General features: G+C 44.5%; 3 protein-coding genes and 1 pseudogene across 4 annotated transcripts; 2 read left to right on the top strand and 2 right to left on the bottom strand.

The window, feature by feature from the left end:
* Positions 1-36,296: 36,296 nt before the first annotated feature.
* Positions 36,297-37,294, bottom strand: LOC127330451 (E3 ubiquitin-protein ligase EL5-like). Its single transcript, XM_051356654.2, has one exon. It carries the CDS (start codon positions 37,213-37,215, stop codon positions 36,382-36,384), a length of 834 nt encoding a protein of 277 aa, XP_051212614.1. The 5' UTR covers positions 37,216-37,294; the 3' UTR covers positions 36,297-36,381.
* A 756-nt stretch (positions 37,295-38,050) lies between these two features.
* LOC139835736 (aluminum-activated malate transporter 12-like) lies at positions 38,051-39,983 on the bottom strand (annotated as a pseudogene).
* Positions 39,984-41,100: 1,117 nt separating this feature from the next.
* On the top strand, positions 41,101-45,560 carry LOC127334981 (ruBisCO large subunit-binding protein subunit beta, chloroplastic). 2 transcript variants are annotated; one of them, XM_051361550.2, is made up of 14 exons: positions 41,101-41,373; positions 41,475-41,600; positions 41,742-41,879; positions 42,035-42,130; positions 42,220-42,462; positions 42,639-42,873; positions 42,942-43,111; positions 43,289-43,366; positions 43,473-43,544; positions 43,631-43,735; positions 44,466-44,591; positions 44,679-44,771; positions 44,893-45,043; positions 45,128-45,560. In XM_051361550.2, exons 1-14 carry the CDS (start codon positions 41,104-41,106, stop codon positions 45,145-45,147), a joined length of 1,923 nt encoding a protein of 640 aa, XP_051217510.2. In that variant the 5' UTR covers positions 41,101-41,103; the 3' UTR covers positions 45,148-45,560. The 2 variants fall into 2 exon arrangements, with proteins under 2 accessions (XP_051217510.2, XP_051217514.2); XM_051361554.2 differs by having other exon boundaries at positions 41,103-41,373; positions 44,466-44,558.
* A 22,926-nt stretch (positions 45,561-68,486) lies between these two features.
* Positions 68,487-70,620, top strand: LOC139835278 (uncharacterized). Its single transcript, XM_071825172.1, has 6 exons — positions 68,487-69,461; positions 69,563-69,736; positions 69,816-69,926; positions 70,027-70,096; positions 70,203-70,310; positions 70,402-70,620. Exons 1-6 carry the CDS (start codon positions 69,142-69,144, stop codon positions 70,561-70,563), a joined length of 945 nt encoding a protein of 314 aa, XP_071681273.1. The 5' UTR covers positions 68,487-69,141; the 3' UTR covers positions 70,564-70,620.
* The last annotated feature ends 1,469 nt before the right edge of the window (positions 70,621-72,089 follow it).

Genomic DNA, 72,089 nt, shown 5'->3' with positions numbered 1-72,089 from the left:
CAACGCCGATGGTCCAACTATGATGATGAAGAAGATCGTCTGGCTAGAGAAGCCAGAAGACATCATCGGCAGGATCGCTATGAGGAGGAGCACGAGCGCCGTGCCACAGACAAATCAAGGGAGCAAGATGACAACGCCAGACACTGGGACTGCCCTTTCTTCAGACACTGCTGGGATTCAGGAATGAGCCGATTGCCCACAATCGGCAATTGCCCAGAATGCAACAAGAAGAAGAAGGAGGCAGCCAACGTGTCTGTGTTTGAGCGTTTAGGGCCTCTCCCACCACCAAGCAAATGTGCTGAGTCACTTCGTTGGGCAGATCTTGAGGATTCCGAAGACGAAGGAATAGACGAAGAAGAAGACAGGTACCACCGTCCAAGGTGGTGCCCTGACGGACTCAGCCGTTCACAAAAACGCAGGGTTCAGCGGTTGCGCAGCCTGGAGGAAGCCGAAAGGTTATACCTGCATACGCTAAGGAAGGCACGGCCTGATCTGGCCGCAAAGGTTCAGCGAGCCCTGGATGAAGAGGGTCGTCCACGAAGAATGGAGTGGCGTCCCAAGCAAAAGAAAGCCGATGATGAAACATCGGCTGGCACAAACATGGTGCTTGTCTTGCCGACGGAGCTTAGTGTTCCACGATTATACGATGCACTCAAGGTGGACGAAAGCAGGCGCATCAAATCAGAGGTTGGGTTGGTTTTATCCAGCCTAACTGAGTAGCAAGATTAAACCCATGAGCAACCCGTGCGAGGCTGATCCTTGTGATCGGCCCCAAAAAATTTATGGAGGAACATTACAAAACCTTCATCGAACAAGCAATGCGGAGGCCGATTCCAGCAATCGGCTAAAATTATCTTCTACACATATCCTGTTTGTGGTCAGCAACGATCTACTGGGCAGCGGCCACGTCGGCAGATGAAAGCCAGCTTGAATCTTTGCGAAGACGACGTGCAAGTACAGTGCCCTGACTAACCAAGAAAGCCGATATCTGCAGTCATTCAGCAGATTCGGCTCGGGGGGCATATAGTCAGATGAACATATGCAGATAAACATGTGCAGACATGCGTGCAGTGGAACATTGGGGGCCGCTTAACGAAAAATCCGCCAAATAAAAAAAATTTCAGAAGCAAAGCCGATGCGCAGCCATCGACTTTAGTACTGATTGCACGGACCAAGACCTACTGGCTATGTGCTCAAGGGTTTACATCAACGTCGATGTTCAGTAGAAAGAAAGCTGATCAACGACTTATGCATCCTCGCCGGTATTCTTGCCTTGATGAAAGCTCGGGGGGCAGCTCGCCCTGGAAGTTCTTCAGAGAGCCGATTTTGATGGAATCGGCTGATTCTGCGTTACGATTCGGAGGCTGATGGTGACACATGTGGTTGGCTCACGACTGTCCTCGCCTTGATGAAGACTCGGGGGGCAACGGACTACATGAAGATTTGGTTCTTTAGAAACCAATTGGAGTTGCATCGGTTGATCCTGCGTCGTGATCCTCTCTGGAAAGCGATTACGGTCGCGAAAGAAGATTGCTGAAGCTATGGAGAGGAATCGGGAAGGGAGGCCGTCGGCTTTACAGATTTTGGACTGTCTGTCGCTGCAAAGGGATTGGATTCTCAAAATAGCCGATGAGTGGTCATCGGCTAAGGGATTGCGAAGAAAATATGGTCAGATACCAAATCGCAGCCTGAAATTGAGAAGTTCTCGGCCTACGAGCTAATCGACATGAGAATCCAGCTTCATGGGCGTCCAAAAGAAGAAAAAATCGATACATTGCTATCGGTCTTGATATGACAGGCGGAAGGAATGAAATTGGGACAATTGAAGGATGAATCAAAAGAACAATTTCATTAATTCAGAGGAGCGGCTTTACAAGAAAGAGCCGATGGCTCTCAAAAGAGGGATCTAGTGCCTAACGCACTGCTACTACTAGTCCTATTCTACTAGTCGTCGCTGTCCTCGTCGTCACCGCCGTCGATGTCGTCGGCGCTGCTCCCGGGGAGCTCCTCGTCGCTGCTACCCCAGCCCATGGCCGGAGCCTCTTCCTCCTCGTTATCATCATCGTCCTCGCTGTCCGCCCAGGAGCGGAAGCGCTTGGTTGGCGGGTACCCGGCGGAAGAGGAAGATTCATCTTCCTCCTCCTCTTCTTCTTCTTCGTCGTCATCTTCATCCTCGCTGTCCGCCCACATGCGGGAGCGCTTCTTCAGCGGGAGCTTGGCGGAGGGGAAGGTCTTGGCCTTCGCTACTTCTCCTTCTTTCTTCTCATCATCGGAGGGGAGGGGGTTCACTTCGGAAGAAGGTTTGTCCTCGTTCTTCTTCGGCGAGAATGGGGGGAAGAGGTTTGAGAAGGAGGAGGAAGAGGAAGACATTGCTGAGGGAGAAGAGGGTTTTTTGGGTGCCGATGGCTGGAACAGAGGAAGGGGATGAAGAAAGCTAATCGATCGGCACAGTTAAATAATGAGGAGCCTGGTGGAAATTTACTTGTCATTACGGTTTCCAAGGAGATGACGCGAGCTATCGAATTTTGCGAGAGAAGCTGAGAAGACGGGGCATAATGATAACGGATCTTGCAACAGCTCTGCTCTGCCACGACATGACCCGACGGAGGAACGCTTAATGATTTTGGAAAAATTATTTCCAAAACCAGGGGGGCATGTGTTATCACCAGATTTTGGACAAATCCAGAGGTGGGCCGTAAGAGAGATGGGCTTAGAGGACTACACGTGGAAGATCTCTGAAGCGGCCTTGCACGGAGAATTTGGGCTAGTTTGCCCGTGTATCTTTAATTATAGTAGGTTATATCTTAGATCAAGATTTAGAGTTTGTATCGCACACGGTGGGATATTCCCACGTTAGAAAGTCCGCTGGACTATAAATATGTATCTAGGGTTTATGGAATAAACAACAACACAACGTTCACCCCAAAAACAAACCAATCTCGGCGCATCGCCAACTCCTTCGTCTCGAGGGTTTCAATCAGGTAAGCGACATGCTGCCTAGATCGCATCTTGCGATCTAGGCAGCACAAGCTCCACGTTGTTCATGCGTTGCCCGTACTGAAGCGTCTTTGATGGCGGGCAACGTAGTTATCATAGATGTGTTAGGGTTAGCATGGCTCTTCGTGTAAACATGCTTACGTAGTGCAACCCTTGCATGTCTAGCCGTCCTCACGCCTACCTCAGGTGTGGGGGCGGCACCCTGCTTGTTCATCGTTTAGTAGATCTGATCTGTTACGATTGCTCCTTGTTATGCAAGGATTAGTTTAATATCTGCAATAGTTAGGCCTTACAAAGGGGGGGAGGATCCAGTGGCACGTAGGGTGGCGTTCGCAGGTCCTAAACAGGATGTTCCGAGGATCAACATCATGTTGGTGTTTTGGCCTTGTTTAGGATCGGCTTATGAGCACCGTGCGTGGCCGCGAGGCCCAACCTGGAGTAGGATGATCCGATTATGCGGTGAAAACCCTAAATCGTCGTAGATCTCATTAGCTTTATCTTGATCAAGCAGGATCACCAAGTATTCGTGCACCCCGTACGGATCATGGGTGGATCGGCTCTTTGAGCCGATTCACAGGATAACCTGAGAGCCGATCGAGGCTCGTATTTAATGTTTACGTGTATGCCATGCAGGAACTAAGCGAGGCATCCCCATCACCTTCCTGACCAGGTATAGGTCAGGTGGCACGCCCTTGCACTTCGCATCACCGCGTGTGACCAGAAGAGCATTGCGGGCCGTCGCTCGGAGGGGTCTCAGCCAGCCGCAGCTCTAGGCTCTTCCCGGCTCTACCTGTGTTGACTCGTCGTTGCCCGCCGGTGGGTTTTGGCGATCAACAGACGGCTAGGCCTTTCAAGCTTCGAGGGGCGAGGCAGACCGCAATGCAAGCCAGCGGCACTCGCGCACCGACGGAACACGAAAACGTCGACCCAAGCAGCAGTCAGGCATTGCCGGAGGTGGCTCCCAAGCATTCCAAAAAATGACTCCTCCAAGGAGGTCACGACGTCCAAAGACGTCGCTGTCATTCAATCCAGCGCAGCAAGATTTGGGTTTTCACCCCGGAATGATAGGCGGAGGTGTGTGAGGACTCCACGGCAACGCCTCAAAGGAGGAAAACGGCACCCTCGAGCGTCGTCGTTGCCGGCACCGACCGAGTCGGGCAAGACTTTCGTCCGGAGACCTACATCACCGGCACTGTCAAAGACAGCCCAAACCCCGGACGAGCATAAACCACCGCAATAGGGGCGCCGCCCACGCCACGGAGACATACCCTGCCGCCCACACAGCCAGGGCATATCATCAACACGCCTTGTTCCCGGAGCCACCGCTCCGGCCTCCACGCACGGTAGGCCAGCTCCTCATGCCAACCTGCTGTCGTCCCCGGGACTTTGCGAAACAAACGCCCGGTCCACCAAACGCCGCACCGCCGTGCCTACATCCATGCGCCATGGCTCAACTCTGCCATGGGCTTGCAGGTGACACCCCGAGATCCGCCGTCCTCCGTGCAACCTCCGTGCGAGTGATACGCATACAGCACACGTCCGTTGGGAACCCCAAGAGGAAGGTGTGATGCGTACAACAGCAAGTTTTCCCTCAGTAAGAAACCAAGGTTTATCGAACCAGTAGGAGCCAAGAAGCACGTTGAAGGTTGATGGTGGCGGAGTATAGTGCGGCGCAACACCAGGGATTCCGGCGCCAACGTGGAACCTGCACAACACAACCAAAATACTTTGCCCCAACGTGACAGTGAGGTTGTCAATCTCACCGGCTTGATGTAACAAAGGATTAGATGTATAGTGTGGATGATGATATTTGCAGAGAACAGTAAGAACAAGTATTGCAGTAGATTGTATTCGATGTAAAGAATGGACCGGGGTCCACAGTTCACTAATTGTGTGTCTCCATAAGATAAATAGCATGTTGGGTGAACAAATTACAGTTGGGCAATTGACAAATAAAGGTGGCATGACAATGCACATACATGTTATGATGAGTAGTGTGAAATTCAATTGGGCATTACGACAAAGTACATAGACCGCTATCCAGCATGCATCTATGCCTAAAAAGTCCACCTTCGGGTTAGCGTCCGCACCCCTTCCAGTATTAAGTTGCAAACAACAGACAATTGCATTAAGTATGGTGCGTAATGTAATCAACACAAATATCCTTAGACAAAGCATTGATGTTTTATCCCTAGTGGCAACAGCACATCCACAACCTTAGAACTTTCTGTCACTGTCCCAGATTTAACGGAGGCATGAACCCACTATCGAGCATAAATACTCCCTCTTGGAGTTACAAGTAACGACTTGGCCAGAGCCTCTACTAATAACGAAGAGCATGCAAGATCATAAACAACACATAGATGATAGATTGATAATCAACATAACATAGCATTCCATATTCATCGGATCCCAACAAACGCAACATGTAGCATTAGAAATAGATGATCTTGATCATGATAGGCAGCTCACAAGATCCGACAATGATAGCACAATGAGGAGAAGACAACCATCTAGCTACTGCTATGGACCCGTAGTCCAGGGGTGAACTACTCACACATCACTCCGGAGGCGATCATGGAGATGAAGAGTCCTCCGGGAGATGATTCCCCTCTCCGGCATGGTGCCGGAGGCGATCTCCTGAATCCCCCGAGATGGGATTGGCGGCGGCGTCTCTGGAAGGTTTTCCGTATCGTGGCTCTCGGTACTGGGGTATTCGCGACGAAGGCTATATGTAGGCGGAAGGGTAGGTTTAGGGGCATCACGAAGGGCCCACACGCCAGGGCAGCGCGGCCAAAGCCCTGGCCGCGCGACCCTGCTGTGTCGCCGCCTCGTCGCCCCACTTCATTTCCCTTTCGGACTTCTGGAAGCTTCGTGGAAAAATAAGACCCTGAGCGTTGATTTCGTCCAATTCCGAGAATATTTCCTTACTAGGATTTCTGAAACCAAAAACAGCAGAAAACAACAACTGGCTCTTCGGCATCTTGTTAATAGGTTAGTGCCGGAAAATGCATAAATATGACATAAAGTATGTATAAAACATGTGTGTATCATCAATAAAGTAGCATGGAACATAAGAAATTATCGATACGTTGGAGACGTATCAGCATCCCCAAGCTTAGTTCCTACTCGTCCTCGAGTAGGTAAACGATAACAAAGATAATTTCTGAAGTGACATGCTATCATAATCTTGATCAATACTATTGTAAAGCACATGTAATGAATGCAGCGATTCGAAACAATGGTAAAGACAATGGTTAAACAACTGAATCATATAGCAAAGACTTTTCATGAATAATACTTTCAAGACAAGCATCAATAAGTCTTGCATAAGAGTTAACTCATAAAGCAATAGATTCAAAGTAAAGGCATTGAAGCAACACAAAGGAAGATATAAGTTTCAGCGGTTGCTTTCAACTTGTAACATGTATATCTCATGGATAGTTGTCAATACAAAGTAATATGATGAATGCAAATATGCAAGCATGTAAGAATCAATGCACAGTTAACACAAGTGTTTGCTTCTAAGATAGAAGAAAGTGGGTAAACTGACTCAACATGAAAGTAGAAGAATGGCCCTTCGCAGAGGGAAGCATGGATTGCTATATTTGTGCTAGAGCTTTTATTTTAAAACAAGAAACAATTTTGTCAACGGTAGTAATAAAGCATATGTGTTATGTATAAGATATCCTACAAGTTGCAAGCCTCATGCATGGATTACCAATAGTGCCCGCACCTTGTCCTAATTAGCTTGGATTTACATGGATTATCATCGCATAACATATGTTTTAACCAAGTATCACAAAGGGGTACCTCTATGCCGCCTGTACAAAGGTCTAAGGAGAAAGCTCGCATTGGATTTCTCGCTTTTGATTATTCTCAACTTAGACATCCATACCGGGACAACATAGACAACATATAATGGACTCCTCTTTAATGCATAAGCATTCAACAACAAATAATATTTTCATAAGAGATTGAGGATTGTTGTCCAAAACTGAAACTTCCACCATGGATCATGGCTTTAGTTAGCGGCCCAATGTTCTTCTCTAACAATATGCATGCTCAAACCATTCAACTCATGATAAATCACCCTTACTTCAGACAAGACGAACAGGCATAGCAACTCACATGATATTCAACAAAGTGTTGATGGCGTCCCCAGGAACATGGTTATCGCTCAACAAGCAACTTATTAGGAAATAAGATACATAAGTACATATTCAATACCACAATAGTTTTTAAGCTATTTTTCCCATGAGCTATATATTGCAAAGATAGAGGAATGGAATTTTAAAGGTAGCACTCAAGCAATTTACTTGGAATGGCAGAGAAATACGATGTAGTAGGTAGGTATGGTGGACACAAATGGCATAGTTTTTGGCTCAAGAATTTTGGATGCATGAGAAGTAATCCCTCTCAATACAAGGCTTAGGCTAGCAAGGTTGTTTGAAGCAAACACAAGTATGAAACGATACAGAAAAACTTACATAAGAACATATTGCAAGCATTATAAGACTCTACACTGTCTTTCTTGTTGTTCAAACCCTTACTAGAAAATATCTAGACTTTAGAGAGACCAATCATGCAAACCAAATTTTAGCAAGCTCTATGTATTTCTTCACTAATAGGTGCAAAGTATATGATGCAAGAGCTTAAACATGATCTATATGAGCACAACAATTACCAAGTATCAAATTATTCAAGACATTATACCAATTACCACATGTAGCATTTTCTGTTTCCAACCATATAACAATTAATGAAGCAGTTTCAACCTTCGCCATGAACATTAAGAATAAAGCTAAGAACATATGTGTTCATATGCAACAGCGGAGCATGTCTCTCTCCCACACAATGAATGCTGGGATCAAATTTTATTCAAACAAAACAAAACAAAAACATACAGACGCTCCAAGTAAAGCACATAAGATGTGATGGAATAAAAATATAGTTTCACTAGAGGAACCTGATAATGTTGTCGATGAAGAAGGGGATGCCTTGGGCATCCCCAAGCTTAGATGCTTGAGTCTTCTTGAAATATGCAGGGATGAACCACGGGGGCATCCCCAAGCTTAGAGCTTTCACTCTCCTTGATCATATTGTATCATCCTCCTCTCTTGATCCTTGAAAACTTCCTCCACACCAAACTCAAAACAAACTCATTAGAGGGTTAGTGCATAATCAAAAATTCACATTTTCAGAGATGACATAATCATTCTTAACACTTCTGGACATTGCACAAAGCTACTGAAAGTTAATGGAATAAAAAAATCCATCAAACATAGCAAAACAGGCAATGCGAAATAAAAGGCAGATTCTGTCAAAACAGAACAGTCCGTAAAGACGAATTTTTCAGGGGCACCAGACTTGCTAAAATGAAAATGCTCAAATTGAATGAAAGTTGCGTACATATCTGAGAATTACTCACGTAAATTGGCAGATTTTTCTGAGTTACCTACAGAGAATACTACTCAAATTCGTGACAGCAAGAAATCTGTTTCTGTGCAGTAATCCAAATCTAGTATGAACCTTACTATCAAAGACTTTACTTGCCACAACAATGCAATAAAATAAAGATAAGGAGAGGTTGCTACAGTAGTAACAACTTACAAGACTCAAATATAAAACAAAAAGTGCAGAAGTAAAATCATGGGTTGTCTCCCATAAGCGCTTTTCTTTAACGCCTTTCAGCTAGGCGCAGAAAGTGTGAATCAAGTATCATCAAGAGATGAAGCATCAACATTATAATTTTCACAACTTGTCACAATAGGTATCTTAGATGCTCCATTATCTATAGTGGTGTTAAGGGCTTTGTCAATTTTAGGCCTATAATAGTTTTTTGGTTTAGGCACCTTAGAGACATACATGAACTTTTGCTCCTTACCCACATAAGCTTTCTCCTTAAACTTAAGAGAAGAAAAAGTTGAACCCAAGGTTCCCATAGCTTCTTCAAGTTCACTAATCTTTTGGGTTTGATTATCATGAATAGCACAAGCTTCTAAGATGGCAATTCTCTCATTAATTCCACCTAGAGATTTGTCAAGTTTATCAGTGCTATTAAGTAATTCTCCCAATTTAGTCTCAACACTTGGAAGATTTTGCTCTATGGTCTCCAACTTTTTCATGACATCTTCAAGAGAGATTTCAATTTTAACTTCATTAATAGGTGGTATTCCAAATAGACTCTCAATAATGCAACTAGCTTCTAAAGCAGGAGTGCCTAGGAAATTACACCCCGCGAGACAATCAAGAACATACATATTCCAGCTAGAGATACCAACATAAAAATTCCTGAGTAGGATAGTGGTGGAGTGTTTCTTAGTGCACCTATTATGAGCATCACTAATTCTATACCAAGCATCTTTTAAACATTCTCCCCCTTGTTGCTTAAACGAACGAACTTCAACTTCAGGATTACTCATTTTAGCAATAGTAAATAAAGCAAACTAGATAAAGTAAATGCAAGTAACTAATTTTTTTTGTGTTTTTAATATGGAGAACGCAAACACGATAGTAAATAAAGTAAAGCAAATAACTAATTTTTTTGTATTTTTTATATAATGCAGCAAACAAAGCAGTAAATAAAGTAAAGCAAGACAAAAACAAAGTAAAGAGATTGGAAGTGGAGACTCCCCTTGCAGCCTGTCTTGATCTCCCCGGCAACGGCGCCAGAAAAAGATTGCTGGCGTGCAGTTGACGTGGGAGTTAGAAATCTATGTGGTGTAATTTTCCTTCACGTTCCCCGGCAACGGCGCCAGAAAAAGAGCTTGATACGCGTACAGTACGCGTCCGTTGGGAACCCCAAGAGAAAGGTGTGATGCGTACAGCAGCAAGTTTTCCCTCAGTAAGAAACCAAGGTTTATCGAACCAGTAGGAGCCAAGAAGCACGTTGAAGGTTGATGGTGGCAGAGTGTAGTGCGGCGCAACACCAGGGATTCCGGTGCCAACGTGGAACCTGCACAACACAACCAAAATACTTTGCCCCAACGTGACAGTGAGGTTGTCAATCTCACCGGCTTGCTGTAACAAAGGATTAGATGTATAGTATGGATGATGATATTTGCAGAGAACACTAAGAACAAGTATTGCAGTAGATTGTATTCGATGTAAAGAATGGACCGGGGTCCACAGTTCACTAGTGGTGTCTCTCCATAAGATAAATAGCATGTTGGGTGAACAAATTACAGTTGGGCAATTGACAAATAAAGATGGCATGACAATGCACATACATGTTATGATGAGTAGTGTGAAATTCAATTGGGCATTACGATAAAGTACATAGACCGCTATCCAGCATGCATCTATGCCTAAAAAGTCCACCTTCGGGTTAGCGTCCGCACCCCTTCCAGTATTAAGTTGCAAACAACAGACAATTGCATTAAGTATGGTGCGTAATGTAATCAACACAAATATCCTTAGACAAAGCATTGATGTTTTATCCCTAGTGGCAACAGCACATCCACAACCTTAGAACTTTCTGTCACTGTCCCAGATTTAATGGAGGCATGAACCCACTATCGAGCATAAATACTCCCTCTTGGAGTTACAAGTAACGACTTGGCCAGAGCCTCTACTAATAACGGAGAGCATGCAAGATCATAAACAACACATAGATGATAGATTGATAATCAACATAACATAGCATTCCATATTCATTGGATCCCAACAAACGCAACATGTAGCATTACAAATAGATGATCTTGATCATGATAGGCAGCTCACAAGATCCGACAATGATAGCACAATGAGGAGAAGACAACCATCTAGCTACTGCTATGGACCCATAGTCCAGGGGTGAACTACTCACACATCACTCCGGAGGCGATCATGGCGATGAAGAGTCCTCCGGGAGATGATTCCCCTCTCCGGCAGGGTGCCGGAGGCGATCTCCTGAATCCCCCGAGATGGGATTGGCGGCGGCGGCGTCTCTGGAAGGTTTTCCGTATCGTGGCTCTCGGTACTGGGGTATTCGCAATGAAGGCTATATGTAGGCGGAAGGGTAGGTTTAGGGGCGTCACGAAGGGCCCACACGCCAGGGCGGCGCGGCCCAAGCCCTGGCGGCGCGGCCCTGCTGTGTCGCCGCCTCGTCGCCCCACTTCGTTTCCCTTTCGGACTTCTGGAAGCTTCGTGGAAAAATAAGACCCTGGGCGTTGATTTCGTCCAATTCCGAGAATATTTCCTTACTAGGATTTCTGAAACCAAAAACAACAGAAAACAGCAACTGGCTCTTCGGCATCTTATTAATAGGTTAGTGCCGGAAAATGCATAAATATGACATAAAGTATGTATAAAACATGTAGGTATTGTCATAAAACAAGCATGGAACATAAGAAATTATCGATACGTTGGAGACGTATCACCGAGGCGAAGCCGGCCGCCCCAAACCCACCACCACCGCGTCACCGGGGCTGCCACCCCGGCTTGCCAGCGCCGGCGAGCACCAGCCCCGAGCAGGCCCAGATCGGGCCCTCCCAGGCCCAAATCCAGCCCCAGCCGCGCCATCGAGCAGCAGCCACGCCGAGGGGCTGGCGCCAGTGCCAGCCGCGCATCCCAGCGCGTGCTCGCCGAAGCAGAGGCCCCCAACCGCCACCGTCGCTAACCGCCGTCGTCCGGCCGCCGCTGGAGGCAGAGCGAACGGAAGCAGGTCGCCGGTCGGTCATGCGTTCACCGCAGGACTCCTGAAAGAACATCTCTCACAATATGTTTTGTGTGTTTGATGTCAATGTATGTGATACACTAATGTTTGATGAAGTGGTGCAGGGATTATATAGATACATGTATATGAGTGACTTGTGTGGAAAACGAGTCAAAAGGAAGCTGAAAAAGTATCACCAGGCCGAATAATCTGGGCCGGATATTTGCAAAATATTCGCCCCCAAAATTTGGCTAAGGACCAGAGGCGACGCGGCTCAGTACTTCCGTGGCATGGGGCCGGACTTTTGGCCGGACATTTTGTCAGTTTTTCTCCAGGGCCGGATTTTTTGGGGTGGTCGGATTATCCGGCCCCAACTTAGGCCGGATTATCCGGCCCTCGAAAGTCACCAACGGCTGGATTTTGAGAGGGGGTATTTATACCCCCTTCTTCTACCTTCCTCCTTGCTCAATCATTGCACAAAATTCTGCCAAGCCTCACCACCATTAGAGCCACCTCAAGAACACAAGATTTGCAAGATCTCCTCCCTCACCCAACCAAAGCTCTTGATCTTCGGAGATTCGAAGGAGAAGACACCGATCTACATCCTCACCGAAGCGATTTAAATTTCCCCCTCATATGCTTGAGGGCTCTCTTGCTAGTGTTCCTTTTTGGATCCCTAGTTGTTTGTTGTTGATGTATTGTTGTTGATTGTGGTGTTGTTACAGATTTGGGAGCCTCCAATTTGGTTGTGGATGTGTGCCCCAAGAACCTTGTAAAGGCCCGGTTTCCACCTCGAGGAAATCCCTTGGTGGAAGTGGGCTAGGCCTTTGTGGCATTGCTCACAGGAGACCTGAGTGAAGCCTTCGCGGCTGTTGGTCTGGCTTTCGTAGTGACCACACTCCTCCGAACGTAGACGTACCTTCTTGCAAAGGAAGGGAACTACGGGAATCAACTCCGTGTGTCCGTGTGCTCCACTCTCGGTTACCTCTATCCTTTATCTCCCCTATATATTGCGTAGCCATATCCTGCTTAGTCGTTGACCTTGTCATATAGGTAAATTCACATAGTTGCATATCTAGAGAATTTACCTTTGTGTCAAGCCTAAATTGAAAAAGAACTAAAAATTGGTTAGCACCTAATCACCCCCCTCTAGGTGCGGCATACGATCCTTTCAATTGGTATCAGAGCCTCGGCTCTTATTTCGGGCTTGACCGCCTAAGAGTGTGCCGGATGACGGACCTTCGGAAGGGGCCGCAAAGCCGGTCTCCATGGATGATCTCAAGTCGGTGGAAGCATCCTTGAGATCCGCCATGGAAAACCAAATGGAAACCTTGATGAAAATGTTTTCTGACCGGTTTCTGATGTCTACGGGAGCTTCTATTCTTGTAGACAGTGTTGGGCCTCCAAGAGCAGAGGTTTGTAGAACAGCAGCAAGTTTCCCTTAAGTGGATCACCCAAGGTTTATCGATCTCAGGGAGGAAGAGGTCAAAGATATCCCTCTCAAGCAACCCTGCAACCACAAAGCAAGAAGTCTCTTGTGTCCCCAACACACCTAATAGGTGCACTAGTTCGGCGAAGAGATAGTGAAATACATGTGGTATGAATAAGTATGAGCAGTAGTAACAGCGCCAGAAAAGTGCTTTGCCCAGGACTGGCGTGTGGTTGATGGTGGTAATATTGCGGACAGTACAAATGCAGTAGAACAGTAAACAAGCAGCGATAGCAGTATTTGGGAACAAGGCCTAGGGATTATACTTTCACTAGTGGACACTCTCAACATTGATCACATAACGGAATAGATAAATGCTAGACTCTACACCCTCTTGTTGGATGATGAACACCACTAATTGTGTAGGATTAAACGAACCCTCAATGCCGGAGTTAACAAGCTCCACAATATTCAATGTTCATATTTAAATAACCTTAGAGTGCAAGATAGATCAACATAACCAAATAGATCACATCAATACCATCATAGTAATAGTTAACTTCATAATCCACAAGAGATCACAATCATAAACTACGCCAAGTACTACATGATGCACACACTGTCCACATTACATCATGCAGGAGGAATAGAGTACTTTAATAACATCACTAGAGTAGCACATAGAATAGTAGTGATACAAAACTCATATGAATCTCAATCATGTAAGGCAGCTCATGAGATCATTGTATTGAAGTACATAGGAGAGAGATTAACCACATAGCTACCGGTACAGCCCCGAGCCTCGATGGAGAACTACTCCCTCCTCATGGGAGGCAGCGTTGATGAAGATGGCGGTGGTGATGGCAGCGGTGTCGATGGAGAAGCCTTCCGGGGGCACTTCCCCGTCCCGGCGGCGTGCCGGAATAGAGACTTCTGTCCCCCGAATTGGAGTTTCGCGATGGCGGCGGCTCTGGATGGGTTTCTTTGGTTTCATCGAACGGGGTCGAGGTTTTAGGTCGAGGGGGCTTAAATAGGCGAAGAGGCGGCGTCGGAGGGTCAACGAGGCGACGACACACTAGGGGGGCGCGGGCCCCCCCTTGGCCGCGCCAGGGCCATGTGTGGTGGGCCTGTGGCCCCCCCTCTGGCCTCTCTCGGGTGTTCTGGATGCTTCCGGGGATTCTAAGATGCTGGGCGTTGATTTCATCCGATTCCGAGAATATTTCCTTACTAGGATTTCTGAAACCAAAAACAGCAGAAAACAGCAACTGGCCCTTCGGCATCTCGTCAATAGGTTAGTTCCGGAAAACGCATAATAATGACATAAAGTATGCATAAAACATGTAGATATCATCAATAATGTGGCATGGAACAAGAAATTATCGATACGTCGGAGACGTATCAGCATCCCCAAGCTTAGTTTCTGCTCATCCCGAGCAGGTAAACGATAACAAAGATAATTTCTGGAGTGACATGCCATCATAACCTTGATCATACTATTGTAAGCATATGTAATGAATGCAGCGATCAAAACAGTGTAAATGACATGAGTAAACAAATGAATCATATAGCAAAGACTTTTCATAAATAGTACTTCAAGACAAGCATCAATAAGTCTTGCATAAGAGTTAACTCATAAATCAATAATTCAAAGTAAAGGTATTGAAGCAACACAAAGGAAGATTAAGTTTCAGCGGTTGCTTTCAACTTGTAACATGTATATCTCATGGATAATTGTCAATGCAAAGTAATATAACAAGTGCAATATGCAAGTATGTAGGAATCAATGCACAGTTCACACAAGTGTTTGCTTCTTGAGATGGAGAGAAATAGGTGAACTGACTCAACAATAAAAACAAAAGAAAGGCTCTTCGCAGAGGGAAGCATTGATTGCTATATTTGTGCTAGAGCTTTGATTTTGAAAACAAGAAACAATTTTGTCAACGGTAGTAATAAAGCATATGCATCATGTAAATTATATCCTACAAGTTGCAAGCCTCATGCATAGTATACTAATAGTGCCCGCACCTTGTCCTAATTAGCTCGGATTACCTGGATTATCATCGCAATGCATATGTTTTAACCAAGTGTCACAAAGGGGTACCTCTATGCCGCCTATACAAAGGTCTAAGGAGAAAGCTCGCATCGGATTTCTCGCTATTGATTATTCTCAACTTAGTCATCCATACCGGGACAACATAGACAACAGATAATGGACTCCTCTTTTATGCATAAGCATGTAGCAACAGTTAACTTTCTCATATGAGATTGAGGATATTTGTCCAAAACTGAAACTTCCACCATGGATCATGGCTTTAGTTAGCGGCCCAATGTTCTTCTCTAACATTATGCATGCTCTAACCATTCTAGCGGTAAATCTCCCTTACTTCAGACAAGAAAGACATGCATAGCAACTCACATGATATCCAACAAAGGGTAGTTGATGGCGTCCCCAGGAACATGGTTATCGCTCAACAAGCAACTTAATAAGAGATAAATTGCATAAGTACATATTCAATACCACAATAGTTTTTAGGCTATTTGTCCCATGAGATATATATTACAAAGGTAGAGGATAGAAATTTAAAGGTAGCACTCAAGAAATTTACTTTGGAATGGCGGAGAAATACCATGTAGTAGGTAGGTATGGTGGACACAAGTGACATAGTGGTTGGCTCAAGGATTTGGATGCATGAGAAGTATTCCCTCTCGATACAAGGTTTAGGCTAGCACGGTTATTTGAAACAAACACAAGGATGAACCGGTGCAGCAAAACTCACATAAAAGACATATTGTAAACATTATAAGACCCTACACCGTCTTCCTTGTTGTTCAAACTCTTTACTAGAAATTATCTAGACCTTAGAGAGACCAATTATGCAAACCAAATTTCAGCAAGCTCTATGTATTTCTTCATTAATAGGTGCAAAGTATATGATGCAAGAGCTTAAACATGAGTACAACAATTGCCAAGTATCACATTATCCAAGACATTTTAGCAATTACTACATGTAGCATTTCCCGATTCCAACCATACAACAATTAACGAAGCAGTTTCATCCTTCGCCATGAACATTAAAAGCTAAGAACACATGTGTTCATACGAACCAACGGAGCGTGTCTCTCTCCCACACAAGCATTTATTCAAACAAAAACAAAAACAAGAAACATACAGACGCTCCAAGTAAAGTACATAAGATGTGACCGAATAAAAATATAGTTTCAAGAGAAGGAACCTGATAATTTGTCGATGAAGAAGGGGATGTCTTGGGAATCCCCAAGCTTAGACGCTTGAGTTTTCTTGAAATATGCAGGGGTGAACCACCGGGGCATCCCCAAGCTTAGAGCTTTCACTCTTCTTGATCATATTATATCATCCTCCTCTCTTGACCCTTGAAAACTTCCTCCACACCAAACTCGAAACAAACTCATTAGAGGGTTAGTGCATAATCAAAAACTCACATGTTCAAAGGTGACACAATCATTCTTAACACTTCTGGACATTGCCTAAAGCTACTGGAAGTTAATGGAACAAAGAAATCCATCCCACATAGCAAAACAGGCAATGGGAAATAAAAGGCAGAATCTGTCAAAACAGAACAGTCTATAAAGACGAATTTTAAAGAGGCACCAGACTTGCTCAAATGAAAATGCTCAAATTGAATGAAAGTTGCGTACATATCTGAGGATCACTCACGTAAATTGGCATAATTTTATGAGTTTCCTACAGAGAATTAGGCCCAGATTCGTGACAGCAAGAAATCTGTTTCTGCGCAGTAATCCAAATCTAGTATGAACCTTACTATCAAAGACTTTACTTGGCACAACAATGCAATAAAAATAAGATAAGGAGAGGTTGCTACAGTAGTAACAACTTCCAAGACTCAAATATAAAACAAAATACTGTAGTAAAATAAACACATGGGTTATCTCCCAAGAAGTTCTTTCTTTATAGCCATTAAGATGGGCTCAATAATTTCAATGATGCACTCCCAAGAAATAAGAGTTGAGGCAAAAGAGAGCATCAAGAAGCAAATTCAAAACACATTTAAGTCTAACCCACTTCCTATGCAAAGGAATCTTGTACACAAATGAATTCATGAAGAACAAAGTGACAAGCATAAGAGGATAAAACACGAGTAACTTCAAGATTCTCAACATAAAGAGGGGAAACTTAATGTTATTAAGATGCCTATAACCATGTTTCCCTCTCTCATAATAACTTTCAGTAGCATCATTGATGAAATCCACAATATACCCATCACTTAAAACATTCTTATCATGGTTCATATGCATAGAAGTATCATTAATTTTGGCATAAGAAGAGTTATTCTCATTAATAGTAATTGGAGCAAGATTATTATCAAGAATTTGAACATGGTAAACAAGTTGCATATTAAGGGAATTGTTTTTGGTAATCCAATCATGACTATGACAAGTTTCATAAGGATAGTTATAACCTATATCATAGCATTCTTTATAATAATCATCAAAGGTCGGAGGCACAATATCATCATAAGAAATAGAATAGTTATCTTTCACAGTCGGTTTATCTGTGACCATACCATCATTGTTATTAGAAGGAGATGTATCAAACACATAATGATCAGTAGCAAAAGGATTTTCAAACACCTCTTCCCCAAGCTTAGAGCTTTCTATATCATTATGGGAGGAAGCATGGATAGCACTGATACTATGGCAATTATTATCATCATTATTTTCAGAATTAGTTTCCCAGAGATTTGCAATATCAAAAGTAGTGTGCTCATTCAAATCATGATCACTAATGTATGTAAAGGGCATAGGAAGATCATTGTATTCAGATTCATTATCATAATAATCATTAGGAGCAACATACTTACGGTTACCTAGCGTTATCTCATTCACGCGGGGATATGCCGTTACCTCTTTCTTTTTATTCTCCTTCTTCTTCTTCTTCTTCTTCGTTCCCTTCTTCTTCTTCTTCTTCTTCTTCTCTTCCTTCTCCTCGTTCCCTTCTTTAGGAGGAAGAGGCTTGAAGGGTGGCTTGTCCGCATAACCTGATTTACTTTCAGAAACAATAGAAGAAACTTGGGAGGATTCCTCCTTTTCATTAATTAGTTCAAAACACACAGCGGTCCTATCATATTTGGGCAAGGTGTCATTTTCTAAAATATTTTGTATGTAAGTATTTGTATGGCTATTATCAATGCAATAAGAAAAACAACCATGCAGGACATCATCAATATCAAGATCATTAATATCTAACAAAGAAATTTTCCTTGATAACTCTTCACACCATAAAAATAAAGTGAGTTCATCATGCTGATTAGGAGTAATTTCATCATCGCAATACAACTTTGTAGCACTCATGGGGTTCAGATTATCATTGGAGGAGCATTGAAAATTAAAATGACCCACTCTATGGCAAAGTTCACAAATAAAAGGATAGAGGGCACACACTTTTTTACCAAGATCATCTAGAGCCCTAAACCACTTTCTAGTTTTTTCATTAATATGATGGATACAGTATTCATCTTTGATTTGATTAATTCCACAAGGTCTATGCATTCCACGAAAATTAACATGCTTATAGGAAATAGTATTCTTAGGAGTTTGAGCATGCTTATTGCAATCATTAACAACAATTTCATCCTTCATGCAAGCCTCTTTAAAAGGTTCATGATACTTATCAAAATTCTTCTTAGGCAATTCAAAATGAGAAGCAAAGGCTTTATAAAGATTTGCAGCAACTTGAGAGTCAAGACCATAAGTAGCACTCATATCTCGAAATTTATCAGTATCCATAAAAGCTTCAATGCATTCATAATCATAATTTATACCTGACTCTTCACCTTTGTTGTTCTCCCATCCTTCAACGTTTTCCTCAATCCGATCAAGAAGATCCCACCTAGCTTCAACCTCCTTGCTTGTGAAAGATCCCTCCGAACAGGCATCCAGATAGTCCTTGTGTTGTCCTGAAAGCCTCGCATAAAAATTGTTAACAATAACATTACGGGGGAGCTCATGAATGGGACATTTGAGCATTAGTGACTTCAATCTCCCCCACACTTGAGAAATACTCTCTTCATCACGAGGATAAAAGTTATAAATATAATTCCTATCAATATGCACTTCATAAGGAGGATAAAATTTAGAGTAAAAGAGAGATACAATTTCCTCCCAACCAAGAGAATGACTATTCTTCAACAATTTATACCAATGCGCCGCTTTACCAGACAGCGAAAAAAAGAATAGCTTCTTCCTTACTTCATCCATAGAGATACCTGCACACTTGAATAACCCGCATAATTCATGCAAAAACAGTAAATGATCTCCAGGATGGACAGTTCCATCCCCTTCATAGCGGTTATCAATAACACGTTCAATAATTTTCATGGGTATCTTGAAAGCAGTACTTGCAGTAGGTGGATTTAAAATATCACAAGCATCATTAGAGTTATCGCATATGGGAGATAAAACATTATCAGAACAAATTTTCTCCCCTAAAGATGGGAAACTAAAAAGATCACAAAAACTAGCTTCCCCAAGCTTAGACTTATCCATAGCATTAGCAGTGATTGCATTCATACTAATAACATTGCTACTAGCATGCAATTGAGGCTCCATAGGTTCTTTAATTTTCGCATCACACAATTCATGTCTTAACTTAGGAAATAAATTAAAAAGCTCATAGTTGTATTCCATTATGCCAAACTAGTGTAAAACAAGAAACAAAAAGATGCAATTGCAGGATCTAAAGGAAATAGCTTCGAGTACTTACAACGCTGGAAAATAGCTTGGTAGCCGAGATCCGGAGTGTGAGTACCTTTTACCTTTCCTCCCCGGCAACGGCGCCAGAAAAGTGCTTGATGTCTACGGGAGCTTCTATTCTTGTAGACAGTGTTGGGCCTCCAAGAGCAGAGGTTTGTAGAACAGCAGCAAGTTTACCTTAAGTGGATCACCCAAGGTTTATCGATCTCAGGGAGGAAGAGGTCAAAGATATCCCTCTCAAGCAACCCTGCAACCACAAAGCAAGAAGTCTCTTGTGTCCCAAACACACCTAATAGGTGCACTAGTTCAGCAAAGAGATAGTGAAATACAGGTGGTATGAATAAGTATGAGCAGTAGTAACAGCGCCAGAAAAGTGCTTTGCCCAGGACTGGCGTGTGGTTGATGGTGGTAATATTGCGGACAGTACAAATGCAGTAGAACAGTAAACAAGCAGCGATAGCAGTATTTGGGAACAAGGCCTAGGGATTATACTTTCACTAGTGGACACTCTCAACATTGATCACATAATAGAATAGATAAATGCTAGACTCTACACCCTCTTGTTGGATGATGAACACCACTAATTGTGTAGGATTACACGAACCCTCAATGCCGGAGTTAACAAGCTCCACAATATTCAATGTTCATATTTAAATAACCTTAGAGTGCAAGATAGATCAACATAACCAAATAGATCACATCAATACCATCATAGTAATAGTTAACTTCATAATCCACAAGAGATCACAATCATAAACTACGCCAAGTACTACATGATGCACACACTGTCCACATTACATCATGCAGGAGGAATAGAGTACTTTAATAACATCACTAGAGTAGCACATAGAATAGTAGTGATACAAAACTCATATGAATCTCAATCATGTAAGGCAGCTCATGAGATCATTGTATTGAAGTACATAGGAGAGAGATTAACCACATAGCTACCGGTACAGCCCCGAGCCTCGATGGAGAACTACTCCCTCCTCATGGGAGACAACAGCGTTGATGAAGATGGCGGTGGTGATGGCAGCGGTGTCGATGGAGAAGCCTTCCGGGGGCACTTCCCCGTCCCGGCGGCGTGCCGGAACAGAGACTTCTGTCCCCCGAATTGGAGTTTCGCGATGGCGGTGGCTCTGGATGGTTTTCTCTGGTTTCGTCGAACGGGGTCGAGGTTTTAGGTCGAGGGGGCTTAAATAGGCGAAGAGGCGGCGTCGGAGGGTCAACGAGGCGACGACACACTAGGGGGGCGCGGGCCCCCCCTTGGCCGCGCCAGGGCCATGTGTGGTGGGCCTGTGGCCCCCCTCTGGCCTCTCTCGGGTGTTCTGGATGCTTCCGGGGATTCTAAGATGCTGGGCGTTGATTTCGTCCGATTCCGAGAATATTTCCTTACTAGGATTTCTGAAACCAAAAACAGCAGAAAACAGCAACTGGCCCTTCGGCATCTCGTCAATAGGTTAGTTCCGGAAAACGCATAATAATGACATAAAGTATGCATAAAACATGTACATATCATCAATAATGTGGCATGGAACATAAGAAATTATCGATACGTCGGAGACGTATCAGTTTCCTGCGGCTCCCCCATCATCCCCACCGTAGAGGTAAAGGACAAGGGTGAGTTAGAAGAGGGAGATGCTTCGGCATTACCCTCCTCTACCGATCCCTTGAAAGGTGATAACTTAACCACAATTAAAACTCCCATTGCATCTCCTAGGGGAACTAGTGGAGGTGATAGCTACAATCGAGTGGCTCCGCCTTTCCTTTCTCCCGATATACCGGTTTCCCATCCTCATATAAACATTCGGGGTGACCCACCTAAGTTTAATGATAAAGATTTCGATACATGGCAATTTGAGTTTCGCTCTCATGTTCACAGTGCCTCCAATGAACTTTGGAGAATCACCGTGGAAGGCTTCAAGCCTTACAACCCCGACAAGTTGATTAGAAGAGAAGCGGTTGATAACCAACTCAATGACATTGCCTTGCACATGATTCAAACTAGTGTGGGGATAAAGGACTTGTCTCGTGTTCGGAATTTCACCACCGCCAAGGAAGGTTGGGATGGTTTGGCCGCTAGTTGCATGGGAAGTGATAGCATGAGAAGGAACAAGTACAATACCCTTCGGAATCAAGCCGAGGGATTCATGAGGCTACCGGATGAAGATCATGAAGTCATGTATAGAAGACTTATCACCGTAGCCGATGCTTTCAGGAATGTGGGTGCCACCCACATCAATGACTCTTGGATCAAAGATAAGTACATCGATTGCATGATGCCATTTGAACCCATTGATGTCAAGACTCTTGTTGGGAGAGAATGCTTTTCCTCTCTCACTTCTCAACAAGCGGTGCACGAGATGCAAGCTCTCAAGTTGCCCGAGCAAAACTCTCATGATTCTCGCAATCGTGCCATTGGAATGTAAAGAGGGAACAATCTTGCCTTGACGGTCAATTCCGTAGAAGAAGTGAACCCTCAAGAACCATATAGGACATCTTGGAGTATGTCCTATCCGGAAGACTTGGAACTCCACTACAATGATCGCATGGCCTTCTTGATCCGTCCAAGGCCAAGGAAGACAACATCAAGAGAAACAACTCAAGTGGGTCCACTAGCTTGGGTCCAAGATCAAGATCATGCTACAATTGTGGTGACAAGCGCCATTTCATCGCTCAATGCCCCCATGAGCATAGGGAAACTAATGGTGGAAGGCTCATTCCCAAGGACAAGAGCAAAGATTCAAAGGGCAAAGATTCAAAGGCCCCAACAAGAAATTCTACAACAAAAGCAAGAAGGACAAGAGGCCCTCAAGGATTGTGCTAGTGACTAAGGAAGAATATTCTTCCGATGAAGTTGAAAGTTGTAGTGATGAAGAAGAAGAAAACTCAAAGGAAGTGGCTGCCATTTTAACTACCAACATTCCCTCTTCATCTCTCTTTGAATCCCCCAATGAGAATCCTCATATCAAGAATGCACATTGCTTCATGACAAGGTCCACCTTGGATACATCTATTGTGCTACCAACTCAAGAAGAATATACCTCCGGAGATGATGATGTTGATGATGATGATGAAGAAGATGCAACCTCAAATGGATTGGTTGCCCTTGCCTCCCTCTCCAAAAACTCTTCATCACCAAGTGAATACCCCAATGAAGTCATTCATGTGGAGGAAGAAAGTTGCCTCATGGCTAAACCCTCCGAGGTATCATCCCCTAACCCCTCTATGCTTAACATATCAAATGATCTAGGGGTTGATCATGCTAGCTTAAAGGTGAAACAAGAAATGCTTGATTTTTATGAGTTCATCCTTAACTTAAAAGGTGACACTAGAAAGCATGTTTCAAATCTCATGATTCGTCTAGCACAAATAAACGATACTCTTGAGAAAAAATGTCAAATAGAGAGAGAAGACTCTCTTGAAATACATGCTCTTAAAAATGCTCTTGAGGAAAGTCAAGAAACCATAGCTTCTCTTGAAGAGAAGCTAGAACTATTGAAGAGCCTCAAGATAAAATTAACAAGCTCACTAAAGCTAGAGATCTTGCTAGGGCTAAGACTAAAGTGCTTAAAAAGGAAAAGGCCAAATTTGGTGTTGATCATGAGAAACTTATGAAGGATCTAGATGAACTAGACAAGGCTCACAAAGCCTTGAAGAGTGAATACTCTCTCCTCTCCAAGTATAATGAGCAACTTCAAATTAGGCTTGCTTCATATCACATACCTAGTACCTCTACCCCTTCATGTGATCATGCAAATATTATTGAGGAAAATGCTAGGTTGAAGGATGAACTTGCTAAGGCCTCCTCTCCCCAAAGTAAACTTTCCTTGGATGATCTTTTGAGTAAGCAAAGGTCAAACAATGGGAAGGAGGGTCTTGGTTATAATGCCAAGGCAAAGAAGGCAAACAAGCAAAAGGCCAAGCCCGCACAAGAGAAGAAGAAAGCTGCCACTAATGGTGAAGCCCCTAAGGGAAAAAACATTAATGATGATGATGCGGGAATTGCTAACCCTCACTATGTTCTATTTAAAGATTATTATGGTGATGTCTATGCAAAATATGTTGGCCCATATGATGGTTATGTTGCTTGGTCTATTTGGGTCCCAAAGACCCTTGTTGCTAACAAAAGAGGACCCATTGAGAAATGGGTACCTAAATCCAAGAATTGATCTCCTGTAGGACTATACCGCCGGAGGTTCAAAATGGGTACTTGATAGTGGATGTACAAGTCATATGACCGGCGGCAAGAACCTCGTCAAGGAGTTGAGACCCAATATAAATAGTATCACCGTCTCCGTTGGCGATAATTCTACATCCGAGGTATTGGGTTTTGGCAAGGTTGTGGTTGCACACAACATTACTCTTGTGGATGTCATGCTTGTCAAAACCCTTGGTTACAATTTACTTTTCGTTTCCGCCCTTGGCAAGATGGGTTTCGCCGTCTTTATTGATAAAGATATTGTGGTCCTCTTGTGGAGCAAGACTCTAAAAGTCGCTTTCGTTGGGTATCACGAACATAACTTGTATGTGGTGGACTTCTCGGGGGCCACCACCTCAAGTGCGATGTGCCTATTCGGAAAGGCAGATGTGGGTTGGTTGTGGCATCGCCGCTTGGCCCATGTCAACATGAGAACTTTGCAAAGTCTTCACAAGGGGAACCATAGTGTGGGACTAATGGAAAATGTTTCTTTTGCCAAAGATCATGTTTGTAGGGCTTGTGTTGAAGGCAAAATGCATGAATCTCCGCACCCAAGCAAGACTATCATCTCCTCCAAGAGGATCTTGGAGCTCCTTCATGTGGATCTCTTTGGTCATACCTCTCATGCAAGTCTTGGTGCGAAGAAACATTGCTTGGTAATTGTTGATGACAATTCAAGATACACTTGGGTCTACTTTTTCTAGACGAAAGATGAGACTAAACAAATATTCATTGACTTTGCTACCGAGGTGCAATGCCAACACAATCTCCTCATTATGGCAATAAGAAGTGACAACGGCTCCGAGTTCAAGAACTGCACACTCAATGATTTTCTTAGTGATGAGGGGATAAGACATCAATATTCCGCTGCATACACCCCTCAACAAAATGGTGTTGCGGAGAGGAAGAACCGGACTCTCTTGGATATGGCAAGGTCTATGATGGCGGAATACAAATCCCGCTATAATTTTTGGGCCGAAGCTATCTCCACCGCTTGTCATTCTTCTAATCGGCTCTATCTCCGCAAGGGCTTGAACAAGACTCCATATGAAATACTCACCGGCAACAAGCCTAATATCTCATACTTCAAGGTGTTCGGTTGTAAGTGTTTCTATAAAATCAAAGGAGTTCGTTTATCTAAATTTGCTCCTAAAGCTTTGGAGGGTATATTTGTTGGTTACGGTGCCGAATCTCACACTTATAGAGTCTTTGATATATCTTCCAAGATTATCATTGAATCTTGTAGTGTGAAGTTCGAAGAAAATGATGGCTCCCAAGTGGGGCAAGTTGATGTATGTGCATGTGATGAAATACCTCAAGATGCCATAGTAAGAATGGGTGTGGGATTTTTCAGCCCCATTGAGGGACACGGTGTGGCGTCTCGGGAAGGACTATGCTCTACCACGGTGGAGCCCTCATATTCTCAACATCAACAAACCCCATCTCTTGAAGAAAATGATGCACCAACCCAAGAACAAGAACAAAACCCTCCCTCTTGTGTGCAAGATCAAGGACAAGATCAACCAAAGGTTCATGATGGCTCCGATGAGGATCCATTAAATTCTTGTCATTCACCGAGTAATGTCCAAGATCAAGCACATGAAGTTGAGCAATCTCAAGAAATTGAGGAAGCTCAAATTGAAGGTCAATACGGGGACCCAAATGATCAAGTTGATCAAGTGACACCTCCAAGGCCAAGAAGAACCAAGGAGGAGATTGAGGCCCGTCGTCTAGCAAGAAGATAAAGGAACCTTGAAATTCGTGAACACACACATGACAAGGTCCTTGGTGATTTAAGGGCAAGTGTTACCACAAGAAGGCAATTGGCTAACTTTAGCAATCATCATGCTTATATCTCCTTAGTGGAACCCAAGAAAGTATTTGAAGCCCTTGAAGATTCGGTTTGGTTGGAAGCTATGCACGAGGAACTCAACAACTTCAAGTGCAACAAAGTGTGGACCTTAGTAGAGAAGCCAAAGGAGTACTGCAATGTTATAGGCACTAATTGGATATTGAAGAACAAGCAAGATGAGTTTGGAAATGTTGTGAGGAACAAGGCAAGATTGGTGGCTCAAGGTTTCTCTCAAGTTGAAGGAATTGACTTTAGAGAAACTTATGCTCCCGTGGCTCGCCTTGAGTCCATCCGTATCCTTATTGCTTATGCATCGCATCATAACTTTAAGTTACAACAAATGGATGTGAAAAGTGCATTTCATAATGGTCCTTTGCATGAAAAGGTTTATGTTAAGCAACCCCCGGGGTTTGAGGATCTCAAATTTCCTAACCATGTCTATAAGCTTGATAAAGCACTTTATGGTCTCAAACAAGCTCCTAGAGCTTGGTACGAGCACCTTAAAGAATTGTTGATAGACCGTGGGTTTGATGTTGGGCTAATCGATCCCACTCTTTTTACTAAGAGGGTCAATGGGGAGCTTTTTGTTTGCCAATTATATTTTGATGATATTATCTTTGGCTCTACTAACAAAGCTTTCAATGATGAATTTTCAAAGCTTATGACCGATAGGTTTGAGATGTCTATGATGGGAGAGATGAAGTTCTTCCTTGGTTTTGAGATCAAGCAATCGAGAGAAGGAACCTTCATCAATCAAGCAAAATATCTCCAAGACATGCTCAAGAGGTTCAAGATGGCCGAGTTGAAGGGTGTAGCCACTCCTATGGTTACTAAATGTCATCTTGCACTTGATCCCAATGGTAAAGAGCTGGATCAAAAGGTATATCGCTCCATGATTGGATCCTTGCTTTACCTTTGTGCATCTAGACCGGACATAGTGTTGAGTGTTGGTGTGTGTGCAAGGTATCAAGCTTCTCGTAAGGAGAGTCACATGATGGCTCTCAAAAGAATATTTCGATATTTAGTTGATACCCCAAGATATGGTATTTGGTACCCCAAAGGCTTAAGTTTTATTCTCAATGGATACACCGATGCGGATTGGGTGGGAGACAAGGATGATAGGAAATCAACTTACGGGGCTTGCCAATTCCTTGGTAGGTCCTTGGTGTGTTGGTCTTCTAAGAAGCAAAATTGTATATCTCTCTCCACCGCCGAAGCCGAATATGTTGCCGCCGCAAGTGGATGCACTCAATTGTTATGGACGAGGCAAACTTTAAAGGAATATGGTGTCATTTGTGACAAAGTGCCTCTATTATGTGACAATGAAAGTGCCATCAAGATTGCCTATAATCCGGTGCAACATTCAAGAACGAAGCATATTGAGATTCGGAATCATTTCATTAGGGATCATGTTGCCCGTGGTGATATTGAGCTTATCTATGTTCCTACCAAAGATCAACTTGCCGATATATTCACGAAGCCTCTTGATGAAGCAAGGTTTTTCTATTTGAGGAATGAGATAAATATCATTGATTCAAGGAGTATAGCTTGACCATCTTGCAAACACACCTTTGTCTCAAAACTTTATTTGGTTTAGATGTGGGCATGGAAATAGGGGGAGTGCGATTTAAATTATTGAGCTATCCCTCCCCACATAATGCCAACATTAAGAAATCATTCTCTTTATATCATATGTTGATATGTGAGCATCAATGATGAGTAGTGGTTTAGGCCCAAGATATATCTTCGCGGTGCCATTCCATAACACTCATATATGGTGGCCTAGGCCACCACACTCTTCTTTGTGAAGAGTTGGAGTTATTTGGATCTTAATGATTTTATTTGACAACTCCTTGTTCTTATGGGAAATCACTCTAGTTTGGCCTTATTTGCTTGTATCTTGCAAACTTGAGTGATCATGTACCATTAACGGTTTGAGCTTTCTAAACCCAAGCCTACACTCATCTATAAGCCATTTCCATGTTGCTCATATGTCATGTTTTGGTAAAAACTTGGAGATTGAGGAATTTCGGTCGGATGATCTAGGGTGCCCCATCTTATTGGTCAATATGCATCTTATATGTGACGTGATACTTTATTGCACCACATATGGGCTTATGCAAATAACCAACAAAAGATAGGCAGGATTTCCGGTGTTCTGGAATTTTCCAGAAAACAAGATAATCCGGCCTTTGGGCACCCCGGAAAATCCGGCCCGGCCGAATTATCCGCCCCAACTTAGGGCCGGATTATCCGGCCTGGGTAGGTCTTGAAGGTCTTGAGGAGGAGGCCGCGGGGGTGAATGGTTCACAACTAGACCCCCACGCGCCTCTCTCCTCTCTCTTCCCTCAAGGCCGCCGGAGCTCCTCCTCCTCACCGGAGCCGCCCCGTACGCTCCCTCTTGGAGTTTTTGGGTGGATCGGGTGCCCCTCCTCCCTAGCTCTCGTCTCCTCCAAGCGGCTCCTCCAATGGATGAGGGTATGGCTCACAATCCCTAACCCTAGGTGTTGTGATTTATATGTGCTATTTTCTTGGTGGAGATGGTGTTTAGTTGTTCCAAATCATGTGTAGTATACTCCATTTGCATGCTATGAGGCCGATCTGGTTTTAGACAAGTTTTGCTTGAGATTTCTGCAGATTCGCAGGGCCAGATTATCCGGGCCCCGTGCTAGCTGGATTATCCACCCCTCGGGGACCCCGGATTATCCGGCCTGGAACTATGTTGCTGCTGCAGTTTTGATTCAGTCTTTCATGTCTAAACTTTTATCGACTCGTAGTATGTTTCTAGAGTACGTTACTGTATCAATGCATGACTTATGAGCGCTATCTTCTCTTTGCTATCCGTCTTTGCTTCTCACAGGTAGTGGCTCTCGGAAGCGCCCAAGGCATAACCGGTCGAGTGATGAATTTGCTGAGAATGCTCCTCACAAGTCCGCCACTCTAAGGCGGAAGGGCAAGTTACCTAGGGGGAACTACAAGTCAATGGACATTGTCTCTTATGCAACTATCCGTCAGAAGAATGGGTATGAAGACATTGAGAGGGATGATGAGATTGAGGACAAGCGCTTCTGGTACATGGAGCAGGAGTTCATTTTCAGGGATATTTATGAACCCATGAAGAAAGTGAGACCCATGCAAGCAATCAATGTGGATCTTCTGGCTGTCAATAATTACTTTGAGGATGCCATATGGGTCACTGGCAGGATGGGTTTGCATGATCTTATGAAGATACAGTGTGACTACAGTCCATAGTTGATCAAGCAATTCTATGCTACCCTTGCCTTCAAGAAGGATGCTGAACACACTATGGTGTGGATGACTGGCTCCACCCATTGTCAAGCTACCATGCACCGCTTTGCTTCGATTCTTGGTGTTCCCGAGGGAGGCAGTCACCGCCTTCATGGCCTCCAGAAGACTGACAAGATGGTGCTCTTTGATATCTAAGACTCATCTGGAGCTGTTGGTTCTACCAAGGGGCTTCTTCCTATCTACAGCCAGCTGCTCCGTTTCTTTCGAGCCAGCATTGCTCCAAGTGGTGGAAACAATGATGGAATCCGTGGAGCTCTTGTGGATCTTATGCACCTCGGCTTTCAGTGTGCTCGTGATGGTAATGAGGAATTAGACTTCACCCTTGATATTATGGACTTCATCTTCAATGAGATTCATGATGCCATGGTCTCCCGGACCACCATTCCCTACACTCCATATATCCAGCTTCTCATCAACAACACTGCTAGTCTTACTGAAGACTTGGGTAGATTCCCAAAGGAGAGCCACACTGTCAAGAAGGCTTACAAGAAGAAGCCAGTTCCCCATGCTGCACCTGCTCCTGACTCCTTCATGGGAGATGCCAGCTCTAGTGCCTTTGCCCCTGCTCGCCATGTTGATATTCCTGTGATGAAGAAGCATGTGAAGAAGCTTAGTTGGTTTCAACGCAACATTCTGTGCATGAACATTGAGATTCACAAGGAAAACTTTGAGGCCAGCCGTCAGCGTTCTGAGATTTAGCATACTCAGGCAGTCATTCTTCACAAGCTCAGTGGTGAGCAAGGACCTCCGCCTCAGCCTCCAGTTCACCCAGCTTACAGTGGGTGGCACTCTTCTCAGGTTCCTTGGAATGATCTTGAGCAGTGCATTCAGTGGGCCGTCTACACTCGCGACTCTCCTCCTGCCGCTGACACTGAAGATGAGTACCAGTCCGAAGACGAATCCGAGTGATCTCCATGGGGCGAGTAGCATCGCGCTTTTCCCCTTTTTGGCGTCTCGATGCCAAAGGGGGAGAAGTGTTCTATTAGGTCTTCTCTCAGGGATTTGCATGGTTAGGGCACAAGCATATGCGTTTATCATTCCTTTATTGCTTGTGTCCTCCTTTATGTCGTTTATTTGAACTATTTGGCTTGTTGGTTTATTTATTCAAAACTATGTGTTATGTGTGGATGTGAGACATTATATTAAGGATTTCGGATTTCTATATGTTGAGACCAAGGTTTATTATATGGTGTGTGATGTTATATATCCGATATTATATATCTCCATATGGGTATGATTTCTATCACCTTGTCTCAACTTCATATATGTCTATGTCTCTTGGTTGAGCTCATGTTGGATACCTCTTGTGTTGAGGCACCTCGCACCTATATGTTGTGTATTTGTATTCAAATGCAAATTACTTGTATGCACACATGTAGGGGGTGCCTCTATGTTTTGCCAACATGCTTGCTCTCTATAGTAATTCTCTTGCAAATCCGTATATTGTCATCAAACACCAAAAAGGGGGAGATTGAAAGAACATCTCTCACAATATGTTTTGTGTGTTTGATGTCAATGTATGTGATACACTAATGTTTGATGAAGTGGTGCAAGGATTATATAGATACATGTATATGAGTCACTTGTGTGGAAAAACGAGTCAAAAGGAAGCTAAAAAAGTATCACCAGGCCGGATAATCCGGGCCGGATATTTGCAAAATATCCGGCCCCCAAAATTTGGCTAAGGACCAGAGGCGACGCGGCTCAGTACTTCCCTGGCATGGGGCCGGACTTTTGATCGGATATTTGGCCGGTTTTTCTCCAGGGCCGGACTTTGGGGGGGGGGGGCAGATTATCTGGCCCCAACTTAGACCGGATTATCCGGCCCTCGAAAGTCACCAACGGCTGGATTTTGAGAGGGGGTATTTATACCCCCCCTTCTTCTACCTTCCTCCTTGCTCAATCATTGCACAAAATTATGCCAAGCCTCACCACCATTAGAGCCACCTCAAGAACACAAGATTTGCAAGATCTCCTCCCTCACCCAACCAAAACTCTTGATCTTTGGAGATTCGAAGGAGAAGACACCGATCTACATCCTCACCGAAGCGATTTACATTTCCCCCTCATATGCTTGAGGGCTCTCTTGCTAGTGTTCCTTTTTGGATCCTAGTTGTTTGCTGTTGATGTATTGTTGTTGGTTGTTGTGTTGTTACAGATTTCGGAGCCTCCAATTTGGTTGTGGATGTGTGCCCCAAGAACCTTGTAAAGGCCCGGTTTCCGCCTCGAGAAAATCCCTTAGTGAAAGTGGGCTAGGCCTTTGTGGCATTGCTCACAGGAGACCTGAGTGAAGCCTTCGTGGCTGTTGGTCTGGCTTTCGTAGCGACCACACTCCTCCGAACGTAGACATACTTTTTTGCAAAGGAAGGGAACTACGGGAATCAACTCCGTGTCTCCGTGTGCTCCACTCTCGGTTACCTCTATCCTTTATCTACCCTATATATTGCGTAGCCATATCTTGCTTAGTCGTTGACCTTGTCATATAGGTAAATTCACATAGTTGCATATCTAGAGAATTTACCTTTGTGTCAAGCCTAAATTAAAAAAGAATTAAAAATTGGTTAGCACCTATTCACCCCCCCTCTAGGTGCGGCATACGATCCTTTTAACTCCCCCAACCACCTTCGGCGGCGGGGGCCGCCGCCACCGCGGCCAGGCCAGCGGCCGCGGCGGGAGGGAGGAGGGTGTCCTGGGGGCCGGCGGCGGCGCGGGTGAGGTTCCCCCGATTCGCCCGCTGAGGGCGACGCTTTCAGTTCCATTTTTTAGATGCAAACTCTGATTTGTTTTCCCCTATAGTTCTTGTGTGTAATCCGTTCATTAACGAGCATGCAAGGCTGCACGAGGCGGCCGCGAACACCTCCGACCTGTGTTCATCAGTAAAGTCACTAGAAGTCTAGAACAACACAAAGATGCAAGTAGATAATCACAAGCTATTCCGTTCCACTCATTTTGGGGATTTTTTTACAAGAATCATGTTTAAATTTGGTGGTTGATTCCAGAAAAGTACTCGATCCTAGCTACCTGCTAGGGATCGCGCGAAATAGATTGCATTGTCCATCACCTACTGGCTGATGTAATGTTTTTTTTTGCGGACGTGGCTGATGTAATGTTTGATCTCAATGGTGAAATTATTTCAGATCAAAATACAAAAAAATATTCATGTTAATTTAGAAATATTTCTTTCTTAAATTATGATTTTGTTGTTGGAAATTAAGGAAACGAAATATGGTGTAAATAAGTTATCTGAATGAAACTTTGTTGCTCTACTTTTAAGTGAGGAGAATAATATGCATAAAACTTAGTTTCTTTCTTTAAACCGTGACACCAAGCTCAACACCTTAAACCATACCGAAGACGTCCCACCGACACAAACGGCATGGAGATAGTCATGATCCCGTGTGCTCGTGTGGTAGGTGGTAAGAGTGGGAGTTCTTTCCTCCTACAAATCATGGCATGAACATATTAAGTTATTATTTACAAAACCGATGTTTGTTGGATGGTTTAGGCAGCGCTACAATGAATAAAACTTCCCAGGCTTCAGATCCATTTTGCTGTGTCCACAGAGACGAGAAGCTAATAGAATTCTTTTCTAACCAGTCTTTAGATCGGGCAAGTTTGTGTGCTTGTGTGGTGTCTATCAAGCAAATGCTTACATGTTTTCAATATCCAATAAAAATAAACCCGTAGCAACGCACGGGCACATTTCCTAGTATTCACAATGGAAATACTTTCTTCGTCCCACAAAGGTGATCTATGATTTGTTAACATACATCTAAATTTTGATAAATCTCACATAACCTTCATAGAACCGAGGGAGTAGATATATATGCACGTTAGGTTGTTATTCTGCATGCGATGTAAGGAAATTCAGGGGCTAGCCGCCACCCCTTCCCTTGATTATTCTATGAATTCTCCCTCAATTGTGCACCATCGTGGCCGCTCGCTCAGATTGTACTTCGCAACAACCTTCTACTTGATGGCCGCCCTCTCGAGCATAGTTGCCGGAAATCCGTGTTGTCTAGGTCGAGGTATAGGGTCGACATCCCAGCGAATGAGGATCAACGAGGGGTATACATCTCCGGTACACCAATTTGGAACGTGGATCGCGATCCACTTTATTTGGGTCGATAACCCCATGTCGATAAAATGGTTTGTGGCACGTGATCCAAATGACTTTGCACTACTAGAAAAAACCTTATTAGTGGCGGACCACTTTTTCCTAGCGGTGACGCACCATGGTGCGCCACTACTATCACGCAACAACTAAGTGTTAGTAGTGGCGCACCATGTGGTGCGTCATTGCTATCTGGGTTTGCACCATGTAGTGTGCCACTACTAGCTACCTAGTGCGCCACCGCTAAAAACGCGAGATGCGCCACTAGTAAAAAAGTAGGTGCGCCATTGCTAAATTTTAAAATATGGATCTTGCAAAAATAATCATTTTTTTGTCATTAGTTTTTGTCGTTTTTGTTGTCCGAATTATTTGTCCCGGTCAAGTTCATGTTCATGCTCATACTCATACTCATAACCTAGCCGTCGGTGATTATGGATGAGGAAGGAGAGGAGGGTTCATGGAGAAGAGGGAGGAGGGAGGAGAGGAGGGAGAAGCGGATGTAGTAGGAAGGCCGGAGGTAGGGTCGCCGGAGGGAGGAGGGAGGACGCACTAGTAGAGAAGAGGCCTTTTGTCCAAAGCCCCTGGGAGCAATAGTCACGGTTTTAAAAGCAAACCGAGACCAATGGGGGGCATTGGTCCCGGTTCGTTCCGCGCGGGCATGTACTGTATTTCATGACGATGTCTATATATACATGCCGATGTTTGTGGTTTCTTGAATGATGTATGCATTGCAGATTTGAATGAATAATATAAAACCCTGAAACTCTGCCGCGTCAGAGAAACGCCGCTCCACCCTAAACCTCTGCCGCGGCAAAGAAACGGCCATTTTTCTGCCGCGGCAGAGACCCTCCAGTCTCGAACCGGGACCAAATGTCCTCCACCACGAGCCCCCTGGCCGCACCACGTGGCGGGGTCTTTGGTCCCGGTGCACATTTGAACCGGGACTAAAGGGTTGACCCTTTAGTCCCGCCTGTTTGGTCCCGGTTCGAAAACCGAGACTGATGGCCCAAATGGACCGGGACTGAAGCCCCGTTGTCTACTAGTGCCGGAAGGAGGGTTGCCAGAGAGGAGGAAGGAGGAGTGGATAGAGGAGTAGAAGGAAGAAGGAAATGATGAAGGAGAATAGAATGTGTGGAGGAGGGAGTAGGGAGATGGATAAGAAGTGGGGGGGAGGGGGGTAAGTGGCCGGCTGGTTTTAAATTTTGAAGGAGGGAAGACTAGTAGTGGCGCACCATCTCATGGTGTGCCATTGATAAAAAAAAAAATCAAAATTTTACCCGAAATCTAAAACCTGAAAAAACTCTATTTTCCTTTGTGAAATTGGGGAATCTAAAAAATCGCTAAACATCTGGAGGGGTTGAAATGGGATGTAAATTTTTTTGTAGATACATTTTCATATAAAAGACGTTTTCATCGGAGGTCGTATACAACCAGAAAACCATTTTACCGAAACATGACGTTAGTTTGCATAATATATCAAAATTCATGTTTGTTAATTTTCCCTAAACCTAGATGACATCACACATGTTCATCTGCAAGCATTTTATTTTTTGAAATTTATAACATTTTCTTTTGAATTTTTTAAAACTAAAAAGGTGATTCCCAAGGGGGGGGGGGGGGGGGGGGGGTGGATTTTTTGCAAAACTTAGGAGTGGCGCACCAAGCATGATAAGGAAGAGCCGTCAGTGCCGGTTGGGGTCACGTTGATGAAGGAGCTCATGCATCGCCCACGGGAGGGAGTGCACATGAGCATGAAAGAAGCTACTTATGATCTTTTTGTTTCTGCATTGTCTGAGGTTGAGCAAACCTGGCCAATGGGCTAGACCAGCACTACACACATGCCCGACATTGTGCTCGTGTGCATGGCACCACCCGGGTTTTGTCGTGCCGGACCCATTCCCCGCCTCAAGACCCCAGCACGGCACACAAGCTAGGCGGCCTGCCGGCCCGTCGGGCATACAGTGCCAGATTTGGTATGTTTTGCATGTTTCCATCACATCGCGAAATAGCTCATAAAATTGAATGAGTGCAGAAAAATCTAAAAAATTAGTAACATGAGACAAGTTGTAAATTGGGATGGGATAAAAGTGAGCTTTATTAGTTGTTGCCTCGTAAAAAACCTCACATCCCAAGGAAAGCAAAAAACAGTACAACGGCTCTGATATCTGAAACTACATTATACCTCTTGTACACCCATCCCAGCAACCCCTTGATCCATCTTTACATGATAAGCTTGCACTACAAAAAAAAAAAGCTTCCCTCACCTGGCGAATTTTTTGGACAGCACAAGCTGTAGTCGCTTACAAAAATTTGTTGGTCAGCAGATGGATATTCTCGGAGGCAAGGAGGGACGACAAACAAATTTTCTTCATGGTAGATCCCATGATGGCGTAAAATTACAACGTGGTACTTGCCATAATGGACCGGCGTTTACTAATGTGGGGGTAAGCTAACCAGGCATATATTTTGGCTTGACGTTTATCACGGAGAGATTAGATAATCATACTGCAAAATGAGAAAATGGTATTTCAAATTGACATCCAATTAGGCTACTCACCGGTGCAATGTCAAAAAAAAAAAAATTCAGAAATAAAGTTTCGCACGTCTATCTTCTACATTTGTATATAAGTTTCTAGAAAAAAACAATTATATATTTTATGTCTCATGTAAAAGGATAAATTTTGATGGAGCAACATGACTATTCATGACCATGTGGTACACGTGGAGAGCAACTAAACAATTGTTATACAAACATGACTATTCATGTGATATTTTTTGTCCTTTATTCTTGCACAGGTCGCATAAAATGTTTTTTCTTGAAAAATTTGTGTTCAAACATCGAATATCCTGGTGTACACGTGAAATTTTATTTCGGGTTTTATTAATATTTTAAATTTTAAATTTTATTTTTCATAACAGGTTCGTATGCACCTACTAGCTAGCCAAAAACACCACCTCTGTTTCAAATCCAAAGAACTTTCTACCGTAGCCCGTTTCAAATTCATGTATCAGGTACAAATTCATTCATGGAGGAGCAACACACATCTTCCATCCCGATTCGAAATTGACAGCGGCAACAGTAATGCTAGCTTCAGTCTTGAGTGCGAGCACCAGCAGTGACTCTGTGGCAAGAACCAGCACTGCTACTAGCACCCACCTCACACCTCCCTCTGCTGCTCCACCGCCTCCCGATCGACCTCAACCTCGCCAAACCCTGCGACTTGGTCGCATCACCATCACGCGGCACGACGGCTGATGACGTCGTCTCTGGGACGTCGATGACGATCGCTGTCACCCCACCGGACGACCTTGGGCCGCCGGCGGTTCCTCGAGTCGTGACCGCGTCCTGGGATCCCCGGAAGAGCACGTTGGTCGGCAGGTTCGTACCGTAGTTGGCTCGTTCAGGCCGCACCGGAGGCAGAGCCGGCGGCAAGGCGTCGGGCTTGTCGACGTCGACGCGACAGAGCGGGCAGGTGGGGTGGGAGCGCAGCCACAGGTCGACGCACTCGGCGTGGAAGCCATGGCCGCACTTGGGCAGGAACCTGGCCGCCTCGCCGTCCGACAGATCGGCGAGGCATACGGCGCACTCCAGCTCCTCCTCCGGGAAGTCCTTCGCGCGGTACAACGTCACGGGCAGAGCACGCAGCACCACCGGAACAACTCCTTTTCCGCCGGCGGCGCCGGGAGCAGAAGCTGCGGCTGCGGCACCAGCGCCGAGGCGCGGACCGCTCGACGCCGTCCCCGCGGCTACCCGGACGCCGGCGGGGCGATGGACTATGAAGTAGTGGTAGAGGACGAAGACGAGGACAAGGGCGAGGAAGAGGAGGGCGACACAGGAGAAGACGACGTCGCCGTCGACCACCGTGGTGGGAGTCCGTGCACTGGGCAGGACGCTGCCATCGTCGTCCCCCGGCAAGGATGACATGGTTGACGCGCGCCTCTGTACTTCGCGGTGAGCAGTGACTACTGACCTTCGTGCTGTCTATAGTCTCTAGTGGCCGGCTATGATTTATGAGAGCATCATTGGTCGATCTCTTAATGCTTGGCTACTTTGTTGGAGAGGATTTGGTAGTGTACTAATTGGACCGACCGGATGGAGTTGGTATGTTGGCGTGGGTGAGGATTAGTGTTTGAGTTGAGCTGATGACACAATAATGAGCCAGAATTTATCTTAAACTAGTTAAGTGCATGTGTGTTGATACGGTCCTTAAAAAAATTGCCGCAAATTGTAACCATGATGCATGTGAAAATTCACATGTTTTAGTATCGAGAGATACCAATTACACCTAGCCTCTGCAACTATGCAATATCCTAATGGTAGTACAGATGCATACATCCAAATAAAGAGAAAAAAAACTAATAAATAAAAAGCTCCGCTACGATATTCTACCCTTAGCGGCAACAATACATCTACCACCAAGACATCACCTGAACATTAGGCTCTCGAAAAGTGAAGCATCCAAGAAGAAAATAGTGCACAAGCGCCATCGTCATCGCCCAATCAAAAGATCTTAGGTTTTCACCCTGAAGATAGTTTGCACTCTCAAAACAATACCTTCAACAAAGACATTGACAGGCACAACCAATTAAGGTCAGACCTTGAATTTTCATCTTGAAAGATAAGACTCTGAATTTCACCTGTGCTGCCGCCCTCACTTACATACTGCTGCTGCGAAAGCCCAAAACACCAAGAAAGTTTTTCAACATTAAGATGCAGTAGATTGGTTATGTTACTTAGTGTCCATCCTGTTGTGCTCCTCTCAGTTGTGACCTGATGGTAGATTGGTTCTTGAGGCAGTATGCTTGCCTGAATTCGATTCCATTAGCGAATGACAATTGGCAGATCCATTTTTTGAGCCAAGAAATAGCTGCTGTTGTGACTTTATTGCTTGGTTTAGATCCAATTGTGCTTCGTGAAGATGACCAGACAACACAACAGAGGCACAGAGATGGTGATTTGTTATGATGCCTGCAGGCTCCGTAGAACCTTGACCACTTCTCATGCAACTCTAGTGCATGGATTTTTGAACAGTGATCTCACAGATGACGGAGTCTTCGTCATTATAATAAACAAAATTATGTGAGCACAGATTATTTACGGAGATGTTTTTATCTGAAATAATATGGTATGCATGTTCACTTATACATGCTAATTGGCAGAGGATAGATATCTAATAAACCTGGAAAGTCAGGACGTGCCTAAAAGATTAAGTGTTCATGGTACTTGAATTTCCGATTCCGGACATCCCATAAGTGCATCGATAGTATACACGAAGTGCCTAAACATTGATCCAAGCTTCACATAATTTTTCCATTGATAAATGTAACAGTGCATTTTGTCGTGCATAGTGGGGACATACAATTTTTTATTATGTTCTAATTATTATTATGGTCATAATTTTTCGAATGAGATATATGTGTGATGTCAGTCCAACAGAAAAAGGTTTCATGGAGATGAGAAAAATAAGATCAGATTATTAAATGGTCTATACCGGTATGAATGTAATCTCTTGATAACGGCATCCTCCCTCTCTTGATCTCGATAATACTCATTCGCACAACATGTAATTTTTTTTGCTAATACATTATTGAGTATTGATACCTTCACATTCTTAGTAAGATAACAATTACCACCTTACTGTTATAATATGATACCTAATTTCAACCGAACTTGCTAATCCTTCAAATTTGTGCATAGTGCAGCTATGGAGATACTCTCCGGACCAGTTTTCTAGTACAAAGAGACTCATAAAGATAAATATGGCACACCCTATTTGCAATTGTGCTTAAATGATCTAAAGGCAACACATTATCTTGGCGGAAGCTTGAGACCATGATCAGATTGAATGTTAGCAGAAAAGTCACAACTCACAATCATAGCTCTTTTTAATAGATTGAAAGAATCTCAAATATACGTTGCGGCAAATCTTGTAATTAAAAATATGATGACATTAGATATAATCAAGTTGTATGTCCTAAATTTAAGTTTTACAGGATGCATACCTATCAAAAAGATGGAAGATACTATGAAAAGACCACGAAAAACTTTCCCAGATTATTGCTAGAAGTTCAATGATAAAGGCTAGAGATGCCGCAAAATTTGTTCCAAATCATATATTCAGAACCTTTGCAAATAGTTGCACATGATCATTACTCACTTATCAGAAACGGGAGAACCACATCCAGAATAATAGATACTATTATCATTGTAATGCTAGATTACCTGCAATAAATTCGAGCGCAACAACAACTATCATGACACATTGCATTCTTTCCCATTACATCGAGCATATCGCACAACAGAGGTACTGCACGAGAGGGACCATGTTGCACGATGCAATGGAACACACGACACAAACGGATGGGAACATTGCACAAGAGCTCATCCCATCAGTTTCTAACAAATAAAGATTCCACGCACCTCCTTGTGTCAAAGGCAAAGGCGACATCGAAGCAATACCTGATCCAGACTGCGCGGAGCTCTCCCATGGTAAGCGGAGCAGTGTGGCGGAACATAGGATGGACGTCGCGCGGGAAGGCGGGCGTCCACCACTTGGCAGCATCTGCGTCGATGGAAATGAAGGCTGGGTCGAGATCGAGTGCCGGCAGAGCTCGGCGTCCCACCACGATCATCAGCACGACATGTCGCCATGCCACGGACCCTGTAGACCCAGACGTGTTGGCGCAGTTCATTCTTCTCAGATTATAATTTGTCAGCAGGAGCGAATGGTTTTGGCATGCAATGTTAGTGCTAATAAGAGAGATTTTGGCAACAATCAGAAATTAACTCAATACGGTATAATAAATAGGGAAAGAGGAACAATGACCATCAAAGGCCCATCAAACCGTGTTGATTTTCTTGCCTTGATGCTGGAGGTGATTGATGCTTTTCCTTAATTGTGGCTATTTAACTGATACCAATAAATACATTTGATCTTGAGCGACAGTGGGGATTGCTATGATGTCTGATGGGTGCTTTTAAGGGTGATCGACGGTCCCGATTTCTCCAATGTTTGATATCAAAGTGATACCATCCCTAACTTCAATATAATAATAAAGACTAGAGTAAATTAGCTTGTTATTTGACCCTGGTTGGTGAATTATTAGAGCTCTTCTCCCGTTTACATTTACATGATATGGTCCCTCCAGTTTCATAATAATTGTTGGCTTGGATATTAATATGGTCTATAATTCTATAAACATAATCTTCACTAACAATTTATGTAATGCTACCAGATTTACATATACGTATGGTCAAATATTGCATAATATATGTGTATTTTAAAGTTGCATAGAGGGAGTAATTCTACTAAAAATATATTTCTTTTGGCTTGTCGAACTTTCTATCATAATGAAAACAATTACTCCGACAAGGGGAGGATGGCAATTGTTTTTCACGCCCGTGTAAATGGATTGATAGTCTATAAAGGTAGAAAAATGAATGCACATTGCATGCATAAGTTATTTTTGATTATTTTAATAATATATTGAGTAAATTTCATTCCAATGGAAAAAATTCATGTATGCTAAAAAATTGACGTATGTGTTAAAGAAAACAGGTATCCTTCCTAATTCTCTTGAAAATCCTTTTAATGGAAAAAAGGCCGGTTACCATACCCATCCTCTCAACGTTGGGCTATCCAGTTCTTCACTTGGGCTTGTTACTACTCAGGTCGGGCTCAGAGCCTGTCTCGCCCGGCTCCTCCGCCGCAAAAGTTTCCTCGGCGTCCTCGCCACATCCGGGGACCGGGGACGCCGGGAGCCTGGGACGGGAGGACTCGAAAGATATTTTTCGAGGACGCTTTTTGGCGCGATGCAATTGTGCATCCGCGGCCTTCATCCTCCTTCCTTCCTTCCAACAGCAGCAGCAGCAGCCTTATCATCGTCTTCACCCCAACCTCTCACCTCTGCTCAGAGTCAGAGAAGCAGCATGTCAAGGATGCCGCTTCCTCCTCCTTCTCCTCCTCCCTCCCTCTCCAGCAAGGGCCCTACCCTGCCCTTCTCCCCCAAGAAGTCCCCGCCGATGCCCGTGTACAAGGACCTCCACTTCAACCGCGACCTCTCTGCCACCAAGAAGTTGCAGGTAACGCAGCAGTTTGCCCTCGCCGGTTTAATTGCCGTGTGTTTGGACGGGAGTACTCAGTTTAGTTTCGTGCGACGGCAATGGTTCTGCACTGGCTGCAGGTAGGCGTGGACTTGGTGGCGCGGCTGGTCGGGGTGACCCTGGGGCCCAAGGGGAGGAATGTGGTGCTCGGCAACAAGTATGGCCCTCCCAAGATCGTCAACGATGGGGAGACGGTCCTCAAGGAGGTACTGCCATTCATCTCATCCTGGTCCGCTCTTGAAATTCAGTACTGTACATGTTCTTGCAATGCTGGTTACTTTACACTCGTTTGGAGTGATCAGAAATTTCAGTCAACTGAATTTTACTGTCTAATTGGTTTACACAAGATCGAATTGGAGGACCCGTTGGAAAATCTAGGAGTTAAATTGGTCAGGCAGGCCGGCGCCAGGACGAATGATATTGCTGGTGATGGCTGTACCACTTCTATAATCCTTGCTCAAGGCCTGATTGCTGAAGGAATGAAGGTATGGTTGTGTGATAAATACGTTGATACAGGTTTATAGTTTCCTTTTTTTTTGTTTCAAAAGTTAACAGGAAATTGTTGTTCGTGTAATGAATTTTGACACACAAAAACTCTGAAACCTCAACCTACATCTTATGATTATTCTCAAAAAAGTAGGTTCTTGCTGCTGGCATGAATCCGGTCCAGATCGCCCGTGGCATTGGGAAGACTTCTGATGCTTTAGTTTCTGAACTTAAGTTGATGTCACGGGAGGTACGATTACTAGTATCAGCTAATTCTTGACTGGATATTTGTGTATTTTCCTACTAATCATCATATATCTTTAATTTGTTTTCTTCTAGATCGAAGACCATGAAATAGTGCACGTGGCCGCAGTTAGCGCTGGAAATGATTACACTGTTGGAAACATGATTTCGGATGCTTTCAAAAGAGTGGGCAGGGAAGGCATGGTTAGAATTGAAAATGGAAGAGGCATTGAAAATAGTTTAGAGATTGTCGAAGGAATGCAATTTGAACGTGGTTACCTCTCACCTTACTTTGTGACTAATCATGCGAGTATGTCCACGGAGTTCACTGACTGTAAGGTAGTGTGGGCATCTCCATGATAAAATATCACTATGCGCAATATATAGTTGAGTTCTCACTTTTCTTTGTGATTAATCTGTCCATGGAGTTGACTGAGTTTAAGGTAGTGCCGATGTTTTCCCGATAATAAGTCACTCTATGGATAATTATCAGAGTTATATCTTGTCTTTTGTAGATCCTGTTGGTTGACAAGATAATTTCTGATCCACGGGAGCTCTTAAGAGTATGCTTTAGTGCTGTAAAGGAAGATTTTCCATTGTTAATAATTGCCGAGGACGTCGAAGAAGAAGCATTGGCTACTTTGACCAGAAACAAGCTATCCGGTATGATCAAAGTGGCTGCAACTAAGGCCCCTTCTTTTGGAGAACAGAAAACCCAATGTTTGGAGGACATTGCAATCATAACAGGAGGTACATGACTGGATCACCAACTCAACTGATGGAACTCCAGCCATTGACATGTTCTTGTTGGTTTTCAGGTACAGTAGTGAGAGAAGACATGGGATACACACTAGAAGAAGCAGGGAAAGAGGTTTTAGGTTTTGCTTCTAAAGTGGTAATAAAAAATGATTCAACGCTGATTGTTACTGATGGAAGCACCCTCCATGCAGTTGAGAAAAGGGTTGCTCAGATGAAAGGCCAAATTGAGGTATAGTTAGCAAGCCCTAATAGTTTGATGCAAGTCAGGAAATTGTCCTTGTGAACTTTTATTTGTATGTCCAGGAGAAACTGCTGATAATGCTTCCTAAAGCTAACACACACCAATGAATATGGTTATCTATGCTGTAATATTTACAAAATAATATTTTTCATTTCTAATTTCCAGAACTCAAAGGAGAGGTACCAGAAAAAGATACTGGGTGAGAGGATTGCAAGGCTATGTGGTGCGATTGCAATCATTCAGGTCATCAGGTGTCACAAGTATTTTTTGTTAACTAAGAAATACTTCGTGCAATTAATATTTTGTATCATTGTACCGCATGATTTTGAAAACCTGGTGGGAATTGCAGGTCGGTGCTCAAACAGTCATTGAGCTCAAAGATAAGAAGCTGAGAATTGAAGATGCCCTTAACGCAACCATGGTATCACTACCCAATCTACAATCATATTATGCAAGATTCTGTAAACTACAATTTACTATTTCCTAACCACGTTTTGGATCTTTCAGGCAGCTATTGAGGAAGGTGTTGTAGTTGGTGGTGGATGTAGCCTATTGAGATTATCCAAGAAGATTGACATAATCAAGGAATCATTGGATAATGCGGAGCAGAAGGTAGCATTGGTTGTATCAGATAAACTTAATATCGTTTCATTTGTAATGCAAAAATGTAGCTAGAGACTTACCCCTTTAGGCTTTGAGCTCTAGAAATGATGAACATGTGGTCCTACCTATTGCTGTATAATTGTTTTTTTCGGGGATGCTGTATAATTGTCTGTTAGGATCTATAGTAACTACACGGTAGGAGGCCTGATTAGTACCAATACAAAATATTGTCTGTTAGGAGGATCTATAGTAACTACACGTTAGGATCTTAGAACGTTCATCTTACTAATTTGTGGATATCAAAATATTTTAATCTATATTAAACCTGAGTACAAATAAATGACATATGAGAGGGCCACATCATACCCATTTCACTATACAGTTTCCATCCAATGAATACAAATGCATATATATACAAGAACGAAAGTGCACAAAAAAACTATAAAGTGGCGATCACCCGCAATAGGGAAGTCCAGAACGTGCTATGCATGTGGATTTCATTTGTCAACCAGAAAGTGCATGATTCACATAAAATATTCATTAATTTGTTTTCTCATAGTGTGGGTTCTTGAAGCTACAATTGATCACATATTCAAATACGAAAAGATTTATGCAGAAACCCACAGGCCCAACTCTACTTAACCACAATCCTGATGTATTTTGTGTAACTCTGCTTTTGCAATTGACAAGGCGCTGAATTTTCTGTCTTGTGATATAACTTCGTTTCTTCCCTGTTTAGATTGGTGCTGACATCTTCAAAAATGCCCTGAGCTACCCTACCACACTAATAGCAAACAATGCTGGTATGAGTGGGAAGTTTGTTGTCGAAAAGGTTATCGATCGCGTCAGTAGCTATTTCGGTTCAGTTACAAGTTGCATCCCTTTTCTTTTAATTCCTCTCTAGCTGAGGATGAATTCTGACTAACTTGCATTTGCCTGCTTCTCTTCAAAGGTACTTTCGAATGACAATATAAGTTATGGCTACAATGCTGCCAATGGCTCCTACGAGGACTTGATGGCTGCTGGAATATTAGACCCAACAAAGGTATAGTGAAAACTTTGCAGATCAATTAAATTAATGTACTGGTCCTTTGACTAAACTGTTAAACAATGTTGAATGGCATATACTAAGTCAGCAATTTGTTTACCTTGCACACATGTACTAGGTTGTGAGGTGTTGCATAGAGCATGCTGCTGTTGTTGCCAAGTCTTTTCTGACCTCAGATGTGGTGATCGTTGAGGCACAAGAGAGCAAACCGGTTCGTGTAAGGCCCCCAATGCCCCCTAGGAACCTGATTCCCCCAATACCTGCATCAGGTAACTCCTTAACTGCGTACCATTATATAGGAAAAGACCCGCCTTGTTTTGAATATCATACCTAGTTTGGTGCCATGCTTCCAGTTTCAGGTATTCGAGTGTAGCATGCACATGCTTGTCCTTGGGAGCCAACACAAATATTGTCCTCAGGAAAGCAAAATGTCTAGGATGAATCATTTTGTGGGCAAATCTCAAAGAGCACTAGAGGAAATATTTACTTTCAATTAAACATTCCACTAAGGAGAGGAGTGATGGTCTGTGAGGCGAGTACACAGAGCTGAAGAAGGTGCTGATCAGAGCCATACGGGGACTCCCTCGAGAAAAATCATACAGTCACACTTTTTTTTGAAGGGTTGCCTGGTGGCTATTTATTGAGTAGATAGTAGGGGTCACATCACGGATTTTTTTTGGAGAACCCGCAGGAGATCTACGCGCTATTGTATTAAGCTTTAGAAGACGGACGAAAGAATGTCCCATACAACATGATTACAACTCGGAAGGGGAGCCCTTCCAAGCACCACCATCTCCACCTCCACTTTGGGCGATTGAGAATGGATTACAAATGGCAAAATGATCCTAGCGGGATCCACATCCTAACTCAACACCTCTTTCGATCTATAAGCCTGACTAGCTAAATGATGAGTGACCATATTTTCATACCTTAAGCAATGTTGAAAATAAACCTGACCCATAGTACTTGCTCTCTGAAAGCAATCAGCAGTATTGCAGTATAAGGGCTCCAGATTTCGTCTATTCTCGAGCATGCTTGTATCAACTCTAGTGACAGATTCAATCACGGCCGCCGAGCACCCAATCTGCTTCAGAAACTCCAAAATCCTTTCAATGGGGTAGTTGCTTCCGTTGAAGTTGTGCTTATGATATTTTGAAGAGGACATGTCATCCTAGCAACCGCCTCTCCCTTTCCACCACGAAGAACAACACAAGCTGCGCCTGATCCATCACTATGGAAAGCTGCATCAATATTTAGTTTGGGAATAGACCACATAACCTCATTTAGCTGAGATTTCAGTCGGGCCACCTCATAGTTTGCTGCAAGTGCGTTTATAGCAAAAGTTGTGCTTCCTGGCGAGCTGACACGTCCTCCTTTCAAAAGCTCACGCCGCTGCCACCAAGTATACCAACAACCCACCACAATGATCTCATTTAAACCCAACTGATTAAAATTTGGTGAGTTTAGGTTCGGACCGCAAAGGATATGCTCCAAGCCACTGAACTCTGGCCGCGGCCTGGTAAAATTTGTCGATGAAATCGATCGGATTTTGCATCTCCGGTATTTCGTTGATTGAGCATTCTGGCCGGCGACACGGAGTTATGCGGTTGGGCCATGAAGACCATCATCCTTCCAACCATGGATATGTATAATTGATTTCAAGCACTCAATTATGATTTCTGAAGGAACTGAATTATAAGCAAAATACACATGCTGCCACTGCTATTATTTTAGGGCGGGTGGTTGCTTGTAGATTTTCGTTGCATCTGGAGAGTTTGTCTCCTAGAAACTGTAGGAGATCATGCGACCTAAAAGTCATGTTGTGCAACTAGATTGGTTGCCAACAAGTCGTTTTGAGTATAGTAGCAAAACCCCAGGCCGGTCGTTTGGTTGGGCCCTTTTTTCGTTTGTGTTTGGTTACAAGCCGTTTCCCGCATACGGTTACCACTTCCGCTTCGTGATGACCTTCCAAAGCAATCAACACTACAGAATAGCATTTCAAGCAGGGCTAATATGTAGCACATAGACAACAACTTAAACATAGTTGTAGCAATGGATTAGATTGTTGCACGACGAGTCCACGAACGACTGCTCGTGATGCAACACAAGTTCATCAACCGAGGACCAAAAATATACATACTTTGCACCAGTGTTCATCAAACCTAGATATTACTTCCAAAATATACATCATATTCATGATGTTCATCACCGTCATCAACACCAGAACGAGCACCACAACAAGAACCCAATACTCGGGCTCCTCAAAGGTAATACTTCTTCAGGAAGGCAGTAAACCAGGAAATCTTGCACTCAGGGCTCATCGCAAGGTACCTGGTGGCCTGTGTCTTGTGCTCCATGAGGTGGATAAGAGCACAGTGGATCGCAATGGGAGAGATGGGTGTTTGTGGAACACAGCCGGCGTAAATCATGTTCATCTGAACATAGTTTTCTATGGGCATCTGAGCATAGTTTGATATGGGCTTGTTGAGGAGATCACCGTCCCTCGGGTGAGTCTGCAAACAAGAATATAGTTAGTTCATCATCTTGTCATAGCTTGTGATTGAGTGCACACAAGCAAAAATAGGTGCATTGATCGAACCATGATGTGTGCAAAGTAGGTATCATCGTCCATCATGATTGATGTTGTCTCTTCCACCCAGCCACATCCTCAAGCCTTTTGACTCTGCTCACATGAACCCAGCGTTCTCTTGAGTACCTAAGATGGGTGTAGATCTTCTCTAGGGCCGGCCACAATACTTAAGAACGGACTCTGCAACATCCTTGAAGTACTTCACCCTGAATCCAAGGTCCACTCTAACCTCTTTCTTGATGAGGTCACACACCTTGTTTAGAACGAACTTGTACATAGCATGTGGTTATGTCATGATGTTATTTTTCGTCACCATGCAATACTTATCAGGCACTCGCTTGTACCGAAGCAACACTGCCGCCTCCTCCTGCAGCACTGAGTTTGCAGCGAGATCTGGCGAGTTTTCCTTATACTACAACGCAAATGAAGTATCGTAGTACAAGAATAATGATAAGGAAGCAAACTAACAAGCTCTTACAACATAGCACACCTCAAACACTTTGCAAGCTAGCAAACCAACAAGCACTTAGAACATAGCACGCATCAAACACCTTGTAGGCAAAACAGTAACAAGAGAACATAGCACACACCAAAATTAAGGGAATATGCCCGAGAGGCAATAATAAAATGGTTATTATCTTATTCCATGTTTATAATAGATGTTTATTTCTCATGCTAGAATTGTATTAGTTGTACTTGTGTGTTTAATAAACAAGCAAGAGTTTCTAGTAAAGCCTCTCTTTTCACTAGGTTGTTGATTAACCGATGATCAAGGTTTTCTGATCATGAACATTGGATGTTCTTAATAACGGGGTCACGTCATTGGAAGAATGATGTGAACACAACCAATTAGGTATAGCAATACGATCAAGTGATTAAGTTTACATTTCTATATCAAACACATACAAATTACCTTTATTCCTTATACCATGAGATCATGTCAATCACTAACACTGGAAGAGTAATTTGATGATATCACCGTAATAGGGTGGCTATAAAGGTTGATTTGGGTACTATGAAAGTGTTAGTTGAGGCTCATGGATCAAGAGTGATATTTATCCATCCTGATGACGGAGAGATATACTCTAGGCCCTCTCGGTGGTTTTACATTGACACCGCTTGCAAGCATGTGACTAGGTCACATGAATGTCATGTCACGGAACAAGTAAGGAGTACTTGTCGGTAACGTAATTGAACTAGGTATAGTTGATATTGATGATCGGATCTCATACAAGTAAAGTAACGTGAGATAAAAGGAATTGGTTACAACGTTTATGATTCATGGGATCACAGGTTTCATCGTTGAATGAGTGGGCGTCATTATGGCTCTCTAGATCCCACTGATGATTATTGATCGGAGAGGTGTCTCGATTATATCCACATTATACACGAATCGTAGGGTGACACACTTAAAGCTCGTAGATGTTTTTAAGTGGAATGGAGCACCGAAGAAAGTTTGGGCAGCCTAAGGATTGTTTCGTGTATCACCGGAAATGTTTCGGGATATTGGAATAGTTAAAGGGGTTGACTGTTAACTTTTGTTTATTAAAAGAATCAAAAAATATAAAGTACTCCGTAAAAGAATTAAAAATGTTATATTCATTTATGAGAGAAAACCACTTTCATTTTTAGTGGAGTTCTAAATAAATTATGTGACTTTTGAGTGCGTGTGAATGGAGTGTCCACCACATAATGATGGAAGAGGTGGGGGCACCTCTCTTGGCCGGCCAGCCCCCTTGGGCTGCTAATGCAGGTAAAATGCATACATGAACTTTGTCATTTATTAGCATGAATTCTCACATATTTGCAACATATATGATAATAATTCCATGTTTTACATTGATTTATGGGGATTTACCAATGATCCCTTTTATTTGGTTTACAACTCTATAGAACAGGAAATCCATATTTTATGTATTTTTCATTTTCAGAGACCTATACGGAGGCAAATTGAGCTAGGATTTCTGGAGAGTCATTTTTTTCATCGGGAGAAGCAACATGGGCCTTTGAAGCACACTTGGAGGGGCCTGAGGCCGAATGGAAGGCAGGTGGAGCGCCCAGCCTGCTAGGGCGCGCCACCCCCTCTCTTATGGTCGTTGATCACCCAAATCACTTGATTATTTCACGAACCGACGTATTTTGACCAAAAAACCTCTCTCTCTATATATATATATATGACCCCCGAGGGCTCTCTAGTTTGTGAAGTGGTTGTGGAGCTTGCCATCTCTGGAGTGGAGGAAAAGCTAGCTAACTGATGCGTGTAGTTGACACGTCCGTTGGGAACCCCAAGAGGAAGGTGTGATGCGCACAGCGGCAAGTTTCCCTCAGTAAGAAACCAAGGTTTAATCGAACCAGTAGGAGTCAAGAAGCACGTTGAAGGTTGATGGCGGCGGGATGTAGTGCGGCGCAACACCAGAGATTCCGGCGCCAACGTGGAACCTGCACAACACAACCAAAGTACTTTGCCCCAACGAAACAGTGAGGTTGTCAATCTCACCGGCTTGCTGTAACAAAGGATTAACCGTATTGTGTGGAAGATGATTGTTTGCAGAAAACAGTAGAATAGTATTGCAGTAGATTGTATTTCAGTATAGAGAATTGGACCGGGGTCCACAGTTCACTAGAGGTGTCTCTCCCATAAGATAAACAGCATGTTGGGTGAACAAATTACAGTTGGGCAATTGACAAATAAAGAGGGCATGACCATGCACATACATATTATGATGAGTATAGTGAGATTTAATTGGGCATTACGACAAAGTACATAGACCGCCATCCAGCATGCATCTATGCCTAAAAAGTCCACCTTCAGGTTATCATCCGAACCCCCTCCAGTATTAAGTTGCTAACAACAGACAATTGCATTAAGTATTGCGCGTAATGTAACTAGTGACTACATCCTTGAACATAGCACCAATGTTTTATCCCTAGTGGCAACAACACATCCATAACCTTAGAGGTTCTTGTCACCCCTCCAGATTCACGGAGACATGAACCCACTATCGAGCATAAATACTCCCTCTTGGAGTTACTAGCATCAACTTGGCCAGAGCATCTACTAATAACGGAGAGCATGCAAGATCATAAACAACACATAGACATGAATTGATAATCAACATAACAAGTATTCTCTATTCATCGGATCCCAACAAACGCAACATATAGAATTACAGATAGATGATCTTGATCATGTTAGGCAGCTCACAAGATCCGACAATGAAGCACAATGGGGAGAAGACAACCATCTAGCTACTGCTATGGACCCATAGTCCAGGGGTAGACTACTCACACATCACTCCGGAGGCGACCATGGCGGCGTAGAGTCCTCCGGGAGATGATTCCCCTCTCCGGCAGGGTGCCGGAGGCGATCTCCTGGATCCCCCGAGATGGGATCGGCGGCGGCGGCGTCTCTGGAAGGTTTTCCGTATCGTGGCTCTCGGTACTGGGGGTTTCGCAACGGAGGCTTTAAGTAGGCGAAAGGGCAGGTCAGGAGGCGGCACGAGGGGCCCACACCATAGGGCCGCGCGGCCAAGGGGGGCCGCGCCGCCCTAGGGTGTGGCCACCTCGTGGCCCCACTTCGTCTCCTCTTCGGACTTCTGGAAGCTTCGTGGCAAAATAGGACCCTGGGCGTTGATTTCGTCCAATTCCGAGAATATTTCGTTACTAGGATTTCTGAAACCAAAAACAACAGAAAAAGAATCGGCACTTCGGCATCTTGTTAATAGGTTAGTTCCAGAAAATGCACGAATATGACATAAAGTGTGCATAAAACATGTAGATAACATCAATAATGTGGCATGGAACACAAGAAATTATCGATACGTCGGAGACGTATCAGCATCCCCAAGCTTAGTTCTGCTCGTCCCGAGCAGGTAAAACGATAACAAAGATAATTTCTGGAGTGACATGCCATCATAACCTTGATCATACTATTTGTAAACATATGTAATGAATGCAGCGATCAAAACAATGGTAATGACATGAGTAAACAAGTGAATCATAAAGCAAAGACTTTTCATGAATAGTACTTCAAGACAAGCATCAATAAGTCTTACATAAGAGTTAACTCATAAAGCAATAATTCAAAGTAAAGGTGTTGAAGCAACACAAAGGAAGATTAAGTTTCAGCGGTTGCTTTCAACTTGTGACATGTATATCTCATGGATAATTGTCAACATAGAGTAATATAATAAGTGCAATATGCAAGTATGTAGGAATCAATGCACAGTTCACACAAGTGTTTGATTCTTGAGGTGGAGAGAGATAGGTGAACTGACTCAACATAAAAGTAAAAAGAATGGTCCTTCAAAGAGGAAAGCATCGATTGCTATATTTGTGCTAGAGCTTTTATTTTGAAAACATGAAACAATTTTGTCAACGGTAGTAATAAAGCATATGAGTTATGTAAATTATATCTTACAAGTTGCAAGTCTCATGCATAGTATACTAATAGTGCCCGCACCTTGTCCTAATTAGCTTGGACTATCGGATCATCGCAATACACATGTTTTAACCAAGTGTCACAATGGGGTACCTCCATGCCGCCTGTACAAAGGTCTAAGGAGAAAGCTCGCATTTTGGATTTCTCGCTTTTGATTATTCTCAACTTAGACATCCATACCGGGACAACATGGACAACAGATAATGGACTCCTCTTTAATGCATAAGCATGTGGCAACAATTATTATTCTCATATGAGATTGAGGATATATGTCCAAAACTGAAACTTCCACCATGGATCATGGCTTTAGTTAGCGGCCCAATGTTCTTCTCTAACAATATGTATGCCCCAACCATTAAGGTGGTAGATCTCTCTTACTTCAGACAAGACGGACATGCATAGCAACTCACATGATATTCAACAAAGAATAGTTGATGGCGTCCCCAGAAACATGGTTATCGCACAACAAGCAACTTAATAAGAGATAAAGTGCATAAGTACATATTCAATACCACAATAGTTTTTAAGCTATTTGTCCCATGAGCTATATATTGCAAAGGTGAATGATGGAATTTTAAAGGTAGCACTCAAGCAATTTACTTTGGAATGGCGGAGAAATACCATGTAGTAGGTAGGTATGGTGGACACAAATGGCATAGTGGTTGGCTCAAGTATTTTGGATGCATGAGAAGTATTCCCTCTCGATACAAGGTTTAGGCTAGCAAGGCTATTTGAAACAAACACAAGGATGAAGCGGTGCAGCAAAACTCACATAAAAGACATATTGTAAACATTATAAGACTCTACACCGTCTTCCTTGTTGTTCAAACTCAATACTAGAAATTATCTAGACCTTAGAGAAACCAAATATGCAAACCAAATTTTAGCATGCTCTATGTATTTCTTCATTAATGGGTGCAAAGCATATGATGCAAGAGCTTAAACATGAGCACAACAATTGCCAAGTATCACATTACCCAAGACATTAATAGCAATTACTACATGTATCATTTTCCAATTCCAACCATATAACAATTTAACGAAGAAGAAACTTCGCCATGAATACTATGAGTAGAAACTAAGGACATACTTGTCCATATGGTACAGCGGAGCGTGTCTCTCTCCCACAAAGTGAATGCTAGGATCCATTTTATTCAAACAAAACAAAAACAAAAACAAACCGACGCTCCAAGCAAAGCACATAAGATGTGACGGAATAAAAATATAGTTTCAGGGGAGGAACCTGATAATGTTGTGGATGAAGAAGGGGATGCCTTGGGCATCCCCAATCTTAGACGCTTGAGTCTTCTTAGAATATGCAGGGGTGAACCACCGGGGCATCCCCAAGCTTAGAGCTTTCACTCTCCTTGATCATGTTGCATCATACTCCTCTCTTGATCCTTGAAAACTTCCTCCACACCAAACTCGAAACAACTCATTAGAGGGTTAGTGCACAACAAAAATTAACATGTTCAGAGGTGACACAATCATTCTTAACACTTCTGGACATTGCATAAAGCTACTGGACATTAATGGATCAAAGAAAAAATTCATCCAACATAGCAAAAGAGGCAATGCGAAATAAAAGGCAGAATCTGTCAAAACAGAACAGTTAGTATTGACGAATTTTATTGGGGCACCAGACTTGCTCAAATGAAAATGCCCAAATTGAATGAAAGTTGCGTACATATCTGAGGATCACTCACGTAAATTGGTATAATTTTCTGAGTTACCTACAGAGAATTTTGCCCAGATTCGTGACAGCAAAGAAATCTGAAACTGCGCAGTAATCCAAATCTAGTATGAACTTTACTATCAAAGACTTTACTTGGCACAACAAAACATAAAACTAAGATAAGGAGAGGTTGCTACAGTAGTAAACAACTTCCAAGATTCAAAATAAAAACAAAGTATTGTAGTAAAAACATGGGTTGTCTTCCATAAGCGCTTTTCTTTAACGCCTTTCAGCTAGGCGCAGAAAGTGTAAATCAAGTATTATCGAGAGACGAAGCATCTTCAGCGGGGTTTGGAATTTTCTCAATCATGCATAGTATATTGGATACATAAGTTTCAGTGGCTCCCTTTTCATTAGTCTTGGGCTTGCTACTCTCATCAAACAAATTTTCAGGAACAAGCCAAGCATAGTTATTTTCTAGTGCATCATTCATCGCTAGGAGCTTACATGGTATTGGTGCTTTGATCTCCCCACCATCATTAATATTATTAGTGTACTTTATTCTATCCATATCCATCTTTTCAAGGAGACTAACAAAATTGGTATAAGAACCAAGCATATTATATTTAGCAAAGACCTTTCTAGCCTCTCTTGCTATACCACCAAATTCTCTAAGGAGGGTTTCTAAAACAAAATCTTTCTTTTCCCCTTCTTCCATATCACCAAGTGTGAGAAACATGTGTTGGATTATAGGATTGAGATTAACAAATTTAGTTTCCAACATGCGAACTAAAGCAGCAGCATCAATTTCATAAGTAGGAGCAAGATCTACCAAGTGTCTATCCTCAAAATCGTCAATGGTACTAACATGGTTGAAAAATTCTTCTATATTATTTCTCCCAATTATAGACCCACGTCCTACCGGTATGTCTTTCGTGGTAAAATTAAAAGGAAACATGATGAATCAAGTAAAGTAAATGCAAGTAACTAATTTTTTTATGTGTTTTTGATATAGAGTGCAAGACAGTAAATAAAGTAAAGCTAGCAACTAATTTTTTTTGTGTTTTGATATAATGCAGCAAACAAAGTAGTAAATAAAATAAAGCAAGACAAAAACAAAGTAAAGAGATTGGGAAGTGGAGACTCCCCTTGCAGCGTGTCTTGATCTCCCCGGCAACGGCGCCATAAATTTGCTGCTGGCGTGGAGTTGACGTGGGAGTTAGAAATCTCTGTGGTGTAACTTTTCTTCAGTTCCCCGGCAACGGCACCAGAAATTTGCTTGATGCGTGTAGTTGACACGTCCGTTGGGAACCCCAAGAGGAAAGTGTGATGCGCACAGCGGCAAGTTTCCCTTAGTAAGAAACCAAGGTTTAATCGAACCAGTAGGAGTCAAGAAGCATGTTGAAGGTTGATGGCGGCGGGATGTAGTGCGGCGCAACACCCCGGCGCCAACGTGGAACCTGCACAACACAACCAAAGTACTTTGCCCCAACGAAACAGTGAGGTTGTCAATCTCACCGGCTTGCTGTAACAAAGGATTAACCGTATTGTGTGGAAGATGATTGTTTGCAGAAAACAGTAGAACAGTATTGCAGTAGATTGTATTTCAGTATAGAGAATTGGACCGGGGTCCACAGTTCACTAGAGGTGTCTCTCCCATAAGATAAACAGCATGTTGGGTGAACAAATTACAGTTGGGCAATTGACAAATAAAGAGGGCATGACCATGCACATACATATTATGATGAGTATAGTGAGATTTAATTGGGCATTATGACAAAGTACATAGACCGCCATCCAGCATGCATCTATGCCTAAAAAGTCCACCTTCAGGTTATCATCCGAACCCCCTCCAGTATTAAGTTGCTAACAACAGACAATTGCATTAAGTATTGCGCGTAATGTAACTAGTGACTACATCCTTGAACATAGCACCAATGTTTTATCCCTAGTGGCAACAGCACATCCATAACCTTAGAGGTTCTTGTCACCCCTCCAGATTCACGGAGACATGAACCCACTATCGAGCATAAATACTCCCTCTTGGAGTTACTAGCATCAACTTGGCCAGAGCATCTACTAATAACGGAGAGCATGCAAGATCATAAACAACACATAGACATGAATTGATAATCAACATAACAAGTATTCTCTATTCATCGGATCCCAACAAACGCAACATATAGAATTACAGATAGATGATCTTGATCATGTTAGGCAGCTCACAAGATCCGACAATGAAGCACAATGGGGAGAAGACAACCATCTAGCTACTGCTATGGACCCATAGTCCAGGGGTAGACTACTCACACATCACTCCGGAGGCGACCATGGCGGCGTAGAGTCCTCCGGGAGATGATTCCCCTCTCCGGCAGGGTGCCGGAGGCGATCTCCTGGATCCCCCGAGATGGCATGGAAAACAGCAACTGGCACTTCGGCATCTTGTTAATAGGTTAGTTCCAGAAAATGCACGAATATGACATAAAGTGTGCATAAAACATGTAGATAACATCAATAATGTGGCATGGAACACAAGAAATTATCGATACGTCGGAGACGTATCACTAACCATAAGGGAAATGCCTTTGTTCTTCGTGGAATTGGCTTGGAGAAGAAGGTGAGCCTTCGTGGCGTTCAGGAGACCTTCGTGGTAGCCCGCATCTCTCCAACGTGACGTGCCTCGCCTTGTGTAGGGGAACACGGGAATACATCTTCATATCCGCTTGCCTCGGTTATATCTATACCCGAGTTTACTTTCCTTATGATAACCATCTTGCTTCAAGTACTTATATCTTGGTATCACATGTGTTCATATATCTTGTGCCTATCTTGATTAACTTTAGCTGTTGTTGTTGCACTTAGTTCAGCCTAGCATATTTAGGTTTTGTGCTTGTTGATGCATGTAAAATGCATACATGGACTTTGTACTTCATTGACACATATTGTCACATGTTTGCAACATATATGATGTTATATCCATGTTTTATATTGACTTATCGGGATTTACCAATGATCCCCTTTAGTTGGGTTATAACTCTGCAGAACAGGAAAACTGTGGTTTGTGTATTTTTCACTTTCAGGGACCTATACGGAGTCAAACTGAGCTAGGATTTCGGGGATGTCAATATTTTACCACGAGAAGAATTTGGAGCGCTAGGACCTCACAAGGGAGGGACTAAGGCCAAAAAAGCATTGGTGGCGCGCCCAATTAGGGTGGGTATGCCACCCTACCTCTTTTCGCCATCGACCGTCTGTTTCGCCTTATTATTTCTCCCACAAACTCCAATTGACCTAAAAAAACCCTATATTTATGACCCCCATGGTTTCCTCGAGGAGGGAGCCACCGAGAGACAGAAACACAAAAACAGAGGCTGGATTTTGGCGAGCCTGAAGAGGTTGCACTCGAATCCGCAGAAAGTGTGCAATAATTTGCGCACACGACAGTTCCGCCCCTTGGGTGTTTTGGAGCTCTTGGATGCGAGCGATCAACGCGTCAGTGGATGCCTTTTCTTCAGTTGTAGCCTATGCGTCCCAAGACTTGCGCCTCTGAATATCTTAAGAAGCATCAAAGGGAGCAAGACCGTACTCTTGGGCAGCCGAAGATTCATCCTTGACGTAAAGCCACTTCCTACGCCAGCCTTGGACGGAGTCGGCGAACTTCACATAAAAGTATCCGACCTCTGACCAGACGCAGATGCAAACGCCACCTACGTTGTAAATGGTGTTCTTCGAGTTGTTGAGGCGGAGGTAAAAGATGCGTTTCCACAGGCCCCAGTGGGGGTGGATACCCAGGAAGCATTCACAGAGGGTGACAAAAATATAGATATGGAGGAGATAGTTAGGGGTCAGCTGGTGAAGCTGAATCCCATAGATAAAAAGGATGCCGCGGAGAAAATCGTGAACCGTAATGGAAAAGCCGCAGATGAGGAAATCGACAAATGTTACCCGGAAACCAGAAGGCGATGAGGGGAACTTTCATCGCCTGGCATCCTCATTGCTTCCTTGTTGAGCAAGCCCATCCTCTTGAGAAGCCGTTTGTCCCGCGCGGAGAGCTTCGACCTCTCCCATCCGGAGATCTTGTTCTTCTCCACGCGCTCGTCGGTGCCTGGGGCGCGGTTCTTGCAGAGCTTGGTTCGGGGAGCCATAGTGGATGCGCGGTGGAGCAAACGAGGGGCAGCAGAGGGTGAGTGTGCGAGGTGCTCGAGGAGGAAGAAGAAGAGAGGCAAGAGAAGATGTGCGGCGCAACGAAGGGGGAAAAGTGAGAAGTAGGGTAGAATTTATAGGTGGAAGACGATGAGCTCAGCGTTGGATGAAAAGGAGAGGATCCTGAGCTTTACATGTGTTCGAGTGGTAAAATGGTCTTTACACTTTATTTTTACCAGAAGGAAGTTACAACGCGTGTGTCGGGAATATCGGAGGACGTGCGCGCCCCACTTGCGCAACGTGGAAGAAGTACAAGCACCTGTTCATATGCTCGGGGGCTACTCTTATCAAAAGTGTTGTATATACTTCTGATAAGATAACGCGATGAAGGTGAAAATATGGAGTTTTTCAAATAACACAAGTTGAGCCTACAACCAAGTGCAAACACTCGGCTGTAGCCTCGGGGGCTACTCCCATCTGAAGCGCTGGTCGCGCACCCGATGAAATATAAAGAAGAAAAATAAGGCAAACTGATAAGTCAATATAGAGTTGCAGTTAAAGAACTTCTTCCGTACATCTTCGAGTTACACGTAACTCGTCATGTACTCCCATTGAGAGGTCAAGATATTGTTTTATGAGTTAACTCAGAAAAATAAAGAATTGCAGCAGCTGACAAAGGCGCTCGACAATATATTCTTAGAGCGTGTCCGCCGCGTAAAAAATCTAAATGTCATGACTCGAAAGAGCGCGAAGGTAAGACCCCAGGATCTGTTCTGCGTGGCGTGGCATCGCACCCGAATACACTCTCTCACTTTATCCGAATCAGCAGATGCAAAGAAAAATCTCGAAGGACGCGTTAGGTACTTGATAAAATAAAGCTGGGATTCGATTCACGATAAGTCCTTAAGCGGCGCGTGTCGAGTTACGCCAGTATCCCGAGTTCGAGTCCAGGGACTCGAGCTTGAAGTAGGTTTATGCGGGTTTGCCACAACAACAGTTAACTGGTACCTGATCCATCAGATGAACCAGCCCCATTTACCATCATCCATGTACAAAATAGACATTGAGAAAAATATTCGTTATGATTCGAAAGTTTTACTAAACATGTGACGCTGTTTTACGATGGAGATTTTACTCGACTCTACGATTCAAACAAAATCTCGGAAGCTACTGACATAGGTATGCCTAATAGGCATGCAGAATAAAGTACCCTGGATTATATGAAGAGGACATGAGGCCCACGGACCCGAAGCTTTGGAGGCCCAGAAGCCCAGAGATCTTCGGATAAGGAAAAGTAGAGTTGTAATAGGAATATTGTATCAAAATAGGAAAGGCCCAATACGTCTCGGGTAGTTTGTAACTTGTACGACACGAAAACCCTCGGCTCCACCTCCTATATAAAGGCGAGCCGAGGGAGAAACGTGCGATCGGATCTTCGCCAACAGAACCACCGTAATCTTTAGTCGAGCACCATTGTCGGCTGAAACCTTCGAGATCTACTTGCCGTCTACTTCTTACGAAACCCAAAGTCTACAATCCGTAGGCATTGACGAGTTAATACCTCGTCAGTATGTCTTGTTGCTCTGTCCACCTTTGTGATGAACAGGGTGTGTGATTTTATCAAGAACAGGATGCCAATGGATAAGGGATTCAGGATGGTGCACCTTAAAGGTATTGCGGACGATGTTCTCAAGTTCAGTGGCCGTCAAGTTGGACACAACTAGATCTACAACCATGTGAGCCACTGAAGACCAATGTGGGTTCATGTCATGTGGATCAAAATGCTTGAGGATGTGCATTGGGTGGAGAAGACAACATCTATCATGATGGACCACGATGCCTAATTTTCCCACATCAAGGCACAATGAACGTACCTCTTGTTCTAGTTTATTCACTAAGTTGTTACTTTTTAAAAGACCAGTAACTAACTAATTTCTTGCTTGCAGATTCACCCTAAGAACGCTGATTTGATCACCAAGCCCATAAAGAACTATGCTCAGATCAAGATCACTTACGTCGGCGATGTTCTAGCAGCTCAGATATCTCCATTTGCGATCCACCGAGCTCTCAGCCACCTCATGGATCACAAGGCACAGGACAACAGGTATCTCGCAATGGTTCCTGGAGACAAGATGGCTTGGTTTACTGCATTTCTGGGGAAGTATTACCTATGAGGAGCCCGAGCATTGGGTGTGTGTTCTCGTGCTTGTTCTATTGCTGATAATGAACATCACGTCCATGATGTATATTGGCAGAGTAGCTATGTTTGATTTGAACTGATGTCAAGTCTGTATATTCAAGGTGGTATTTATGTAATGACTCTATTGATGAAGTTGTGTTGCATCATGAGGATTTCTTCGTGATATCGTGGTGCAACACTATTATCCACTACAAGAACTTTGATCGTCCACTAGAACTATGTTAGCATTGCTGATTATGCGATATATAGTTATCGTCGTCTACTTTTCTATTGTGTCGAACACCTTGTGAACATTTTCTGTTAACTTGGTAAGCTCACCAAAAAAGTTACGAGGTTAATGTATCCAGGAAACATGATGTAACCAAACGCAAGTCTATTTCAAGAAACACGATTCTTGGGCAACCAAACAACGAGGACTTGGCTTCCCCAATGATACCTAGTAGAAATTGTTAGCAACCAAACAAGTTGCACAACGTGGATTAAAGATTAGCTATTATGGAGGCCGAGATGCACAAAAACCCTACTAGCAACCAATCATACCCTACGTACAGCTCTAGTAGTCTAGAGTTGCATGATTGATTTTGTGCACGGTTAACCATTAAATAAATTTGATCGTATTCAACGTGTATCCACTTTAATTAATTAGGACACTTGATAAGGAAGCTAATCTTCTTCCTTTTTCCCGTAGCATTATTATACTAGCCGACTTACCCGAGTCGACACTAGATTAAGGAAAGTTAATTTTTTACAAGTTTATGGAATATTATAGGGTGGATTTTATTATCCTGGGTCCATGTCCATATATTTTAATTCAGTGAAAAATCATACTAGCTACATGTTCCCAAAAAAAATGCAAAAATAAATGATGGGCTTTATATAAAATTATAATAATATTCTAAATATCACATACCTCAGATAACAATAATGAACTTTACATGGTACATAAAACGTGTGCCAACATTGCCCGCCTAGGTTAAGAAATTTCAGTTATTAGTCACCACTTATATGCAACATTAGGCGCACATCTAGTATATATAGTTCACAACCTCCTTGCAGCAAGTTCTAGATTCATATTCTGTAAACTCTGGACAAATGGTGAGTGTGGTAAAATCCAGCATCTATTTTATCCCTAACACTGATGTAAATGTGAGAGTGGCTATGTGTGATATTCTCCATATTGATACGGAGGCTATTTCTGATAAGTACCTTGGTCTGCCGGCGCTAGCGGGAGCAGATCGGAGTGACTGTTATATGCATTTTGTTGAGAGAATTCTGCAGCGCATTAGCGGATGGAAAGAAAAATTGCTATCAATTGGTGGAAAAGAAATCCTTATAAAAGCAGTTTTACAATCTATCCCTGTTTATGCAATGTCAGTTTTTAATATAACAAAAAAGGTTTGCAAGAAGATTAATGATGCCATATCGCAGTTCTGGTGGGGTGATGATGATCAAGGACGAAAGATGCATTGGTATTCTTGGTGGAAGCTTTGTTTCCCAAAAAGAGAAGGAGGGATGGGGTTTAGAGATCTCCATTCTTTCAACCTAGCGATGTTGGCTAAGCAAGTATGGAGGTTGATTGCATAACCAAACTCCCTTTGTGCAAGGGTTTTAAAAGCCAAATATTTTCCAGATGGTAATATTCTCAAGGCGGGAGCAAAACCAGAGGATTCTTTCACATGGCAAAGCATTGTAGCTGGTATCCAACCGTTTAAGAGGGGGTATATTTGGCGTGTTGGGAATGGCGAATCCATCAACATCTGGAGGGAGCCATGGGTACCAAGCAGCCCCGACAGAAAGATCATGACGCCAAGGGGTGCTACGATTGTTACAAAAGTTTCTGAATTAATTGACCCTGTTTCGGGGCAAGGATGAAGAGCTTATTCTATCTATTTTGAACCCTGTGGATGCAGAACGGATTCTACAAATTCCGCTGAATTTAAATGCTTTTGAGGATTTTATATCGTGGCATGCTACTCAATCGGGTATCTTATCTGTTAGATCAACATATCACTTAGAATGGAAGCATCAGTTCAGAGGCCGCACTTGCATGGCGCTAATACAGAGAACTCCTTTGGACAACCCCATTTGGAAAATACTATGGAGGTTGAAGGTTCCAGAAGGTTAATTTTTTTTGTTGGCGAGCTATGCACGGTATATTGCCTCTGAAGGCTATTCTTGCAAGTATACATATACCCACAATTGACCAATGCCCGATCTGTGATAATCATTGCGAAGATATTAGGCATATGGTGTTTGAGTGCGGATGGGCTGCAAGTCTCTGGAAAGAATTGGGCTTGGAAGATGTGATTATAGCTGCAAAGAGGGATGACCGATCTGGGTCAGTTATGTTGGAAATTCTGCTGCGAAAAGATCGTGAAACTATGCCAGGTTACTCAAGTATTCAGCGACAAGAACTTATAGCACACTAGTGGAGAAGAGGCCTTTGGTCCCAAGCAAATGACCCACTGCTGAACCAAACCGGGTCCAATGCCCCCATTGGACCCGGTTCGTTTCTGCCCAGGACGACCCCACCCGCCGGCGCCTGTCCTGTAGCGGCCTTTGGACCCGGTTTGTCATACAAACCGGGTCCAAAGGGTCCACCCGCAGGGCGCGCCAGGCCGTGTCAGCCAGGGAACCCTTTAGTCCCGGTTTGTATGACAAACCGGGTCCAAAGGCCCCCCTCTGGCTATATAACCTTGCCCCTGCCCAAGTGTGAGCCACACTTAGCCATTTTTTCACTATCTTCACAAGAGGGTGTATTGCTCTCCTCTCTTCTTCACATGCACAAGAGGTGTTTGATGAAATGCTTAAGAGGATTTGCCACTTGAGTTTACATAAATCAAGCCACACTTAACTTGCTTTTTTCTTCTTCATCGAGGTTAACAACTTTATCCTTTTCATCTGCAATTGATAAAATGCATGTGTATATATACATCGTGATGTTCTGTAATGGTTTTGATCAGCTTAATTATATCATGCAGATGAATCGGCAATGGATGTACATTGACCGACGGTTTGACGAGTTCACTGCGGACCTGGATAATTTTATGGCCGTGGCGGAGGCAAACAAACATGGTGGCTTCATGTATTGTCCATGTGTGGACTGCAAGAATACCGTAAATTACGCTCGCTCGAGTCTCATTCACAGCCACCTTCTGCGATCCGGTTTCATGCCCAGTTACTATTGTTGGACCAAGCACGGAGAAAGAGGGGTTATGATGGAAGACAATGACGAAGAGGAAGAGGATGATGACGGTTATCCCAATTTCCCTGAATACGACGATACTGCAGAAGGCAATGAAGACAATGAAGTAGAAGATCAAGAGGCACCAGATGAGCCTGCTGATGATGATCTTGGCAGGGTCATTGCTGATGCAAGGAGAGAATGTGAAACTGAAAAGGAAAGGTTGGCCTTCGACAAGATGATAGAAGATCACAACAAATTGTTATACCCAACTTGCGAAGATGGCCATAAAAAGCTAGGCAGCACACTGAAATTGTTGCAATGGAAGGCAGAGAACGGTGTCACTGACTCAGGATTTGGAAAGTTGCTGACAATAATTAAGAGGAAGCTTCCAAGGGGTAACGAATTACCCGCCAGTACGTACGAAGCGAAGAAGATTGTCTGCCCTCTAGGATTAGATGTGCAAAAGATACATGCATGCATTAATGACTGCATCCTCTACCGCGATGAGTACGAGAATTTGGATGCATGTCCGGTGTGCACTGCATTGCGGTATAAGATCAGACGAGATGACCCTGGTGATGTTGAGGGCGAGCGCCCCAGGAAGAGGGTTCCTGCCAAGGTTATGTGGTATGCTCCTATAATACCACGGCTGAAACGCTTGTTCAGAAATAAAGAGCATGCTAGGTTGTTGCGATGGCACAAAGAAGACCGTAAGAAAGACGTGATGTTGAGGCACCCTGCTGATGGCTCCCAATGGAGAAAAATCGATAGAGAGTTCCCAAACTTTGCACAGGATGCAACGAACTTACGGTTTGGTCTCAGTACAGATGGCATGAATCCTTTTGGAGAGCAGAGCTGCAGCCATAGCACCTGGCCTGTGACTCTTTGTATATATAACCTTCCTCCTTGGTTGTGCATGAAGCGGAAGTTCATTATGATGCCAGTGCTCATACAAGGCCCGAAGCAACCCGGGAACGACATTGATGTGTACCTGAAGCCATTAGTCGAAGAACTTCTACAGCTGTGGTCCCTAGCAGGTGTACATGTGTGGGACGAGCACAAGCAGGAGGAATTTGACCTAAGAGCGATGCTTTTCGTAACCATCAATGACTGGCCTGCTCTTGGTAACATTTCAGGACAGTCAAACAAGGGATACAATGCATGCACACACTGTTTACATGAGCTCGAAGGTGATTATTTGGAAAAAGGTCAGAAGGTCGTGTACCTGGGGCATCGTCGATTTCTTAGGCTTACCCATCCCGTAAGAAAGAAAGGCAAGCATTACAACGGTGAGGCTGATCACCGGAGGAAGCCTCCCCATCGTGATGGTGTTGATATATTTGGTATGGTCAAGGATCTAGATGTAATATTTGGAAAGGGTCTGGCGGACGGTGCATTCCGAATGACGATGCCGGACACGCGCCCATGTGGAAGAAGAAATCTATATTTTGGGATCTACCCTATTGGGAAGTCTTAGAGGTCCGCTCTTCAATCGATGTGATGCACGTGACGAAGAATCTTTGCGTGAACCTGCTAGGCTTTCTGGGTGTGTACGGGAAGACAAAAGATACACCAGAAGCACGGGAGGACCAGCAACGTTGGAAAGACCCCAAAAAGCTGCATGAGAGAGTTAAAGGACGTCATTTATCCAGCTACGCTCTTACAAAAGCAGAGAAGGAAATATTTTTTGAATGTCTTAGCAGTATCAAGGTCCCGTCTGGCTTCTCCTCCAATATAAAGGGAATAATAAATATGGAGAAGAAAACATTCCAGAACTTGAAGTCTCATGACTGTCACGTGATAATGACACAGTTGCTTCCGATTGCATTGAGGGGGCTTCTACCGGAAAATGTTCGACTGCCCATTGTGAAGCTATGTGCATTCCTCAATGCAATTTCTCAGAAGGTAATAAATCCAGAAATTCTACCGAGGTTGCAGAATGATGTGGTCCAATGTCTCGTTAGTTTTGAGCTGGTGTTCCCACCATCATTCTTCAATATTATGACACATCTCCTCGTTCACCTGGTCGATGAGATTTCCATTCTCGGTCCTGTGTTTCTACACAATATGTTCCCCTTCGAGAGGTTCATGGGAGTCTTGAAGAAATATGTTCATAACCGTGCTAGGCCAGAAGGAAGCATCTCCAAGGGCTATGGAACAGAGGAGGTCATTGAATTCTGTGTTGACTTTATTCCTGACCCCGATGCCAGCGACGATGATGACGGCGACTACGACGACTACAGTGGCGAGTACTATAGGGCTAGGCACGAGTATGACTGAATGACTCGAACAGTCGAATCTGGCCATGTATCTTAATTAATTTTCAGTTGAGCTAGGCACGAGTACTATAGGGCTAGGCACGAGTACTATCTGGCCATGTATCTTAATTAATTTTCAGTTGCGTTCTGTACTTTAATTCCACATGTAATCTGGCGGGAAACTTTTCTCATCATCAGCGTCTGCCACAACGACTTTATTGAAAATACAATAAAATAGATAAACAACTAGTCTAGTCGATCTACTCATCGTCGGAGGTTGTCTCGGTCCAAATGTCGTCCCACCGAGGGTCGTTGTCGGCCCAAGTTGTATTCGGGTTATCGAGCTCGAACACGGCGACGGCCCGACGATGGCGCCTGTTGGACCTGCGTTGTGCCCGGAGGTCAGCGAAGAACGCGGCGGTGTTGTCGACGTCGTTGGGGAACTGCGCCCTCCACTGGCGCATCAACTCCTCGTCGTGCTCGGCGATTGCGATCCGGCGCTGCACCTGGCGGTGGCGGCGACGGTCCTCGTCGTCGACGAGGCACGGCGTCGGCGCGAGGAACTCCGCCTCCTCTAGCGATTCGACGTCGGGAAGTTCATGGCGCACCGTGGCCGCCGCCCTCGCCCAGCGGCCGCGTCGTAAGCGCGCGCCGCCAGCTCCGGGGTGTTGTACGTGCCGAGGGTGAGCCGGAAGCCACCGGCACGCATCTCGGCGTAGAACCTACCGTTCGGCCGCGCTCGGACGCCACGGAAACCGGACGAGCCGCGACGGCGCGGCGGCATCCCGGCGACGAATGAACGGAGGCGACGACGACGTGTGGTTCCGCGCGCACGCGGCGCTTTATAGCACAGCGACGCGGCAAGTTTGGCGACGGTGGCGCGGGAAGCGGCGGGCGTGGCACGTGGAAGCGGCGGCGACAGGTGGCGCGGGGAAGCGGCGGGGCGTGGCACGTGGAAGCGGGATCTACACGTCGCACGGCGGTGGCGGCGGGGCGAGGCACGTGGAAGCGGCGGCGACACGTGTGGCGGTGGCGGTGGTGGGCAGTACACGGCGGTGGCCCGTACATGGCGGTGACGGTGGTGGCCAGGCGGTGGCGGTGGCGGTGGTGGGCAGTACACGGCGGTGCCGACGGTGGCCAGTACACGGCGGTGGCGGTGGTGGGCAGTACACGGCGGTGGCCCGTACATGGCGGTGACGGCGGGGCGAGGCACGTGGAAGCGGCGGTGACACGTGGCACGGGGAAGGGCAGTACACGGCGGTGGCCCGTACATGGCGGTGACGGTGGTGGCCAGGCGGTGGCGGTGGCGGTGGTGGGCAGTACACGGCGGTGCCGATGGTGGGCAGTACACGGCGGTGGCGGTGGTGGGCAGTACACGGCGGTGGCCCGTACATGGCGGTGACGGCGGGGCGAGGCACGTGGAAGCGGCGGCGACACGTGGCACGGGGAAGGGACACGTGTGGCGGTGGCGGTGGTGGCCAGTACATGGCGGTGGCGGTGGTGGGCAGTACACGGCGGTGGCCCGTACATGGCGGTGACGGTGGTGGCCAGGCGGTGGCGGTGGCGACAGTGGCCACTACACGGCGGTGGACACGTGTGGCAGTGCGGTGGCTTTTTTTCATTTGAAATAAGGCGGGAATGAAATTTTTTAAAAAAATTTGGCCTTTGGACCCGGTTTGTATTACAAACCGGGACTAAAGGCCTTTTTTGCGCGCGCAGCGAAAACGCAGCAAAAATGGCCTTTAGTCCCGGTTTGTATTACAAACCGGGTCCAAAGGGGGGCCTTTGGACCCGGTTTGTAACACGCACCGGGTCCAAAGGGGGGGTATAACTGCTCGTCTCCTTCCTCGCGCAAATCAATCGCGCGAGGAGGAGACACCAACGCCGCCAGGGCTGCCGCGCCGCGAATCGCCACCGCCGCCGCCGCTCGCACCGCCGCCGCCGCCCTCCGCCTCGCGCACCGCCACCGCCGCCGCCGTGCGCCCCTCTCTCCTCTCTCCCGACGGCCGCGCGCGTGCCGGCCGTCTCCGCGCGCCGCCGCCGCGCTCGCTCGCCGCCGCCGCCGCCCGCGCTCGCCGCCGTGAAGGTGAGAGCGCCGCGCTCCACCGCCGCCGCCGCCCGCGCTCCACCGCCGTCGCCCGCGCTCCACCGCCGCGCCCCTCCTCCACCGCCGCCGGCAAGGTGAGAGCGCCCCCGGCCCCTTATTTTTTTATTTTTTTTGTTTCTTTTTATTTGTATTAGATACTTTTATTTGTATTAGACATAGTGTATTAGATAGGTTTTTTTTTAGACATAGTGTATTAGACATAGTGTATTAGATAATTGGACATAGTGTATTAGACTTAGTGTATTAGACATAGTGTATTAGACATAGTGTATTAGATAATTGGACATAGTGTATTAGACATAGTGTATTAGATAGGTTTTTTTTTAGGGAACATAGGATTTTATGATCAAAATAAGATGGATATATTTTACGAGCAGCCGCCACCATACCCCTATGTTATAGTGCCACCACCGGCCGACCGCCACCATCTCCGGTAGTGCCGGCGCCCCTGCCGGTGCCACCGCGACATAGTACTAGGGTCGCGAAATAGAGAGAAGAGCGAGAGGAGGAGCGCCGAGTCCGTGGCGGTGCCGGTAGTGTCGACGCCCCTGCCGGCGCCCCCAAAATACGGTCGTTCAATTCCCTCTACCGCTCCCGCTGTCGTTCCCGACCCCCGATCCGGATCGATCGATCCGGGGTCGTGGAACGCGGCGTTAGTACAAAAGTAGTGAAGTTTTTTATTTAGCACAATATCATGTTTTTTATTTATATTAGTATACATATATGATTTGTTTTCGTAGCTACGATGCCGCGACAGCGACAGCCGGCGGGCCGTGGTCTGACTCTCACCGAGGAGATGGAGCAAATGGGGGAGGTCCGGGACTGGGCTCCGCCGGGGTGGCACTGGGAGGTCTTAGCTTCCGGGTCGCGCCGCTGCAATCTCAACCACACCGGAAAAGCAGCGTGGCTTCCTCTCAGCAGGTGGATAATGATGATGATGATGACCAGGTGGTCGAGCCTCCTCGCTACCCCCCCGTGGATGATCTCACTGAGAGCCGTCCTTGTGAGCTGCATGTTAAAGTTTTCAACCTATCCTTCCAGGCGGCGGTCGGCATCCTCTTACCTACAAGGTCTTACCATTGCCGTCCGGTCCAAGACGACTTTGCTGTTGTGATGGTGGATGAAGTGTTGAGAGAGTATGAGGGGTTGGTGCTTGAGCACCCTGCAGGTGAAGATGGGGAAATCAAAGAACTGGGAGAAGCCCGTAGAACCACCGTGCAATGGCGGAAGGAGAACATTGTGTTTCCAGGTGAGAAGCCAACAAGCAGGCCACCTCCGCCTCCTCCGCCACCTGTGCAGTCTCCTCCGCGTGATGATTCTCCTCTGCGCGATGATGATTCCCCTATCCATGACCAGTCTCCTCCGCGTGAAAATACTCCGCCGCCTCCTCCTCCTCGTCAGGAGACTCCGCCGCTTCCACCTAAGCAAAAGAGGAAGCGGTCCGCGGCACCTCCTACAGCTCCGAAGAGATCATCAACTCCAATGAGGGAACAGACTCCAGAGTTGTTGCCACATGAGCAGACTGAAGAGCAAAAGGCGTTTCTTGCAACTGCGCCGAAGAAGATGTTTATTCCACCGCAGACAGTGAAGCACTTTGCCGAGACGAGAATGAAGAGACCTGAGCTGAGAGCTGATTATGACCGCTCTCTTGGACAGTCCTCTAGAGCGATGAAAGAAGCAAAAAAGTCGCCCAGCTTGGACAGCAGGACATTCAGGCCGCACCCCACTTCATCGTGGAGCCATATCATGATCCAGAGACGGCATCGATGATCGAACGGGCGGCTAGAGCTCAGGGAGCATCAGTTGAGTACGAAGATTACTATCCAACGGCTCAAGTGGTAAACAAGTATAGATACGGATCTGATCTCGTCAAACCTGGCGAGCTCGCGCGTCTAGGGACTCAGATGCGAAGGTTGCATGACTGGTACCTGAAAGCCTGTCGAAGAAGTGAAAGGTACCTCACGGTGTATCTTAGAGATGAGCATTACTTCCGGGGGGAAGACGAGATAAACATTGAGTTAGAAGAACTGTTTCAGTTATTCAATCAAGACGCCCTCGACAAAGCTGTCATCAGTTGCTACTGCCTGTAAGTGATTTATTTGTGTAATTAAGTTTGTAGCTCATTCATTTGCACTAACAATTATCCTCATTATATTCTTTGTGTACGCTATACATTTAATTATGCAGAATGAAGAAGCTGGAATACAAAAGAGGCAAGCTCCTACCGCTGGGGTTCATAGACCCAAACACAGTTCATGAAGTTACGGTTCGAGACTTCGCCAAGGACACAGAGGACAACATCGTAATGTTTTTAGAGAAGCAAGCAGACAAAGAGGATATATTCTTTCCCTACAACTTCAAGTGAGTGTTATATATAACATACATTATGCTTGTGCACCTTCCACTTTATTCTCGTAATCATTGAGCTATGCTTGTGCAGTTTCCATTTTATTCTCCTAATCATTGATCTTCACCTTGGAGTCGTAAACGTCATGGACTCGAAACGTACAGAATATGCGGAATGGGCGGACATGGCTGCCATCCTCCAGAGGTAGTTTCAATCAATTTCGTATTGGCATCTTCATCTGCTCTAATTCGAAGATATCATCAACTAATCAATTACTCATTTACTCATTATTTTTGCCGGGCAGGGCTTGGAAACGGTTCATCAATACTGTTCCGGGTGAATGGAAACCGGAGCTTACATTTAGAGATTACCCTGTAAGTAGTACTATATATATAGCTATGTCCGTGAAACTTTATATATGATATTTACTTTCAATACGATGCTTGATTATTAGTTTGATCGAACTATTTTTTCGTAAAGTGTATGAGGCAGGAAAAAGGGAATAACTTATGTGGATACTACATCTGCACCTTCATGCGTGACATGTCCTGTCCCAAGGGTGGGGATGCCCAAATACACCACACTCGTGTACGATAACAAATTTTCACAATTAATCTTAATTAGTACCATCTATTGTATTGAGTTCCATTCATATATTGATCTCCTTTTTTAAATATAGATGACACGCCTGCGGGACACTCTCATAACAGCGGATCAAATAAAAGCAATTCAAGAGGAAATCGCGGGATTCTTTATTACCGAGGTCCTTACCCCAGGTGGAGAGCACTATCGGAAGATCGTGACGGCGGAGGATATTCGTTCAGGAAAAGTTGTATTGTAAATATGCATGCATTACGTGTACTGTGTTGACTATGTCGTGTACTGTTGACGATGTCTATATATATTCATGACGATTTTTTGTGGTTTCTTGAATGATATATATATGCGCATTGCTGAAACTCTGCCGCGGCAAGGGAAACAGACTGTTTCTCTGCCGCGGCAGAGAAACGCTGGTACAGCCCAAATCTGTGCCGCGGCAGAGAAATAGCAATTCTCTGCCGCGGCAGAGAAACATAGGCCCGGTTCGTACCACGAACCGGGACCAAAGCCCTTCCAGCGCGAGCTCCCTGGTCGCACCACGTGTTGAGGCCTTTAGGCCCGGTTTATCTTTGAACCGGGACTAAAGGGTACCCCCTTTAGTCCCGCCTAGTTGGTCCCGGTTCAGGAACCGGGTCTAAAGGCCCAAATGGACCGGGCCTATTGCCCCGTTTTCCACTAGTGCAATGACATCGTCGTACATCTGGTGGGCTCGACGTCGTAAAACTCATGATGAAAATGTTCCGCCAATAATGAGGTGCGCTATGTCTATTCGAGCTCTGGTTGCAAACCATCTAAAGGCGTGGGGGACACCACCTGGTGTTCATAGAAGAGGCTGGACGCGCCTACGAACAAATTATGTCAAACTCAATGTGGATGTTGCTTTTAATCAAGAGAACAAATCTGGAGCAGTTGGGGCTATTATCCGGGACGGGAGAGGTGAAGCCCTAGTATGCGCGTGCACTTTTATACCGCATGTGGCATCGGCAGGCTCGGCAGAGGCGAAGGCGATGCAGATGGGTCTTCAGTTAGCAAATGCTCTGGCCTACCAACGCGTCCAAGCTGAATCAGATTCTTTAGAGGTGATAAATATTATGGATGGCCGAGAGAGGATTTGGAATGAATCGGCGGCCATTTATGTTGATTGCATTGCGAGTGCAGGGATGATTGGACAAACGTATTTTCAACATTTTCCGAGGGAAGCAAACAAGACGGCTCATGTTATTGCGAAACATAGTTTTGATTTACATATTTCTTGTACTTGGGACGATGAGCCTCCTAGTTTTCTTTCACAAATCTTGCTAGATGATGTAACAATTCTGTGATTTGGGGCGGCAAGTTTCAGACGCACTCTTTTCCTTCCAGGGTACCTAAGGGGGCTGGAAGCACTACGGGAAAAATGGCATTGCCGTGAAGCCTATCATTGTCGTGCGCCGTTGCATGGCAAAGACATCTTTGCCGTGCACAGCAGGCAGCACGCACGGCAAAGAAAGTTCGCAGGTCTGAGAGTAGCGCACGACAATGAATCCTTGCACGGCAAAGTCCCAAGTGGCGCACGGCGACGAATCCTTGCACGGCAAAGTCCCAAGAAAGCGCACGGCAAAGAAACATCGACGGCAAAGTCCCTACACGCCGCACGGCAAAGAAACACTGCACGGCAAAGGCTCTGGGCGTTGCCGTGGCGCAGCTGCCATGCGAGCAGACAAGTTGCACGGCAAAGTTGCCTTTGACGTGTGTTCCTTTCTTTGTCGTGCGCCAACATACATTTTT

This window comes from Lolium perenne, chromosome 2 (genome assembly GCF_019359855.2).
Source record: "Lolium perenne isolate Kyuss_39 chromosome 2, Kyuss_2.0, whole genome shotgun sequence".
Taxonomy (NCBI): domain Eukaryota; kingdom Viridiplantae; phylum Streptophyta; class Magnoliopsida; order Poales; family Poaceae; genus Lolium; species Lolium perenne.
This window is presented reverse-complemented; position numbering and strand designations above follow the sequence as displayed.

Coding starts and splice junctions, on each gene's coding strand:
- LOC127330451 (XM_051356654.2), bottom strand. CDS start 37,215: ATGTCATCCTTGCCGGGGGACGACGATGGCAGCGTCCTGCCCAGTGCA.
- LOC127334981 (XM_051361550.2), top strand. CDS start 41,104: ATGCAATTGTGCATCCGCGGCCTTCATCCTCCTTCCTTCCTTCCAACA. Junction 41,374..41,474: donor CTGCCACCAAGAAGTTGCAG/GTAACGCAGCAG, acceptor CACTGGCTGCAG/GTAGGCGTGGACTTGGTGGC. Junction 42,874..42,941: donor CATTGCAATCATAACAGGAG/GTACATGACTGG, acceptor GTTGGTTTTCAG/GTACAGTAGTGAGAGAAGAC.
- LOC139835278 (XM_071825172.1), top strand. CDS start 69,142: ATGATCGAACGGGCGGCTAGAGCTCAGGGAGCATCAGTTGAGTACGAA. Junction 69,927..70,026: donor ATGGCTGCCATCCTCCAGAG/GTAGTTTCAATC, acceptor TTTGCCGGGCAG/GGCTTGGAAACGGTTCATCA. Junction 70,097..70,202: donor TTACATTTAGAGATTACCCT/GTAAGTAGTACT, acceptor TTTTTCGTAAAG/TGTATGAGGCAGGAAAAAGG.